The sequence below is a fragment of the Erpetoichthys calabaricus genome, chromosome 7 (genome assembly GCF_900747795.2).
Source record: "Erpetoichthys calabaricus chromosome 7, fErpCal1.3, whole genome shotgun sequence".
Taxonomy (NCBI): Eukaryota; Metazoa; Chordata; class Cladistia; order Polypteriformes; family Polypteridae; genus Erpetoichthys; species Erpetoichthys calabaricus.
The window spans coordinates 74,885,494-74,957,582 of NC_041400.2; the positions used below are offsets into that span (position 1 = coordinate 74,885,494).

At 38.7% G+C, this 72,089-nt stretch overlaps 1 protein-coding gene across 1 annotated transcript; it reads right to left on the bottom strand.

Moving 5' to 3' along the window:
- Positions 1-3,659: 3,659 nt before the first annotated feature.
- On the bottom strand, positions 3,660-57,483 carry zgc:64106 (uncharacterized protein LOC393348 homolog). The gene is made up of 6 exons (XM_028804645.2): positions 57,180-57,483; positions 37,191-37,430; positions 36,980-37,069; positions 35,718-35,906; positions 7,536-7,645; positions 3,660-4,316 (listed from the first exon to the last, which is right to left on the bottom strand). The coding sequence occupies exons 1-6, from the start codon at positions 57,340-57,342 to the stop codon at positions 4,122-4,124; spliced, it is 987 nt and encodes a 328-aa protein (XP_028660478.1). The 5' UTR covers positions 57,343-57,483; the 3' UTR covers positions 3,660-4,121.
- Positions 57,484-72,089: the final 14,606 nt, after the last annotated feature.

Genomic DNA, 72,089 nt, shown 5'->3' on the forward strand with positions numbered 1-72,089 from the left:
CTGAGAATTTCTGACTACAGTGTATTGGACACAGGGGTCTTAGACAGTGGACTTCCAGCTATGCCTACCAATGACAACTGCAATACTCTAGTCAAGATGGGACATCTATCCTGGAAAACAGCTGTTATTACAGATAGATAACAACTGAAATGTTTGACTTGGGTCAAGTAGTGTGGGTAAATGGATATGGTGATAGGTAACCAGGTCAATCCACAGCAAGTCAGTTAAAGGGCCAAAGTCCCACCCATGAAAATCTGCAAGCAATTATACTGCATATGTGATTTGTAAGTCAATTTTGAGGCAATTATCAATAAATATAGATTGACACCCAAAATGCCTTGCCAGCCTCTTTGGATGGGCAAGCTCCCAGAACCAAAGTTGCTCATGTGCGCCTCTGCTTTCAGGTCTTGCCTGACAGTAATAACCATTCCAATACTGGTGGACTGCTGGATAAGACACACTTTATTCATTACTGTATTGACATCTTTATGCTATATTTTTATTGTGAAATATATGTTGTAGAAGCTGTTATAAATCATAGATTGCTCAAACGTAAGGTATTGATGCTGTGTCAGGCCATAAGAGCACTGCTTCAAATTGTTTTTTTCCAATTCTCTTGTCATCTGATCATGGAGAACTAAAGCTCCAGTATGTGTCATCATATCACCAGCTCATCATCTTTTGAATGATGCAGCGTCTGAGATCTGTGATCACCTGATCATGGATCAGTCTTGCCATCAAAGTCTCAGATTGCTAAAAAGTGTTACAAGAGGTGAGAGATGGTGATAGACAGTGTTTACTTGACATATACTATATTATGGAAGGCTCATGCAAAAGACCCATATGTGGAATCCTTTCCACACAGAATCCTCCTCACAAGTAAGACAAATAATTTGTCATAAGTAGCATACTTATAGCAAAATATATTCCTTTTGTGCTTTGCCGTTTGTGATCTATACATCCTGCCATTACAGGAGGAAATAACAATCCCACTTTATCAGTTCACACTTGGACAAGCAAGGTATGACAAAAAGCACTTTTAATATCAGATTGTTTCAAATATTTGAGAAATAAATAACAAGTGATTGGGACACTGTGTCTGCCAGCAGTTTTGAGGAGCACAGCGGTGCTGTGATTTGTCAGTCATGATCTGGTATGATAACTCAGATGTGACCAGATTTTGGGCAGTCATCTGTATTGGCAGTCTGCTGAAATCGTACCTGCAGACAAATCACAGTTTGCACAGTTAAGCAACTTAATCCAGCTTCTGGGGATGCTGTCGTATGACATGCCTGCCTGCAGCATTCCAACAGCCCTCTCTTTTGGTTCTGGTGACATCTGAGGCACTATGGAACACGTTGACCAAGTGTGGCCCTTGTGTTGGTGTGACCTAAGCTTTCAATTAGGGCCTTCTTAAATATGACCTGATCGGACATTCTCCCATCCAGACCTATTGAGTAAAAGTGCAAGAAAGAAGCTTTTGTGTGTCTGGCAGATTGAAATGCTTGACTGAACAAGGTGTTCTTTTTTCATTTGGTAAAACATTTTTAAAGCACACAACCTTTAGGTATAGTGTAGCCATTCCAGAAAATAACATATATGTGTTGGATTTTTACCTTTCAGTACTATGGACCAGAAAAGACAACATGTTGCAGCGATAATAATGATCAGGGTTGCTGTTTTCACAGATGGGAATTGAACCATACTGTCAAGAGTGGGAAATGGAGATGCAATTTTGAATAAAAAAAACAACAACAACAACAACAAGCCCAGAAATGAAATCAAAATCTGTTAAAAAATACACAAAAAGGAAGAACATAAGACATTTGATACCAGAGGAGACCATCAAGCTTGTTTGTTTAGCTAATACCTAAGTTGTCCTAATATCTCATCCAGATACTTATTAAAATTTTTTAAAGGTTTCTGCTTCAATGACATAGCTTGGTGTTTTCATCCAGATTCCCACAACTCTTTGCATAAAGAAGTTCAGTCCTAAATGCCCTTCCTTTTAATTTCCACTAGTGTCCTCGAGATCATGATTCAGTTTAGTTGAAAGACTTCTGCTGGATCTACTTTATGAATGCCAGGAAATAAACAGAGGGAAATGAATGGATGAACTGTGTGTACTAATTAAATTAATTAAGGCCAAGAACCCCATGAAGCACAAAAGTTGCAACAAAAAAGAAAATCAGATATCCAAAAATCTAAGACAGAAACACTAAAGGCAAATCAGAAGAAAAATACCCTATTCAAAATCTGAAACTGCAGAGCCTGATAACCAAGAACGAGAAGTTCAGAATTAAAACCAGATAAACAAAACCCAAACCTCAAAATAGCATGGCATTTAAGTCTCAATACGAAACTGAGGTTGGGGTCCTCTCCTTTATTTGCTCTTAGGTTCCTGTGCCAATAATTAGCAGTAATTTTAAAGAATGAGTCAAACTGGAGACCCTTAGTTTGTGTAATGTTTATTGAAATGAGGGGAACAATTAACAGCTAACAAGCTCTTAAATATATTATGAAAAAAGAAAAAAAAAAACAAAACAAAAAGAAAGAAGAGTAGATGACAGCTACTAACATGGAAAGTGGCCTTTTGTTGGCTGTGTTATAGTTTCAATAGTTTGACATGAACCAGCATGAAACTTCTTCTTTGCATTGAAGTGGCACCACTTGATCAAATAATTTCTGGATAACTAAGATAAATGGCACAGTGGTTCAGAGGTCAGTTCTACTAGTCGTACAATCAGTTGCTAGTGTGGAGTTTGCTCATCATTCTCGTGTCTGTGTGGGTTTCTCCAGTAATTCTTATTTCCTTTCACATCCTAAAAACATTAATGGTGAGACTAAATTGGCTTGGTGTGAGCCACTGTGTGTGTCTTACTATGTGTGATGTGCAGTTTCTTCTGTGCACTGATCTTACCAGGATAGACACAAGGACCTGTTTTAGAATCCATTAAATTTGCTGTAGAATTGGATACATATGATAGAAATATTTAGAGATTGTAAGAGGTGCCACACTGGGACTGGTATCCCGGCTGGGGCTGTAGCAGGATGGTTACTTGGCCAGGGCGCCAATATGATGAAAAGACAAGTGAAGATAATCTGATCAGGACATTGTCTCCCCCAGCCCACTAAGTTTCAGCCCCCTTGAGTTATGGTACAACAACAGGTTCCCACACAGCACATGGAGAATTGTAGTTTATTGCCTCAACCCCGTTGAGTTCTGTAGGAGCTGCCAGGGGGCGCTGAGCCCTAATTTGTTGGGCACCAACCTTACCCGTAAGTACACCCGAGCTACTATTTCAGGGCACAGGAAGTGCTCCCGGGTCTCACATAAAAGGAGCTGCCTGCCACAAGTCAGAGGAGAGATGGGAGGAGGAGGAGGACAAAGCTTGATGGAGGAGCAGAGGAGAGTCAACAGAATTGCGATATGCTGAGTGGTAGGGTGTGGCTGTGATGTAAGAAATACTTCTTTGTAAAGAGTTTCCCAAAATAAAACCCTTTGTTTATTGAAGAACTTGTGTCTAAGCCTTTGTACTGGGATCATAAAATACAATAATTAAAAGATATTAATCAATAGTGATATTATGAGAACATCTAAATTCCCATGACATGTCAACTTCAAGGCCCAGGTCAAGTTACAAAAACATGATACTGTATTTGGAAGGAGGACTGTTTATTAAAAAATATTGTTCAACAAGTAAAAATGACTGAACAAAAAATAATTTTCAGGTTGAACATTTAGAGAAAGTGTATCTTTTGGGAAGATGGAGGAAAGCTTTACTATGAAAGGTTTATTTGCAGTTAGACCATGTTGAAATGTATTCTCTATAAAAGAATCAATTATTTTCTATCAGTATAATGGCCAAATTTATTACTCTTTGACACATTGAAGTTTTTCCGCAGTTCCTTGCTCCTATGTCTCATGTGGGCTGAGTTGTCTAGAGTGTTTACTGTAGCCAACAAGGGTCATCTAAATGTAAGGAGAGGAAGGGGGTCATCTACAACTGCTCTTTTGCAGCAAAGCACTGATGAACAGTTCCTTAACATATGCACGTGGATCTGTGATGCTTGCAGATTTTGATGCATCTGAAAGGACAGCAGAGGTAGAGTATTTAGCGTTATTTCTCTTTGGTCTCTGAGAGTCCTGTCAGTTTCTCACAGAATTCCCAGTCTTTCTTGGCTAGTGCAGCATCACGTGCTGTGGCAGAAGCCAAGGTCAATGAACAGTCACTGTCAAAGTACTTCCCAGTTATACCGTCCACGTCTTCAGACACTGCACAATAAATGGTGCTCACAGCTCCCTCCTCGGAGCTCTGCAAAGAAAGAAAAATTAGAGGATCACATCATGATGAACTGTTTTACCCAACAACCACTGGCCTGCTGTTACTGACCAGATATGGAGTATATGTAATTACAGATATGGGCAGTTCAGCCTGCTAGTTAAGACACCAAACTTTAAATCAATAAGCTACTCAATGTGCAACCCAAAACATGACACTTAACCTGCCTGTGTTCACATCATAAAAATGTATGTGAACAATTGTATTCCAGTTTCTGTATTTATTAAGTGTCTCAGAGATATTCCTATAGGAATTCCAATAAAAATCTGTCTACGATAAGAATTTGTCCTACCTCGGAGTAGGACATCAGAACTATTTATGAAACACCTGCCCCCACCTAGGAGTAAGAGTTCACATTTGAGAATGAATGACGTCACGATTTTACAACAACTAGAACCGCAAAATGGCACTCAGGAAAGGTTCTTGAAGTTTCCTAGGAAATCATGTTTCCTAATTTTCTTATATTAATGTTATGGCCTTACCACAAAAGTAAGACAGAAAGACTGAGACACACAGCCTGATAAAGAGCACATTTATTTAACAATGAATGATCCACAGACATAATTTCAGAAATATCACCTTCTTGCTGTTATGGCCATGGGAAAATGCTTTGTAAATTAACAGTTACTGAAACTAGCCACAGCAATTTTATGCTGTTTCTTAAGTCACGTTCACTTTTTCAGTGTTCTAGATCATCTTCCACTGTGCCATGCTGTGCCTTTCTCCATGATTCCCCCTAATCTTTAGTGAGACCCTACTTATCAATACGATGAGAGTCTCTGCTTGCCTTCTTTAAACTTCTGGGTCTTAAAGTGTAACAGGAATATTTCAGGGGTTTGTGGAGCTCAGCATACCTATGAGACATTACACTGTTAATCACCCATTTAGCCCATCTATCTTCAAGGTAATAAGACGGCTACTACAGTACTGTTTGCATTCATGATCATCTGTGTGTTGATACTGTGATATCACTTGCGATTCATGTATGTGTGCTCATCCACACTTCAAGCAATCATGTTTATGTGTGTGCTAATTTGAAATAATGCAGCTTGCTTTAACATTACTTCACATGGAGTCATGGGGGAAATTAATAGATTTATAGATTTTACTAGGGGGCTTACCCCCTGCTCGCTATGCTCTCAAACACCCTGGCCTACGCTACACACCAGCCATTTTGCATCTCTGTCACTCGTGTTGTGAAGAGGGGGGCTGAACGCACCCCAAGGAGATGCAGTTGCTCCTCTGAAACCCCCTCTTAAACAGTGATACAATGGGAAACAAACACAGTTTTTTTTTTTACCTCCTCTTTGCTCGATCAGCTGCTGGCTTGCTGCAGACATTTAAAAGCCTATAAAGCAGCTGTCTCAGTCATTACTCTTTGTGTTTTATTTCAGGCTCTGGGCGTGGTTTAATCTCTTGGCACAAAGTCTCGTCTCACGGGATGTGAGTTCTTGATATTTTTTAGTTTATAATTTAAAAATGGAATAAGAATCTGAAAAGCTAACAACATCACATTAAAGTTTGATAAATTCTGAAAAGAATGATACCAAACATATAGTATATGTAGATTTTAAAATAAGGCCGATTTAAATTGTGACAAAAAATGTGACATAAAATCGTTGCACAAAATCGTTGCACTTTTAGGTTGAGGATTTTATATATAGAGAGTAGATAGATTTATAGAATTTATATATTCATAAATATGCATATTACCTTACAACTCTATCAGAGATTGGCTTGTCCACATAGATGGATGGATCACGTAACATGCAAGATTTGTTACAAATACTGCTCTGTCTCTTTTTACAAGTATATTGTTGGGATGTGTGTGCTGATCTCTGTCTGAATGCCATCTTCTGGAAGCTTCTAGCGAGTGCGGTCAGCTCATAAACTCTCCTAATCCTGGTAAAGTTAGGATTAGTTTTGTAAATTAGAAAATTTGATAAAAGTGTTTTTACTCTTATTGCTATGAGTAGGACCAAAACTGCATCATTCTAAAGTTTTTAGCCAGTGAAGCTATTACTGTTGATTAAAATATATAGTTTTTTGAAATAGAGCATCTACAAATGGTGTTTACTATGGAAGAATGGTTTAAAAAGTAAAAGCTTCTGGTTCCTTTTGCTGTTGTACCTCTGTTACATGCTATTTCCTGTATCTCCAAGTTTTTGATTTTAAAAGTTATCAGATCTTATTCATATCCATATAATTTTTCCAATAACCTGAATAAAACAGCATGTTATTTCATTCATTCATTCACTTGGCTAATTAAATTTAATTCAAAAACAAAGTCACAACATCCAACTTTAAAAAGTGTTGTGGCTTGAGAGGGTGCTGTTGAGCTGGCTTCAAACGCAGATGATACCATGAAGGCCAAACTATTTCATTGCAATTATGGATCTTGCAATGTCTGTTTTCAAAGTGTGAAAAAGAACTCCTTTACATGCAGTAACTGAGTTACCCCTCCTGTGCACATTACTTCATACGACTGCAAATTAGTCTTATAGTCTTGTTGATCAGCTTTCCATGTAGCTTTGCTCTAGACTAAGCATGGAGTTTATGTTTCAGCTATTTGCTTGTGTGTTGCTGATCCTGGTCTTGTTGCATAACCCACCTGTAGGCCAGTTTCATTTCATGGGGTATGATATTCACTTACAACATCCACACTGAGCAGAGTTCATCATTCCTTCCCCTTCAATGACATAAAGTTGCCTAAGTCCCAAGGCAGCAATTCCACCTCAGACTCCATAACACAAGCACAAAAGTGCTTAAATATTCTTATTTCACTCCTCTTATGAAATGTAGTGTATGGTTTTCATAGTAAAGTCCAGTTAGCCCAAAAAGTTCAACTTGAACAAACAATTTCTAAGGTGTTTGTTCTGTGCATCAGGCAACAGAGACCCAAATGCCTTAGTACCACTGGAAGGTGAAAGATGTCCTTAATGGGATGACACAGCCAGAGAGTCTGATTGGGTAAGCTGGATTACTGCCCCATTATCCCATTCTGTAACACCCAGGCAGGCCAGCTACGTGTTTATTGTTTCTTAAGCTGTTTGATCCCCATGGATCCTTTCTTTGTGTTTTTACTTTTAAAAAACCTTTATTGTAAATACTTCCTTGTCTGGTGTGATTGTCTATTGGTCTGTGCCTTAACACCTGATAGAATATGCATTTTTTTGTTAATTTTAGTGTTACCTTGAAAAAAAAGAAGGCCACAAAACTGACAATCATTTGAGTCAACAAACTGTAGTACCGCATTACTTCAGTCTTCACAAAGCCGGGATGCACAGAGTTTGCAGTAACCCCTGAAATGTTAAGAGAATGAAAAGAGTAATGTTATGATGAGGCAAGGCAGACAGTACAGTTAAGAGGGGCAAACATCTTTAAAAGCAACATATGACCCGTGAGATATTGTCAGTCAAGTCCCAAATATAACAAGAATGGTTTTAAATAACCAAAGATGCAAAAGTGAGTGATAAGCCAAAGAGCAAACACAACATATATCACATTCTTGTCATGTCCTGCCTTTCCTATGTAGTGTGGTCATGAAAAGCATGGTCTTAAAAGTAAAGACTAGTTATTTGACCTTATAGAAGTTCTGAGCATTGCATAAAATTCAATATGTTTTAACCACATATGTTTACCTGCATTTTCAAAGTCTAACTTTGCCATGTTGAGTAGTACAACTAATTAAAGTACCACATGTCTCTCCACAGCACACTTGAACCATCTGCCTGAAGCTCCTCCTGTGCAGATGAGAGCAACTGAGTGCATCTCATGACTTAAGGACTTGCTCCGTTGTGACAGGCTCAGGGAGTTAAACCTGTTTAGTCTTGAGAAGAAGAGACTGCATTGGGACCTAATCCAGGTCTTTAAAATTTAGGCATTGATAAAGTAGAGCTGACTGAACTCTTTTGACTAAATGACAAATCACACCAGCGAAAATTAAGGGGAAGTGCATTTAAGAATTAAGTCAGGAAGCACTTCTTCATGCAACAAGTTGTAAGAATGTGGAACATGTGGTTGAAGCAGAAACCTTAATATCCTTTAAAAATTGTCTGGAATGAGATACTGGGACTGTTTAGCTATTAGCTAAACAAATGAGCTTGATAGACTGAATGATTATCTTGCATTTGCCAAATTTCTTAAGTACCCTTTCATTTGCTGGTTGTTTAGGATACTTAGGATACTTTTAACATTTTATATTGGGCTATCACACTAGCAGTGCATAACTAGAAGTAACAATTGGGTAAATCCAGGCAGCCAAAGAAAGAGAAATCATTACAACCTTTTTGATAATCAGTAAGTATCCTAAAGTGTTTCTCTATGATGTAACAATTGACTAAGAGATATATCAGCAGCATATGTATGAAGTTTCTTCCTTAAAGATGGATCATACTTGTATTTTATTGCCTTTTTGTCATTGTACATGATTGCTATTTGTTACTTTGTACTTCATAGCTGCTGTCTGAGACCTTTTCCTTTTTTGACAAAAGGAATAACCCATATTTCGGACTGAGCTCTTTACGTAGGCCACCCTGGAAAATAAACATGTGGAGTTATAACTTTTTTACAACAGTTAAGAAGAGTTAATTTTTACAGATACAGTGGAACCTTGGTTCACGAATGTCTCGGTACACATACAAATCGGTTTACGACCAAAAAGTTCACCAAACTTTTGCCTTGGTTCACGACCACACACTCGATATACGAACAAGCCAGTTTCCCTTTCGGTTTGTGTGCGCCGATGATTTCCGCACGTGTTGCATTGTTCTCGGTCAGACATGCGTGCTTGCACGTGCGTGCGTGCTTTCGCTGTGAAGTCTTTGTGCTCTATTTCATTTCCCTTCCGGTTCGTATGCGCCGATTACTGTATTTAAGCACGTGTTCAGCCTCTCCCTATTCATTGTTCTCATTCAGACATGCGTGCTTTACCTGTGAACTCTTTGTGCTCTACAGTATTTCATGTGCTTTTGCAGTTAACCATGGCTTCTAAGCAAGTGAAGAGTGGTGAGAAGAAAGTTTTGCAGAAAATTGAAATCGAAGTAAAGAAAGAAATTATTGAAAAGTATGAGCGTGGCGTTCGTGTTGCTGATCTTGCCGCCGAGTACAAGAAGTCAAAATCTACAATTTCAACTATTCTAAAGCAGAAAGAATCTATTAAAGCAGCTGATGTTGCAAAAGGAGTTACAGCTTTAACAGGCAGAGGCCTCAAGTGCTGGAAGAGGTGGAAAAACTGTTGCTAGTGTGGCTGAAAGAGAAGCAACTTGCAGGGGATAGTGTAACCGAGGCAATGTTATGCGAGAAAGCCAGGAAGATTCATGGCGATTTGCTGCAAAACTATCCTTCTACGAGTGGCGAAAGTGAATTTAAAGCCAGTAGAGGATGGTTTGAAAAGGTTCACTAGAGAAGTGGCATTCATAGTGTGGTAAGGCATGGAGAGGCTGCTAGTTCCGACGCTGAAGCTGTGAAAGAATTCGTGAAAAATTTCACAAAATTAATGGAGGACAAAGGCTACATCCTGCAACAAGTCTTCAACTGCGACGAGACCGGATTGTTCTCCACCCAGTTCCTCCTCACTTCATGCCAGAACTCGACTCATGCAAGGTTAGTTTTCTTGGTGGTTTATGGTTAGTTTTTGTATTACGGATTTTTCAAATGTTAATTTTTCGGTTCGTAGCGTGAATTGTTGCAATGTTACTTTTCTTGGTTGTTTATTAAATTTCTGATTTTTCAAATGTTCATTTTTTTCCCTGTGCTTAAAACTCATTAAATAAAAGTTTACACAGCGATCGGGTTGTAAGGCTATTAGCGTGAACTCCTGCAATGTTACTTTCTTGGTGGTTTATGGTTGGTTTTTAAATAATGTTCGGATTTGTTCAAATGTTCCTTTTTTCCCCTGTGCTTTAAACTCATTTAAAAAGAATGTTTACAGCGATCAGGTCATAAGGCTACAGTATAGCATGAACTCTTGCAATGTTAGTTTTCTGTTGTTCAAGGTTTTCTCGGTGTTGTTCAATGTTTTTACATGTAGTTTACTACTATGCTGTGCATTCTATGGTTTAATTAACTATATTTGTGCTTAAAAACTTAAAAAAATATATATATTTACATACAGTTCGTATGGTCTGGAACAGATTATTTGTATTTTTATACAGAAAATCTTATGGGGGAAATTGCTTCGGTTCACGACCAAATCGGTTTACGACCAGAGTTTTGGAATGAATTATGGTCGTGAACTGAGGTTCCACTGTATTTCAATGACAAAGACAGAATTATGTTCCTCAAACAAGGTTTAGTGCAAATGCAGGTAAACCGAAGTACAAAAAGTTAACCCAAAATCAGGACAGAGAAAGCAATGGTAAGTGCTAGCAAATGTGAGGATATTAGAGGTTAGAAATGACACCTAATGTACTCAAGGCTCAAATCCAACCATTGCTTTCTGTTAATGTACTCTCATTCATACTGAGCACCGGACACCTCACAGCAGTCAAATATGTTGGGAAAACAAAGCACGACAGTTTTCAGTGAAAGAAAAGTCATAGATGCTATGAAGCATCTGCCTTTAATGCTTTTGAAAATATTGTCAGTTTGAGAGTGTTTGATCAATGGAACACTCCACCTATCTATGTAAGGATTAATTTGTAACAATTTCAAACATTTCCATAAACCTTTGAAAGAGTACACAAACCCTCAACTATTTGTTAACCTAGTTTAACCTGTCCACAGTAAATAAGTCACAATGAGAAATGTGATGAGCCACTGAGACACCAAAAAAGAATCACTAAGTGTATGTAAAGTAATAACAATTATATTTACCAATAAAAGTACAAAAAATTCCACAGCAAAATGTATTTATATATATATATATATATATATATATATATATATATATATATATATATATATATATATATATACATACATATATATATATATATATATATATATATATATATATATATATATATATATATATATATATACTAATTAATAAAAGGCAAAGCCCTCACTGACTCACTGACACACTGACTGACTGACTGACTGACTGACTGACTGACTGACTGACTGACTGACTGACTCACTCATCACTAATTGTCCAACTTCCCGTGTAGGTGGAAGGCTAAAATTTGGCAGGCTGATTCCTTACAGCTTACTTACAAAAGTTAGGCAGGTTTCATTTCGAAATTCAACGCGTAATGGTCATAACTGGAACCTCATTTTTGACAATATACTGTAATGGACGGCAGCTTGATGGCCGTGGGAGGCGGAGTTGAGTGTCACGTCATCACGCCTCCCACGTAATCACGTGAAAAGACTGTGAACTCAGTAGGGAGAAATGAAGGAAGAGCCGCAAACAGCGAAGAACAAAAAATTAATTAAACAATTGAGAAGGGAGCGAGTGAAGCATACAAGCATCTTCATAAGGGAAACAAAGCACGGTGTAAAACGTAAGTTTAAATTAAGTTTATTGAAATGCTCCCGTTGCAGATTGCAATAACATATTCGCGAGATAAAAGAACGCAGTAGGGAGAAATGAAGGAAGAGCCGCAAACAGCGAAGAACAAAAAATTCATTAAACAATTGAGAAGGGAGCGAAACAATAAGAAGCCAGCGAGTGAAGCATACAAGCATGTTCATAAGGGAAACAAAGCACGGTGTAAAACGTAAGTTTAAATTAAGTTTATAGAAACGCTCCCGCTGCGGATTGCAATAACATATTCGCGAGATAAAAGTTTAATGAGAAGACATGAGGTATAAACGAACCACACGCCGTAGCGCAACGTTAGGGGCAACAGTTTCAACCATTCTATGATCTGCTTCTCGCAACTGAAAGACGGCTTGCAACTGAAAGACGGCACATGGCGGATGTTAGCCGACTTCCTGACCGCAACGTTAGGGGTTTCAAATCTGGCGCTGACGATAGAGATTCGATTCCCGAGAGGGGATGAAGTGAGTGTGTATGCCTGATGAGCCCAGAATTAGGGAGAAACACGTGTCGCATACTCTTTGCATTATTTGAAAGTAAACTATTAAAACCATTCTATGATCAGTTTCTGGGAACAGAAAGAGGGCACGTGGCGGATGTAAGGTGACTTCCTGACCAACCACAAGCGTTACCTGGCAGGTAACCACCCATACAGTCAGATTATGATTCAGAAAACGAATGCCATAAATGTAATTACCACGATCTACATACTGTCAAATAAACGAAACACACACCGTAGCGCGACAGCTGTGAAAAGTGAGGTTCAGAAAAAAACAGATCCTTAACAAATTGTTATTGGTATACTGTATTTTCGATCCGTTTAAAAAGGTTTTCTTTTCTTAAAAAATTAAAAGCAGTACTTCGCCGCAACGAAGCGCGAGAATTTGGCTATATATATCTGCTTCTCACAATTAAAAGAGGGCACGTGGCGGATTTTAGACGACTTCATGACCAAACATAACTGTTACCTGCCAGGTAGGGTTACCACTTTTAATACAAAAAAATAAGGGACGCATACTGCAGCGGGTGCCACATCCCAGTGCCAACATTTTGCAGACTACTTAAAAGACCCACCCTCCTCACTGGACAGTTAAAAAGACCAATCAAACTAACGATGACGTCAAGTATTACCCAATCAAAAGTACGAAAGGAGGCATCTTCATAAAATGCGTGTGGGATGATTTGCATGAGACGCTGCTTTAAAAAAAATGATAAAAAAAATACGGGATAAATCCCGTCCCGTATTGATTTAAAACGGGACGCGCAATTTCATTCTCAAATACGGGACGATTCCGCATTTTAAAGGACGGGTGGCAACCCTACACTGCCAGGTAACCACCCATACAATCAGATTGTGATTCAGACTAGGAATGCAATGAATGTAATTACCCCGATCTACATACAAGGCGAAAGTCTTGCAACATTCAAAGATGATGGTTTGGGATAAGTACACCATAGAACATAAAAGAGCTTATGAAGCCTTGAACCGAAAAAAGCAAGATCTCAGAGATCGTAAAAAAAAAAATAGGAGGTAATGTCGTTTTACTCGCTGTAGATTTTAGTCAAACATTACCAGTTATTCCACGAGAGAGACCAGCAGATGAACTCAACGTGTGTTTAAAATCCATGCTTCTCCCACGCTCGGTCAAAATGTATACATTTAAGCATGTAATGGGCAAACAAAAAATGAGGTATACCCGAAGGCACTGCAGTAGTACTTAATGTAACTTTACTTCTTAAATGTTAATGTTTTACTGTTTAATAATTTATACGCTTCTTATATGTTGTTCAAATTCTTTTATCAAAATACCAGTGACAGCGCAATGCACGATAACATGGAGTGAATACACCATACGCATCCGCCCACGGCCGCCCTGGTGTGCGCAGATAGGAGTTGATTCTACAATAAAATAAAATAAAGATAAAATCCCAGGATTGTTTCCTGCCTTGTGCCCTGTGTTGGCTGGGATTGGCTCCAGCAGACCCCCGTGACCCTGTGTTCGGATTCAGAGGGTTGGAAAATCGTTGGATGGATGGATGGATTTTACTGTTTAATAATTTATATTTATATGAAATGTGCTTCTTATATATTACTTCATATTCTCATATGATAATGATGTTAATGTTGTTTATATTGATTTCTATGTTATTGAAACTGCATGTATGTGTGTATATGTATGTATATATATATATATATATATATATATATATATTTATATATATATATATATATATATATATATATATATATGTGTGTGTGTATATATATATATATATATATATATATATATATATATATATATATATATATATATATATATATATACTAGCAAAATACCCGCGCTTCGCAGCGGACAAGTAGTGTGTTAAAGAGGTTATGAAAAAGTAAAGGAAACATTTTAAAAATAACGTAACATGATTGTCAATGTAATTGTGTTGTCATTGTTATGAGTGTTGCTGTCATATATATATACATATACACATACACATATATTATATATATATATATATGTATATATATATATATATATATATATGACAGCAACACTCATAACAATGACAACACAGTTACATTGACAATCATGTTACGTTATTTTTAAAATGTTTCCTTTTTTTTTTTCATAACCTCTTTAACACACTACTTCTCCGCTGCGAAGCGCGGGTATTTTGCTAGTATATATATATATATACAGTGATCTCTCGCTATATCGCGCTTCGCCTTTCGCGGCTTCACTCTATTGCGGATTTTATATGTAAGCATATTTAAATATATATCGCGGATTTTTTGCTGGTTCGCGGATTTCTGAGGACAATGGGTCTTTTAATTTCTGGTACATGCTTCCTCAGTTGGTTTGCCCAGTTGATTTCATACAAGGGACGCTATTGGCAGATGGCTGAGCAGCTACCCAACTTACTTTCTCTCTCTCTCTCTTGCGCTGACTTTCTCTGATCCTGACGTAGGGGGTGTGAGCAGGGGGGGCTGTTCGCACACCTAGACGATACGGACGCTCGTCTAAAAATGCTGAAAGATTATCTTCACGTTGCTACCTTCTGTGTGCAGCTGATTCGTGAAGCGACATGCTGCACGGTGCTTCGCATACTTAAAAGCTCAAAGGGCACGTATTGATTTTTGACTTTGTTTTTCTCTGTCTCTCTCTCTCTCTCTCTCTCTCTCTCTCTCTCTCTCTGCTCCTGACGGAGGGGGTGTGAGCTGCCGCCTTCAACAGCTTTGTACCGGCGGTGCTTCGCATACTTAAAAGCCAAACAGCCCTATTGATTTGTTTGCTTTACTCTCTGTTTCCTTTGAAGAGGAAGATATGTTTGCATTCTTTTAATTATGAGACAGAACTGTCATCTCTGTCTTGTCATGGAGCACAGTTTAAACTTTTGAAAAAGAGACAAATGTTTTTTTGCAGTGTTTGAATAACGTTCCTGTCTCTCTACAACCTCCTGTGTTTCTGCGCAAATCTGTGACGCAGCATGACAATATAAAAATAACCATATAAACATATGGTTTCTACTTCGCGGATTTTCTTATTTCGCGGGTGGCTCCCTCCTCCATCACGGGGGTTGCGTTCCAGAGCCACCCGCGAAATAAGAAAATCCGCGAAGTAGAAACCATATGTTTATATGGTTATTTTTATATATTTTAAGCCCTTATAAACTCTCCCACACTATTACAAACATTTCACGCACAATTATACAGCATAAACACTTTGTATTCTCTTAGATATTAGGTAAGATTCGTTGAAATTATGTATGTAAACACAGTTTACATACAGTAAAACCTAAATATTATTTTAAAGATATCAAGCGTCTCCGATATCACATATGTTACAGCCATTACGACAGACAGGCCACCAGCAATAAATACGTACAACGCAAGAAAAATTGTATACAGTAAAATGTGTGTACAGTGACACTAAACTATGTACATGTAATAAGTACTGTACCTAAATAATTAATTATGGTTACTCACCAACAATGACACGACGACTTGTCCGATAACGATGAGTTTAATTTTACTGCACAACAAAGGAGAGCGTTACAGCTCTTCTAAAGGAGCCTCTTCAGGCTACTGTTTAGCACCACCGTTGTTCTTCTTCCATCACTCTTCAATCCAAATCCCTAGAGCAGATTCCATCTGGACTACTGCCTTATCACGTCCACTTGCAACTCATTTTGCGCCCTGGTTAAAAGACACTGCGGCCGTAGATCTTATATGCTTTTCCTCCTTTTTAAATAAAAAGAATCGTGGACTCATCGTGTAGCTGTTTCCTTCCTTCAACATATCCCAAACTTTTACCTTTTCTGCAATCATTTGCATCTTCTGTTGGCGCTTGTGCACGTTAATGTTGAATGAGTGAGATTACACTTCCTGGTTAATGCAACACTCCGTCGCTGAGCCAATCAGCAGCACACAGGAACTTAACCACGTGCTCTGATTGGGTATCTTCTCAGCCATCTGCCAATAGCGTCCCTTGTTTCAATTCAAATGCGTCCCTTGTTTCAATTGAAATGGGCAAATCAACTGAGGAAGCACACGTACTGTAGACCGCAGACATCCGCGAAGCAGTGAAAAATCCGAGATATATATTCACATATGCTTACATTTAAAATCCGCGATGGAGTGAAGCCGCGAAAGACGAAGCGCAATATAGCGAGGGATCACTGTATATATATCTTAATATATAAAGCAGAGTCGATGTATGTACGTATTTCAAGGCCATCTGAAACATTGCGCAAGACGTCAAGATGTTTTCATACCAAGATTTCTGCTAATTCCGAATTATTTACCCTTTGATTTCAAACGGCTACAATTTCCTGTTCGTTTGGCTTTTGCTATGTGAATTAATAAGGCTCAAGGGCAATCATTCCAAGTTAAAGACATCAATTTGGAAAATCCATGCTTTTCACACGGACAACTCTACATAGCATGTTGTAGAGTGGGCAATCCTCAGAATTTGTTCATTTTCACACCACAAGGCACAACAAAAAATATAGTGTATCCAAAGGCTCTAGAATGACCTCTTATATTACCTATTACAATAAAATGTCAATCAGAAAACTGTTTGTTCTATTTCTGTGTTCTGTATCTCTCATTTGGGAAATTCACCAGTTATAGATTCCCGAGCCACGCCGGGTACTCCTGCTAGTATATATATATACTAGCAAAATACCCGCGCTTCGCAGCGGAGAAGTAGTGTGTTAAAGAGGTTATGAAAAAAAAAAGGAAACATTTTAAAAATAACGTAACATGATTGTCAATGTAATTGTGTTGTCATTGTTATGAGTGGTGCTGTCTTTTATATATATAATATACACACACACACACACATAAACATATATATACATATACATATATATATACATATCTACATATACTGTACACATATCTACATATATATATACATATACACATATCAACATATATATACACACATACATAAACACACACATATACATACACACACACATATATATATATACATATATATATATACGTATATACATATATATATATATATATACATATAAATATATATATATATACACACACAGACACATATATATATATATAAATATTTACATATCTACACATATACACATCTAGATATATATACACATATATATACATATGTACATATATATATATATATATATATATATATATATATATATATATATATATATATATATATATATATATATATCTAGACATACATACATAGATAGATTGACACATACATGTATACATATGTACATATATATATATGTAATTGTGTTGTCATTGTTATGAGTGTTGCTGTCATATATATATATATATATATATATATATATACAGTGAGTACGGAAAGTATTCAGACCCCCTTCGATTTTTCACTCTTTGTTATACTGCAGCCATTTGCTAAAATCATTTAAATTAATTTTTTTCCTCATTAATGTACACACAGCACCCCATATTGACAGACAAAAAAAAGAATTTTTGAAATTGTTGCAGATTTATTAAAAAAGAAAAACTGAAATATCACATGGTCCTAAGTATTCAGACCCTTTGCTCAGTATTTAGTAGAAGCACCCTTTTGAGCTAATACAGCCATGAGTCTTCTTGGGAAAGATACAAGTTTTTCACACCTGGATTTGGGGATCCTCTGCCATTCCTCCTTGCAGATCCTCTCCAGTTCTGTCAGGTTGGATGGTAAACGTTGGTGGACAGCCATTTTTAGGTCTCTCCAGAGATGCTCAATTGGGTTTAAGTCATACAAGAACAGTCACAGAGTTGTTGTGAAGCCACTCCTTCGTTATTTTAGCTGTGTGCTTAGGGTCATTGTCTTGTTGGAAGGTAAACCTTTGGCCCAGTCTGAGGTCCTTAGCACTCTGGAGAAGGTTTTTGTCCAGGATATCCCTGTACTTGGCCGCATTCATCTTTACCTCGATTGCAACCAGTCGTCCTGTCCCTGCAGCTGAAAAACACCCCCACAGCATGATGCTGCCACCGCCATGCTTCACTGTGGGGACTGTATTGGACAAGTGATGAGCAGTGCCTGGTTGTCTCCACACATACCGCTTAGCATTAAGGCCAAAAAGTTCTATCTTGGTCTCATCAGACCAGAGAATCTTATTTCTCACCATCTCAGAGTCCTTCAGGTGTCTTTTAGCAAACTCCATGCGGGCTGTCATGTGTCTTGCACTGAGGAGAGGCTTCCGACAGGCCACTCTGCCATAAAGCCCTGACTGGTGGAGGGCTGCAGTGATGGTTGACTTTCTACAACTTTCTCCCATCTCCTGACTGCATCTCTGGAGCTCATCCAAAGTGATCTTTGGGTTCTTCTTTACCTCTCTCACCAAGGCTCTTCTCTCCCGGTAGCTCAGCTTGGCCGGACGCCCAGCTCTAGGAAGGGTTCTGGTCGTCCCAAACATCTTCCATTTAAGGATTATGGAGGCCACTGTGCTCTTGGGAACCTTAAGTGCAGCAGAATTTTTTTGTAACCTTGGCCAGATCTGTGCCTTGCCACAATTCTGTCTCTGAGCTCTTCAGGCAGTTCCTTTGACCTCATGATTCTCACTTGCTCTGACATGCATTGTGAGCTGTAAGGTCTTATATAGACAGGTGTGTGGCTTTCCTAATCAAGTCCAATCAGTATAATCAAACACCGCCGGACTCAAATGAAGGTGATCTCAAGGATGATCAGAAGAAATGGAAAGCACCTGAGTTAAATATATGAGTGTCACAGCAAAGGGTCTGAATACTTAGGACCATGTGATATTTCAGTTTTTCTTTTTTAATAAATCTGCAACAATTTCAAAAATTCTTTTTTTTGTCTGTCAATATGGGGTGCTGTGTGTACATTAATGAGGAAAAAAATTAATTTAAATGATTTTAGCAAATGGCTGCAATATAACAAAGAGTGAAAAATTGAAGGGGGTCTGAATACTTTCCGTACCCACTGTATATATATATATATATATATATATATATATATAGCAAAGTACCCGCGCTTCGCAGTGGAGAAGTAGTGTGTTAAAGAGGTTATGTAAACATATATACATATATACATATATATACATATCTACATATACAGATATCTACATATAGCAAAATACCCGCGCTTTGCAGCGGAGAAGTAGTGTGTTAAAGAGGTTATGTAACTATATATATATACATAAACATATATACATATATATATACATATCTACATATACACATATCTACATATACATACGTATATATACATATACACATCCAGATATACATATATATATACATATACAAATTTACATATCTACATATATATATATAAATATAGACATACATATATACATACATACATTCACATATATATATATATATATATATATATATATATATATATATATATATATATATATATATATATACTGTATATATACATATCAACTTATTGGCTCCTGTATTTAGGATATAGCGGGTTGGATAATGGATGGATGGACATCTGTATGCATAGCCCTATTTGCCCGTTTTCGTTTTTTTTCTTTCTTCAGTAATATTTCAGTAAACCCGGAGCTTGTCAGTTCAAATCCTGGTACTGACACCACTGTGTGACCCTGTGGAAGTCACTTCACCTGCCTGTGCTGCAAAAAACAAAAGTAATGTAACAAATTGTACCTCAGATGTTGCAAATTGCTGGAATAAAGGCATAAGTAAAATAGATAAATATGTATTATACACATAGGAACTATTCATTTATTTTCAGTTAAGTCATCTGCAGCAAACTTTTATAAATGAGGGTTTCTCATTTTTAGATAGTGCAAACTGTTTCTTCTTCATTGACGTTTTCTCTTGGACAGCTTTTTTCATTTCATTGAAAATGAAAGCAGCAGCTGCCAAAATATGAAGCTTTCTTATTAATTTTTCAACATTGTGTAAAATAAATGTATAAAGTAACATAAAAGGTTTAAATACTGGTTATCCTTTTACACTAAAATATTACTAAAGAGATACAAAAAAAGTAAAATGGATATGTTCTTTTTCTTTAAGGAGATTAAATATTACTGAAGAAAGAAAAAAAAAAATTAAACAGCCAAATGGGGCTATGCATACGAACTTAAAAGGTTTAAATAAAACAGAAATATATATTTTATTTTTACTTGCTTAACTTGTGGAGGGTGTATCCTGTAGCAAAGCCCTAACTTTTTTCGTGAAAGCCCGTTTCAGTCAATAAGTCTTAAAAAAACGTGTAAAGATATTGACAATAAGCTAAGCAAACCCAGGAAGACATGGAATCGTTTAAATCAAGTATCATTACATCTTCCTTTCTTAAAGAGAAGTAAGGCAGTACTTATAAGCTTACATATTTATATATAGACATACATACATATATATATATATCTATATCTGAAGCCGTGCAAGCACACTCTTCAGAATGCAACGTATAGTTGTACAGAAGAAAAGCAATCTTGCCTCAAATGAATGGCAACCTGTTGTAGGTCTATGAACTTAATTTAAACTTTAGGTTTACACGGTGCTTTCTTTCCGAAGTACCTGCACTCATGAATATGTCTGTATGTGTCAGTCGGTCAAATCCACGCGCTTCGCACCGGCGAAGTACCGCTTTTAAATTTTTATTAAGAAGAAAATAAAACCTTTTTAAATTGAGGGAAAATATACTAATAACAGTTTGTTAAGGATCTTTTTTTTTGTGAAGCTGCCTTCACTCGAGTGACCACTTCGACCTGACTTGGTGGCCAACTATAAGCGTTACCTGGTAGGTAACCACCCATACAATCAGATTGTGAATCAGACTACGAATGCCGTGAATGTAATTACACACTCACTGCACTTGCTTACGGTAATCAAACCTCGGACGTCAGCGCTAGAGGGGCTTAGCAGCGGAGAAGTATTGCTTTTAAATTTTAATTAAGAACAAAAGAAAACCTCAGAGGTTCGATTCCCGTAAGGGAGTGAAGAGAGTGGCCGGTTACCTACCAGGTAACGCTTATGGTTGGACAGCAAGTGGCGTAACATCAGCCACGGTGCCTTCAGTTGTGAGAAGCAGATCATAGAATGATTGAAAATAGTTTTGCATTTACCTTTTTAGTAAAAGGCGAGCTTTTAAGCCTGAGAAATCACCCCGTAAATGCACACGTTTAATTGCACATGTGATAATATGTATGCTTACACAGTATTAAAAGACACTCAAAAATTAACGTCATTTACCATCAGCCACGGTGCGTTCAGTTGTGAGAAGCAGATCATAGAATGATTGAAAATAGTTTTGCATTTACCTTTTTAGTAAAAGGCGAACTTTTAAGCCTGAGAAATCACCCCGTAAATGCACACGTTTAATTGCACATGTGTTAATATGTATGGTTACACAGTATTAAAAGACAGTGAACAAAGTCGTTTACGTTTGTTCCCGCGTTTGATAAAAGGCGAGCTTTTAAGCCTGAGAAATCACCCCGTAAATGCACACGTTTAATTGCACATGTGTTAATATGTATGCTTACACAGTATTAAAAGACACTCAAAAATTAACATCATTTACCTTCGTTCCCACGTTTGACTCGTGCTGTAAATCTCTTCCTTGTTTTTAGTTCACGTGATTACGTAGGAGGCATGATGACGCGATACGTGACTCCGCCTCCTCCATTAGAGTATATGGACAAAAAACATGTTCCAGTTATGACCATTACACGTAGAATTTCGAAATGAAACCTTCCTAACTTTTGTAAGTAAGCTGTAAGGAATGAGCCTGCCAAATTTCAGCCTTCCACCTACACGGGAAGTTCGAGAATTAGTGATGAGTCAGTCAGTCAGTCAGTCAGTCAGTGAGTCAGTGAGGGCTTTGCCTTTTATTAATATGTATATATATATATATATATATATATATATATATATTTGCAGCTGGAGATCCACAAAGGGAGAAAAAATGAATCACGTATCATAAAGTAGTTTTAATTCCTGAGCTTTCAACCCCTGCCAGGGGTCTTCATCAGAGGATAATGCTTAGACTTACAAGAATCAAAGGCAATATATAGCAAAACATTACATGGAGGGGGTGGGGGGTATTGGGTGTACAGTTTATTTATTATGAACATGTTCTTCTTAAGTTTGCATATGTTAGATTTATGTCCAAGTGTCTGTTGATGGCGTTCTCATTTGATAGCCAAGATTCAGCCAGCTCTCTGGCACTTTTAGTGCTGGCCTTATATTATACTTGTACATTGTCCCAGTTAAATGTATGTCCTGTTGATTTAGTATGCGTGTAGATCAATGAAAGTGAGTCCTTTCTTCTGACGACGTTGCAATGTTCTTGTATACGTGTTGCAATTCTTTTTGAAGTTTGTCCTATGTATACCGCTGAGCAAGAACTGCATGGAATGCTATAAACTGCGTTTCGTGTTTCTGCTATCGATTTCTTGTTTTTAGCATTAAACAGGACCATGCGCAGATTGTTTGTGGGTTTGTGTGCTATTCTGACGCCTGACTTGGCCAGGATGCGCGCTGTACCTTCAGACACCTTGTGGTGATAAGGATGTATCCCTCGCAGAGGACGAGATCATGGTCTCTTTTGACATTGTGTCGCTATACACTATGATTCTGATTCATCTGGCCACAGAAACACTATTAATGAGACTGGAAAGCGACCCCACCATAGAGACAAGAACTAAACTGTCCATTAAAGACATAATGCGCCTAATATCATTTTGCCAGAAAACTCACTTTCATTTCAACGGCAAATACTACACTCAGAAAGAAGGCATGACAATGGGATCGCCGTTATCAGGACTTCTAGCGGAACTGGCAATGCAGCGATTTGAAAACATGGCTCTATCCCAGTTCACACCCAAAATTTGGATACGCTATGTAGACGACACATTCATCATACTAAAAAAATAACCAGCTAAATGAATTCTACAACCACATCAACGCAATATTCCCTGCAATCCAGTTCACAATGGAAAAAGAAATTAACCAACACATCAACTTCCTGGACATCTACATCAAAAGAAATAATGACACCACCCTGACCACAAGTGTTTACCGTAAAGAATGTGACGCAGACAAGATATTACACTTCACCAGCAACCACCCGGAATCTCATAAACGGAGCTGTGTTAAAACTCTATTCAGAAGAGTCCACACCCATTGTAATACGAAGGAAACAAAAATGAATGAGAGACGCTATCTCTTCCATCTTTTCACTTCAAACGGATACTCAAAAACATTCATTAATCGGAGCTTACAGAGAAGACGCCAAAAAACTCAGCAAACAATTGAATTGAATCAGAACCCCCACCCCACCTGGCACTCACTCCCTTATCACCACAAGGTGTCTGAAGGTACAGCGCGCATCCTGGCCAAGTCAGGCATCAGAATAACACACAAACCCACGAACAATCTGCGCATGGTCCTGTTTAATGCTAAAAACAAGAAATCGATAGCAGAAACACGAAATTCAGTTTATAGCATTCCATGCAGTTCTTGCTTAGTGGTATACATAGGACAAACTTCAAAAAGAATCGCAACACGTATATAGGAACATTGCAACGCCGTCAGAAGAAAGGACTCACTTTCATTGATCTATGCACATACTAAATCAATAGGACATGCATTTAACTGGGGCAATGTACAAGTAAAATTTAAGGCCAGCACTAAAAGTGCCAGAGAGCTGGCCAAATCTTGGCTATCAAATTAGAACGCCATCAACAGACACTTGGACATAAATCCAGCATATGCAAACTTAAGAAGAACATGTTCATAATAAATAAACTGTACACCCAATACCCCCCCCCCCATCACACTGACTTAGCCACCCCCCCCACCCCCTCCGATTAATGTTTTTCTATATATTGCCTTTGATTCTTGTAAGTCTAAGCATTATCCTCTGATGAAGACCCCTGGCAGGGGTTCAAAGCTCAGGAATAAAAACTACTTTATGATACGTGATTCATTTTTTTTCCCTTTGTGGATCTCCAGCTGCAAATATGCAAACCGTATCACAGACCTTCTCTTCCATATATATATATATATATATATATATATATATATATGTATATAAACACCCACTGGTATTGGTTTGCCTCATGTTTCATCAGTTACAATCAGTTACAAAGGATAGCTAAAAAAACTTGACTGTAGCAGTCCATCCGAATCCTCCATATCCGATGATCTTGGGGCGAGGCTGATAGAAAAATAAAAGCTGTTTACCACCGACCTCTCTGAAGCTGTTGCATGTCCCATGGACTTTCTGGCGGCCAATCTGCAAATTAGCACATGCCCACCTCCTTGGAGGCCATTTGAGCACTGAAAACCTCTGGAGCAGGTTAAGCTCAGATTTTATTGGCCAGGAATTAATTAGGAGGTTCGTCGCTTTTGCATATCCTGTCCAGAGTGTCAATTGCGTCATATTCCTAGGAGGGACCATTTTCTTCTAGTTTCCATTCCCCTGACTGATGTCCTGTATGAAAGAATCTGAGTTGATTTAATAGTACCCCTGGAACCCTCAGCTACAGGACACAAATAAATCTTAGTCCTCGTTACCTGAAGCTGTTCCTTTTCACTCAGCCACTTCTAAAGCCTTTGCACGGGAATTGGTAGAGGTCTTTGCGCAAGACGGCATCCCCAAAGAAGTCCTGTTGGACCAAGGGACACATTATACCTCAGAGATGTTCAGGGAAATGGCCAAGTTACTTATGATAAAACATTTAAAGACTGCGGTGTATCATCCTCAAACTGATGGTCTAGTAGAGAGGTTTAATCAGACTCTCAAGCAAATGCTTCGTAAGGTGGTCAGTGAGACCAGGAGGAACTGGTATCAGTTCCTCCCCCTCGACCTTTTTGCCTATCGGGATGTCCCACAAGAGTCATTAGGTTTCTCCCCATATGAATTATTATATGGACGACAACCCCGAGGCATATTGGATATCTTAAAAGAAGGGTGGGAGGAAGAGGCACTTCCCTCCACAAATTCATTAGAATATATCGCATAATTACATGATAGATTCAGAAAGATTCGTCCTATTTAAAAACATCACATGGAAGAAGCTTAAGCAGCGCAGCATGATAGGGGTACATCGCTGCGGGAGTACCACCCGGGATATTGTGTCATGGTCCTGAATCCTACCTCACACTCCAAATTGCTGGCCCATTGACAATGCCCTTATGAAGTTAAGGAGAGGAAAGGGCTTGTTGATTATTTGGTGAAACAACCCAAATGTCAACCGAGCGAGCATGTTTACCATGTCAACCTGCTGAAACTATTGAAGGACAGGAAACCTGCTCACTCTTGGCTCACAAAAATAACCTTAACTTTGGACTCAATTTGAGCCCCAAACAATGACAGGAACTGCAATCACTTATCCTGTCTGTTCCAGAGGTGGTGAGTGAAAAACCTGGACGGACCTCTCTGATTGCTAACAATATTGTGACAGAGCCTGGGGTTATAGTTCGAGAATGCCCATATTGGCTTCCCGAGGCAAAAAGAGTTGAAGTGGAACTTGAGATCAAGTGTTTGCTGGATCTAAGACTAATAGAGGAAAGTCACAGTATCTGGTCCAGTCCTATCATCTTGGTCACTAAGCCTGACAGGAGTTGGAGGTTTTGCAGTGACTTCCATCAGCTTAATCAAGGCAAAGGCCAAAACAGTGTTTAGCACCCCTAGAGGGCACTGGTAGTATTGTGTCCTTCCATTTGGGTTACATGGGGCACCAGCAATCTTCCAGCATCTGGTGGATAACGTGCTCCATCCTCGTAACTCATATGGTGCTGCCTACCTGAATGATGTGGTCATCTATTCCAGCACATGGGAGAAACACCTACAGCAGGTCCAAGAGGTACTGTGGGCACTAGGTGAGGCCAGACTTCAATAATCCAAAGAAGTGTTTTTTTGGATTACAGGAAGCCAAATATTTAGGCTACCTGGTAGGCCAGGGTACAGTGTGTCCACAGTGTTCTAAAATTGATGCCATAATGAAATGACCCTGTTCGAGGACCAATCTACAAGTCCGAGCCTTTCTGAGCTTAGCGGGATACTACCACCGGTTCATACCCGTTTTCTGAGAGAGCAGTGTCCTTGACTGATTTGACAAAGAAGAGGTCCTCGAACAATGTGGTGTGGAAGCTGAATTTAATGACTTGAAACAGGCCCTTACATCAGCACCTGTCTAGAAAGCTCCTACCTTTTTTTTACTTTTCATCCTCCAGATTGACGTTTCAGACACAGGTCTAGGTGCTGTGCTGAGGCAAAGCGTCGATGGTGTTGAACACCCCATCATCTTCCTGAGCCGGAAACTGCTGGAACGGGAAACCAGGTATGTGGTGGTGGAGTGGGAGGCCTTGGCAATTAAATGGGTAATTACACAGCTGAGGTACTACCTCCTGGGCTGTGAATTCACCCTTGTTATAGACCATGCACCACTACAGTGGATGGCTTTACACAAGGAATCGAACCCACGTGTCACAAGGTGGTTTCTTGACCTACAGCCTTATGAGTTCTCGCTCATTCATCAGGACGGGCTCTCTCCACACCAACACTGATGCTCTTAATCGGGCTCATGACCTCTCGGTCAGGAACACCTGACCCGATGGGTCTGGGCAGAGGTGGGGCAGTGTGTCACACATGTACGCATGGAAGGCAGCTAAAGGGCTCCATGCCGAACCAGAGGGGGGGGGGGGGGGGGGTTAGGGTGCATTAACCCTTTCTCTTCTTCTCCTGCAGACCATTCTGGGGATATTCTGATGACGTCACTTCCAGTTCCGACCCCAATGATACTACTTCTAGTTCTGGCCCTGATTATGCCACTTCTGGTTCCAGCCCCAATGACATCACTTCCTCTTCCTCTCCTTAAATACCACCATTTTCTGCTTGTGCATCAGTTCTGTTTTGTTCTTACTGTGATACTATATATATATATATATATATATATATATATATATATATATATATATATATATATATATATATACTAATAAAAGGCAAAGAAAGCCCTCACTGACTCACTGACTGACTGACTGACTCACTCATCACTAATTCTCCAACTTCCCGTGTAGGTAGAAGGCTGAAATTTGGCAGGCTCATTCCTTACAGCTTACTTACAAAAGTTAGGCAGGTTTCATTTCGAAATTCTACGCGTAATGGTCATAACTGGAACCTGTTTTTTGTCCATATACTCTAATGGAGGAGGCGGAGTCACGTATCGCGTCATCACGTATTACGCCTCCTACGTAATCACGTGAAGTGAAAACAAGGAAGAGATTTACAGCACGAGTCAAACGCGGGGAACGAAGGTAAATGACATTAATTGTTGAGTGTCTTTTAATACTGTGTAATTGTTGAGTGTCTTTTAATACTTTGTAAGCATACATATTAACAGATGTGCAATTAAACGTGTGCATTTACGAGGTGATTTCTCAGCTTCACAAAAAAAACAGATCCTTAACAAACTGTTATTGGTATATTTTCCCTCAATTTTAAAAGGTTTTCTTTTCTTCTTAATAAAAATTTAAAAGCAGAACTTCGCCGGTGCAAACCGCGGGGATTTGAGCGACTGACGCATACAGACATATTCATGAGTGCAGGTACTTCGGAAAGAAAGCACCGTGTAAACCTAAAGTTTAAATTAAGTTCATAGACCTACAAAAGGTTGCCATTGATTTCAGGCAAGATTGCTTTTCTCCTGTACAACTATACGTTGCATTCTCAAGAGTGTGCTTGCACAGCTTGGTCATATTAGAACCGGAGTGCTGAACTGACAACGTGATATACAAACAGAACAATCGTAAAAACAGGATTAAATAAAAAGGCTGCTTCCGTTGGCAAAGCAATGAAAAAGGAAGACCTTATATGACGTTCGTTTATAAAACAGCGGAGAGGCTGTGTGAAGTCAGCTTCACAAAAAAAACAGATCCTTAACAAATTGTTATTGGTAGATTTTCACTCAATTTAAAAAGGTTTTCTTCTTAATAAAAATTTAAAAGCAGTACTTAGCCGCTGCAAAGCACGGGGATGTATAGATAGATAGATAGATAGATAGATAGATAGATAGATAGATAGATAGATAGATAGATAGATAGATAGATGTGTATGTATGTAGATATGTAGATATGTATATATGTGTATATATATGTAGATATGTAAATATGTATATGTATATATATATGTGTCTGTATGTGTGTATATATATATATATATATATATATATATATATATATATATATGTGTGTGTATGTATGTATGTGTGTATATGTATGTGTATACATATGTTGATATATGTATACATATGTGGATGTGTATATGTATATATATATATATGTATATATGTAGATATGTGTATATGTAGATATGTATATATAAGTATATATGTTTATGTATATATATGTTTACATAACCTCTTTAACACACTACTTCTCCGCTGCGAAGCGCGGGTATTTTGCTATATATATATATATATATATATATATATATATATACAGTATATATATTGCCACACACATGCACTTGGGAGGCAGACTAAAGGTTTAACTGAGGGTAAGACATGGAGTCAGGGGTTGATGAAGTGCACTAATGTCGTCTCTCCCTCTCCTACAGATCACCAGAAGGGAAGCCCAGCTAAATCACTTCCAGCTCCCACACTCCCTTCCTGACCACGCTCTCCTGCTGACCTCACTTCCGCCAAACTCCCTCCTGGACCCGCCTCTTCCTGCCCAACACCTATAAAACCTAACCACCTCACCTTGCTAGTCAGTCTCGTTTTGGACTCCGTACTAGACACTACTTTTCCAATTTAAGCAATTGTGTTTACAATATACAGTGTTGATCCCCAAACTTTTTCTCTATTTGTCTCACTTTCTTACAATATATCTATATAAACTCTACCAGTGAAAAGTTTTACAATACTTTTTCTAGTTTTTCTTCAAATTTAATCAGCTGAAATGCAATGATTTACCTAAAATGAAAAGATAAGAAGTAAACTTCCAGAGGTTTAAATTTAAAGTGTAGGGTTATCAATAAAGGTAATATCAGAATATTACAAATGGGTTAACTAATAGGTTATAACAAACAGATTCAGATTTCTGCAATAATTAAACTAAATTAAGCCTTGCAAATTGAACTTCTGTTGTTTACTTAAAAACCCTCTGTTTGTCTTAAAGCAGAGCTGGAACAGGCTGTGTTACTACACCCTCTGAAGTACTACTTAGACAATATTACACTGTAAAAGTTGTAAATTCCAATGACAATAGCAAGACAATGGCAATTAACAAATAAAAGGAGACAGAGCATTATTACATTTAGAAGTGTAAGCCTTTCGTTTAGAGAAATTGCAAAAACAAATCAGTGCCAGTGAGTACGATGTCTTACACAATCCAAAGACAACTGGAAACTGGAAAAATCTGATAGGAAGAGAGCTGGCAAACATAAAAGTCACAACCCAATCAGAAGACTAGTTTCTAAGGGTCACCAGCTGGAGTGGTAGGTGCCTCACAGCACTAAAGCTTCAAGCATATCTTAACAGTGGTCGACAAAGGGAAGTCTCAGTTTCTATTGTGAAGAGGAGATATTGTGCTGCAGGTTTGACAATGTGAGTGGTAGTAAGAAAGACATTCCTTAAAGGACAAAATAGAACCTTGAAATACAGGCTGTGGACTACTGCAGAATGGAAGAGAGTCTCATGGACCAATGAATCAAAATTTTAAATCTTTGGTTCATGCCGGGTGTTTCAACGCCATAGAGTTGTTGAAAGGATGATTCCTCAGTGTGTGACAGCAACTGTCAAACATGGAGGAGAATTGTGGTCTGGGATTCTTTTGCAGAGTTGGTGTCTTGCACAGAGTGACTGGAATTCTGAATCAAAAGGGTTATCACAGTTTGCCTGTTATATCAGCAAAAGGTGGCTACTTTGATTGATCAAAAATATAAATAAAATTTTGTACACTTAATGATTCCTTAACTTATTTTTTTATTTGCCATTGTTTATTTTTTCTATTCCTTGGTTTTATGAAACATTAACACATTAAACTGTGTGCATTTCCATAAACACGGAAAAACTGAGGTGCTCAAAAAGTTTGACCAGTAGTGTATATCTATATATATTGTGACCGCTGCTGCAGGGGGATGCGGCAGCTCTTCAGAAACCCCCTCTTAAACAGTTTGTCAATGGTAAACAAACACACTCTTACAGCTCCTCTTTGCGGGATCAGCTGGCTTGCTGGCATGCCACGCGACGTGTTCCTCACATGGGACTTCGAACATTTAAAAGACAGAGCTGCGGCCATCCTGAGCTCTCTCTCTCTCCTGTCTCTCTTCCCCCAGACTCCCTCTGCTCTGGCCGCTGCTACCGGGCTGCTGTACCCCCATGATGAAGACCTTGAACATTAGTCAGGGCCGATGCGTCAAGTTTGACAACTGTTCCTTGTGAGGCTGGATCGTCTCTGAAAGAGACTTGTGTTTGCATCTGCCTGAACAGCAATATACTTTCTACTCCTTAGAAAACCTTCTGTACTCTCCTGTGCAACTTTGTGACCCAAGCTCGACAATATATCTATATATTTACAAACACAAATGAAAATAACTATACAAGCATGAATGGCCTTCTTTAAATAATACTTACTGTTGTATTGTATAACACCATCATCACTAGTGAAGAGCGAAACAAACAACCTTTGATTTGCATACAATTTTGAAAAACTCAAACTAACATTTGTTTGACACGAGATTTTGCTGTTGAAAAACACAAAACTGAATCAAGAGTTTTTTTGCAGTTTTGAAGTTTTTTTTTATTATTAATAGTGGAAAACAAGGAATGCTAACTAACCCTCTGTATCAAGTTGAGTTGGTTTAGGCATCTGATATGAAATGTTTCCTGCAAACCTCCCTGTGGAGAAGACCCCTGGGAAGAAGCAGGGCTCTGTGAATGGATTATATCTCCCAGATGGCCTAGAAATGTTTTTCTTTGACAAAATAAGACAAAATAAGGTAATTTACATTCAAATGTGCATAAAGCAGGTGGCCAAAAAAATAAAACAATGGAATATATATATATATATATATATATATATATATATATATATATATATATATATATATATATATATATAAAGCAGAAACAATAATAAGGAAACACAAAAAAAAGACAAACAGAGAACTTGTTTTTCAAGTGAAGGGTCACATAGGGTGAGCAGTTGACCCAGGTTGCTGAAATTTCAAAATGTAAAAGATTATAGAGAGAAGATTTCTAAGTGAGGGGAGAGTACAGCTCGGGATGTTTCAGCATGAAGGTAACAGCAGTTTTGCTACCATCAAAATCAACATTATAAGCGTTTTACTGTAGAGAAGACAGATATAAAAAGAAACAAAATCTGTCTCCTTAAGTGTTGCTTGTGGGATATGGAAGGGAAGAAGTAAAAAGAGAGAGTCAGCAATGTAGGACCAAAAAGAAGCCATAGGGGAACAATCATGTGGAGGAAGGGTTCAAGAACACTGGTCAAATATTGGATAAGGGCCTAGGCCTTTTAGGTGACAAGTTCATGGGATAGGATGTAATCGTTACACAATTTTAAATTGTGTTATAAGAATTTTTTAATATTTTGGAAAACGGAGTTCCAACACAATGGCTTGAGAGTGTTTTTCAAAAATGTAACATGTTGCATATACAGTAATCCCTCCTCCATCGCGGGGGTTGCGTTCCAGAGCCACCCGCGAAAAAAGAAAATCCGCGAAGTAGAAACCATATGTTTATATGGTTATTTTTATATTGTCATGCTTGGGTCACAGATTTGCGCAGAAACACAGGAGGTTGTAGAGAGACAGGAACGTTATTCAAACACTGCAAACAAACATTTGTCTCTTTTTCAAAAGTTTAAACTGTGCTCCATGACAAGACAGAGATGACAGTTCTGTCTCACAATTAAAAGAATGCAAACATATCTTCCTCTTCAAAGGAGTGCGTGTCAGGAGCACAGAATGTCACATAGATAGAGAAAACAATCTCTAGCAAACAAATCAATAGGGCTATTTGGCTTTTAAGTATGCGAAGCACCGCGGCACAAAGCTGTTGAAGGCGGCAGCTCACACCCCCTCCGTCAGGAGCAGGGAGAGAGAGAGAGAGAGAGAGAGAGAGAGAGAGAGAGAGAGAGAGAGAGAGAGAGCTTTTAAGTATGCGAAGCACTGTGCAGCATGTCGTTTCAGGAAGCACAAAAGATAGCAACGTGAAGATAATCTTTCAGCATTTTTAGACGAGCGTCCATATCGTCTAGGTGTGCGAACAGCCCCCCTGCTCAATCCCCATACGTCAGGATCACAGATAGTCAGCGCAAGAGAGAGAGAAAAGTAAGCAATCTAGCTTCTCAGCCATCTGCCAATAGCGTCCCTTGTATGAAATCAACTGGGCAAACCAACTGAGGAAGCATGTACCAGAAATTAAAAGACCCATTGTCCGCAGAAATCCGCGAACCAGCAAAAAATCCGCGATATATATTTAAATATGCTTACATATAAAATCCGCGATGGAGTGAAGCCGCGAAAGGCGAAGCGCGATATAGCGAGGGATCACTGTATTCCAAATTAAAACACATAATTGTAAACATTGTGTTTTTTTCCATAGAGTTAGGGCCAGTCTTAGAAAGCTAATGTTTAATGTTAAATTCATATAGTGTTTGCTTACTTTCTGTAGAATGTCATATTCTCATAGTTACTAGGATATGGTATAGTCTTTCACCCCCGGTAAGTTAACATGAGATAGGACTTTCTTAGTTATATCTGAAGAACAGAGTCTTAATTAAGCCAGGAGATGGTGACACTGACCAGAAAGCAGGAGACAGAGTTGGAGGTAGCAGAGTTAATAATGCTAAGATTTGCACTGGGTGTGACAAGAATGGACAGGATTAAAATGAGTACATTAGAGGGTCAGCTCAGGTTGGATGGTTGGAAGACAAAGTCAGAGAGGCGAGATTGCATTGGTTTGGACATGTGCAGAGGAGAGATGCTGGGTATATTGGGAGAAGGATGCTAAGGATAGAGCTACCAGGGAAGAGAGGACATGCAGGATATGAGTGTAATAGAACAAGATGCAGAGGGCAGAGGACAGAAAGATATGGAAGAAGATGATCTGCTGTGGCAACCCCTAGTGGGAGCAGCCGAAAGAAAAAGAAAAAGATAAAGAAGGAAATAGTCTTACTGCTAGCATGGACTATTAGATATTTTGCAAACTGGAGATGGCATATGGTTTTCTGACTGTGTTTAACTTCTTCTTTTGGCTGCTCCCATTAGGGGTTTTCCTCTTTCACCACATCCATAAACCTTCTCTTAGGCCTTCTTCTTTTCCTCATGTCTGGCAGCATCCTTTTCCCAGTATACCCAGCATCTCTCCTGTGCACATGTTTACGTTATTAACTGGCTTAACGTGCCTCAAGTGCAACTGTATGACCAAACTTAGAGAAATGAAACAAGATTTATAAGTTATAAATAGAACTTTTCTTAAACAAGAACTTTCTTTTCTTTGCTATATCAATTTTTTCTCTATTTTTGTGTGAAATGTTTTGCTTTGAACTTTTACTGAAATTGTTAAAATAAGGATATTTGTCTGTGGAATTATTTGATTACGCGTCATGGTGGTGCTTGAATCATCCTATGAAGCAAACTAAAAGCTGCAGAACTGTAGTACTTTACGATAAATGCAGCTACACAGTATTGTAACAACCTAGTGAAAATCTCCACAGGAGTTGCCTCAAGAGCCAGATCTTGACAAGAGGCATTCAAATAGGGCTGCCAGGGCTGTGCAGAAGGGGCAGACACAGAGCAACTGAGATACCAAGGAATTGGAAATGGGGATGAAAACTGGATGCCAAAGAGAACTGATGCTCTTTTTAATTTTGTATGGATGGTAATAGTACTACGAGCTCAGCTGTATGTGCACAAATGGCTGACTGGGACATCAAAATTTTTCTTCCATGCAGGACTTCGAGGTTGCGGGACTGTGACATGTAAGGTTTCTATGGGCCACAGTGTTATTAAAGAAGGAGGCTATAAGAGCAAGTAAATCCATGAAAGCCTAAATGTAAAGGTCAAGCTCAAGATTACTTTATTGTCACCAGCAACTGTGTACATATAAATAGTGAGATGAGACAACATATCTCCATGAGCCCTGATCCAACTTATAGCAACATACAACAAGGTGCAATGTACAATAGAAAGAACACCATAAATAGACAATACAACCATATACAGTAACAGTATAATGTGAAAGGGATAAACCTTCAAGAAAAAAATAATATTGCACTATAAGTAAGATATTATATAGAAACAATTTACAGCATTGAGTTAGTGATAAGTATAAGGTTATCAAGGCACATAACAGGAGATAACTGTGCCTGATATCAATAAACAAAACAACGATAAAATGCAGGTGCTATTGTAAATGTCCAAAGTGTCATAAGTATATAAAGCATAAAATGAGTTCGCACAACAGAAGGTCACTGGTTAAACAAGAACCAGATGTTTTTGTGCATTCAGAATTCTGATACCCTGTGATATGAAACTGTTACTCAGTCTTGCAGAAATTGAGAAGAAACTTCGATTACCACTTGCAAGATGGTAGAAGAGAGAAGAGTCCATGTAATGGGAGGGAAAGGTCTTTCTCAATGTTACTGGCTCTGTTATAGCAGCAGGTTTAGTAAATTTCTTTCAGGGAAGGTACAGGCACACTGATAACCTTCACAGCCACTTTTATTATCTGCTGTAATGCGATGCCTTCTGAAACATTACAATTCCTGTACCACAGAGTGATGCAGCTAGACAGCAGACTTTCAGTGGTATGCCTATAAAATGTGTTAAGGATTAGTGAGGTGAGGCTTGCTCTTCAGTCTTTGCAAAGAGTACAGACGCTGCTGAGCCTTCTTGGCTATGAAGGTGGAGTTGAGGGATGAAGAAAGGTCATCCGTAATGTGGACTCCCAAGAACTTTGTGTTTTTTACCCTCTCATTAACGATTGTTTGCTCATCACTGCAACTTAAAGAGTTAATAAACTTCATGAAATAAGAAACTTCCCTGTTGGCCACAAAATAAACACAGACTCCAAATTAAGCACCTTCCACCTTCACTTTCCTTTTAATCACACTAATCACCTGTCTTTTTGGTATTCATTATCCAAATTCATTTGAAATATGCAGTATTTGTTAGTCCAAAAACCTGATAGAAATGTATTTTCATCTTTTCCAGAAACACTTTCCTTATCTATAGCACATTAATAATTATTACAGATTTACATACAAAAAGCTTAAGCATCACTGATAATACTAATGTTTTGATAGATAGACAAAATTATGTACCTCTGATAGAAGCTTTCACACACACTGCCATCTTGAACACTGTATTCTATAGGAAGACTAATAGTCTACTAATAGTAGAACTTACCTGTTCCCTGTATTCTTCTGGCTAATTCATTGGTAAAGAGGATGTTGTGAAGCTTGGTGTGGTTGTAGACATCATCCAAAACATAGCTGAGATTGTCCCCACGATAGTGTGAAAAGTCCACCACACCTCGTTTGTGATTGACTGAAGACACATTAACAATCCGGGCAGGGGCTGAGCGTTTAATGAGGTCTGCTCCAAATGAGACAGAAGAATCAATGTCAGGCCAGACAGCTCTAGTATTTTCAGAGGTTTAGATAGATAGATAGATAGATAGATAGATAGATAGATAGATAGATAGATAGATAGATAGATAGATAGATAGATAGATAGATAGATAGATAGATAGATAGATAGATAGATAGATAGATAGATAGATAGATAGATAGATAGATAGATAGAACTTTATTTACATCCCTCAAGTTAATATTATGGTTTCTAGAATGTTGGACAGTAAACAGAATAACATGTCAGTCCATTGCAGGCCATGTTCACATGAGGTTACCAAAAACATTGTCTTTGGCATGTGACAGATTGACCTGAATAAATTACAAAATCCAGAAAAATGTAGATTTCGGATTCATGTTTCTGTAGCTGTGGGGTTTTCTTTTGCACCATGATGTAACCTAGCTTCAGTAACGGCCTTCTTTAAATAAATGATCTAATTCAATATCTTATACAGTTCATTTATCTACTGGGCTGAACAGACTCCTCTCATTGTTTTCAAATTTCTCATGTTGTAATGAACTAACATCACAGTAAGTGCTGTCTATCCACACCTTCCTTACCGCACTTTGCACAAAGCTGGAAAAAAGCTGGCAGAAGAGATGAAAATATACATTCTAATTGCACAAATTTCACTTGTGGTGAAACAAAATTTTTTCAGATTTTTTTATGTTTTTGCTGCAAATTCAGTTTCATATGTATTTGTACATTACTGGCTAAGAATTAAGAGGAATTTTCAGATGGTGACTGAAATGATTATTGTTTTATATACGTTTGTCCTGTGATTTTGAGAATGCATATGAAATTGCCAGATACATTTTTGGTAGAAGATTCTTGGACTATTGATGCATTTTGTAGTTTTTTTTGTATTAAATTAGCAGTTTCTTGAATTTATTATTATAGTAATATAATATGTTTTATTTATTTAGTGCCTTTCACATGCTCAAAACACTTGAAAAGAAGCTTTCTTCATCAGAGACCTCCTGTAGAATTAGTGTCAAGATTACAGGTCTGAGTCATTCTCTTTCCCAATATCTCACCTAGAAGGAGGTTTGTTAGGAGATAAGCTCCAACGTGGTTTGTGGCAAAGCTGACCTCCAGTCCTTCTGAGGTTATTCTCTTGGGTAAGCCTGAAACCATAGATCAAATTAATATTTTATAAAGTACCCTGAGGAGCAAGAACTCTTCCAAAGGAAAACAAAAATTGCCAGCATTCCTATAAGAACTGTAAGTTACTTAAAGAAATATTACCAGAAGCTCCTGCATTGTTGATCAGGATGTCCAACCTTTTTTCCTCCTCATTAATTTTCTTAGCAAACTCTCGAACTGAGGTCATCAGACTGGTGTCCACAATACGCAAGTGAATATTATTGTTATCTGATTTCTTCTTAATCTCCTCAAGGGCAGCTTGCCCCCTTTCCTTGCTGCGGCAGGCCAGGATAACCCGAGCACCTCGGCGTGCAAGATCTAAGGCAATGTACTTCCCAATACCTTTGAGAAGAAAAGCATTAACATCTCTTTGTAAAAAGTGTGCTAAAGAAAATAATGGAAAATACTTTGATGCACTACATTAAAATATTCTATTAAATATTACACATCTCAACATTAATAATACTGTTCAACATTTGGATTAAGGTAGGAAAGATAAATTACATCCTAATCTGTTTCATAATATCCTGCATTTACCAATAAGCACTGAGTTAGCTGAAAAAAAGTAACTCAATTTCTTGGCTAGTCAAACAATTCCACAAAATACAAGGAAACTGATAGTGAATCTGGGTTCTTTACACTCCAGATAGATAGATAGATAGATAGATAGATAGATAGATAGATAGATAGATAGATAGATAGATAGATAGATAGATAGATAGATAGATAGATAGATAGATAGATAGATAGATAGATAGATAGATAGATAGATAGATAGATAGAACTTTAGGTTTTAGAGAAGCCCAATAAATAAATATATATTTTAACAAACAAAAGCATCACCTTCAAAATTAAACCTGAAATATTAAAAAGAAAGAAAAACTTTGGACTTGGCCAAAGATAAAAACAGCAGTCACAGTCACAGTGAGGTATTTTGCAGGCATACTGCTGTTGGTATAAAGGACCCCCAGTAGCATTTCTTGACACACTTCTGCTGAATGATTAATTGGATTAAAGTACTGTGTTAGTGTATCAGAGAGAGGATGTGCAGCATTGTTCATAAAGGCACTCAGTTTTCCTTTAATTACTTCCTTTGTTGCTACCTCCAGGGGGTCCAGAGTGTGTCCCATAGCCAAGCCTGTCCTTTTATCTAGCATGTTGATTCAGTGGGCCTCTCTTGAAGTGATGTTACCAGCCCAGTAAACCGCAACATAGAAAATCACACTGGCCATCACAGAGTTGTAGAAGATGTGAAAGATGTCACTGCCCAAATTAAAGGAACACAGCCTCTTAAAAAAGAGCCTGCTCTGTATTACAAGAGTAGTCCACCCTAACATTGAAGTGGATGCCCAAATACTTATAGCAGTGCACCATCTCCACATCCATTTCCAAAATGGTGACTGGGTGATGGAGTAAATGATTATTTAAGATTTTAGCAGTCTAACTATATTTTTTATAAACTGTTAAAGAAAAAGGAATATCGTTAACAGGTTTCCAAAGATTAATACGAATAGGAGAATAGATTAAAAACAACATTACTGTACTTATCAAGCTGTATTTGCAGAGGCCACAACACATGATGAGCAGTTATATATATAATTTACAGATATTTAACTGTTTATAGCCCAGAAACACTTCCATAAATAGCTAAAGGCACACTTATCTTAAAGAATGGGGTAAAACTGCCAGTTCCCTGGGATGAAGGTATCCAGAAAGCCCACTAATGGACATGGTATATCAAGCTAACAGCAGAGTGTGGAGGGAAGAGTTGGAGTGGAATGGGAATGCCATGGCTACCTGGACTTTTCAACAAAATGCTTTCTGAAAGACATTGGAATGACCTCACCCCAGCCAAAAATGGCAAAGAACAATCTTATGGAGGAGGCAGAGAAAGGAAGTTTCTGGCTGTGGTTACAAATAATTAAAGGCTGTGGGATTATGGACACCAACTAATCAGCCAACAATATTCTTTAGGGTACCAAACCAGCTACAGGGAGTGGCAGGGAGATGTTCCTAATCACTGCCTTCCAATCTGACCTAAACCAGGCTTACAAGGGCTCCCAGGCTGATGACCCTACAACTGGTTCACATATTTTGTCACTGGCAGGTAGCAATGCTTTGCAGATTCTAATAATTACCTGCCAATTAATCTGTCAGAGTCATGGGATACCAGGGCCTATCCCAGAAGTAGCAGAAATGGGCACAAGTGAAAATGCAGCCCTTGGCAGGCCAACAGGTCATTTTTAATGTGTACTCATGCACACAGTCATACTTACATTGACACAAGCCTGTTATACTGTAATCAGGATTTCATTCCTAGTTTCTTTCTTTTTTTTTTTGTTATTTTTTGGATTATTTTTCTTTTATCGCTGTCTTATTTTAATCACATGTTTGTATATTCTATGTTTTATCTTCCTTGAATTTTATGTAAAGAGGCTAGGGGGATGGGCCCCCTGACATGGCAAAAGTGGGACTCCAGGCCTATAAAGGCAGTGCTGCGAGAAAGAGGTCTGTCATCATCACCCACTATAAGGAGTCTGATTCACTGGCACCAGCGACTGCTTTGGACAATTATTTTAATGAATCAAAAGATTCTGAGCAGGTTCTCCATGAAGAATGGAACATCCGGTGAATGATGAATAATAGTTAAATGATAGTTGGTTTTGCAGCATGAATAGGTCAAAACATGAGTAGTCAGAGCAGAACCAGTAAGAAGCCATCACAGACATTAATCTCGACACAATGCCCACTTGTTAATTCTATTATAATACATAAAATACAAGCAGAAATTTATTCTGAAGAGGTCAACAATATTAAACAGCACGCTACTGACATGAGCGTAATAAAAACAAATGCTAAATCTGAAATATGAAAACAGCACTCAGTTTCTTTATAAATCTCAAATCAACTTAAAACTATGCATATTTTTCCTCAATTCTAAGGCCGCATTTAAAGTGAATGTTAATCAAAGATTTAGGCACACAGTGTGAACAGTGGTAAGGAGGCTGGGGGTTACGTCCCAGGTGCTCCCTGTGTGGAGTTTGGATTCAGGTGGGTTTGCTCTGGTTACCTCTCATAGGTCAAAAACATGCAGGTTAGATGAACTGGTGATGCCAAATTGTCCTGTGGTGCATGATTACATTTGTATGTGTCACATTGCTATGAGTTGTTGGGGGTGTTCCTGCCTGCACTCGTTGCTTGCTAGGATAGGGTCCAGACTTTCAGGGGCAAAACCTGAGGTTAGACAATGGTAGGAAGAGAAGCAGGAAAAGACTCAATGTAGAGAGCTGGGTATATCACCCTACCAGATAATCAGGTAAGCAAGCCTTCTTTAATTAGGCAGCATCTAACATCTAGCATCTAACATAACATAAAACAACATAAAAATAAAGTACTGCTTTTGTTACACTGAATCTGTTAAAAACTGTTGGATGATATATTATCATGTGATCTTCTTTAGCAACTTACATTTTCTAGTATAGAAAAACTGTACATAATTTGTCCAGCTGCTTGGCTCCAATCAAAATACCTGAAGCTTCCTATTTAATGTTTAATTTGTTTCTTGTACTAAATCAAAAAGCAAAACTCTATTGCTTTGCTGCCTGTATAGAATACCCAGTGGTAATTGGGGCCACTTGGCTGCCAGCGGGGACCTTGTACTTTACTGATAGCAGATGTTTCAGATGGCTGTTTGCCAATTGCATTTCAGCACTTGTATGGGGCCTTTGGGTCAAAGTTGACAACATATTTAAATGAGCCAAGTTGATTCCATGTTTAAGTGTGATGTTTATGATTAAGATTGACTGCTGGGTGGGCCTTAAATCTCTGTGTGTTGGATGGCACAGTGGGTCACATTATATGAACAGTCTAACTAACACACCGCAAAAGAGGGATGGGAGATGCAGACAGGCCCCCAGGTTTCAGTATAGAATATTCAAAGAGTGAGAACCTAAAGTGCCTTGTTACAGAGTGTGAATGTTGCTATATAAAATACAAAATGGAACCATTTACTACTGTTGTTATTGTATGCTAAAATAGCTGCAAAATATAACATGAAGCTCAAAAATGGAGCCTGATCAGCTTTATGTTGCAGTTGGTTAAAGAAAGAAAAAAAAACTATCAACCAGTAGATCTTCATAGACCTGAGTCAGTGATGCCCTCCATTTAGGGAACACGGCATTGGTTGAGCTTGAATGATTTGTCCTTTGGATTAATGAAGATTCCTCACCCCAAAGTCCTTGAGAAGCACAGGGTTGCCTAGTGGCTGCAGCGCACTGAATAAGGGACAGTCCACTCCATGGGATGCCCAGGGATGACACTTCTCGAAAGCAAATGGATGGTGGTCAGTGAGACAGAGCCTTTCACTCTTAAAAAGATACTATTCTTTCAAATATATCAGTCACTGTAGAGCAATCCACCATTCAATTGTTGTTTACTGTAGGGAGATTTGAGAGGGAAAAGTAACCACAGTCAATTCCATTGGAGTCTGCAAGGGCCTGATCCCCCAATCCAGACAAGTCCGGCTTCCAACACAAATTCTTTAACATGCTTAATATATTTATACTGCATGCTTACATACATTTTTACATTTTAAAATGTACTATTTGGTGAAAATTTTAAAATGTGTCAGTTTTCCTAGAGAACAATTCACTGAGATTTTGATCACATAGCTGCTGCATTGATTTAGTTTCAAGAATCCTTGTATTCGACTCTTTTAATGGTGAGTTCAGTGGATCAACATCTGTCTTTGTGTACTGTATATGTGTTTTAACCTAAATATGTGTCCAATCAATGTTAGTGCAGATTTGCTTCAGCTGTAAGGTGTAGAATGGATGTATTTGGTTTAGTTTTTAAGCTTTTCCTCTGTGCCCCATACCCTCCATCATAAACATTCACAATCACTGAGTCATTTAAGATTTACGTTCATATGAAATTTTAAAATATTTATATCTTTCCCATTGCTTTAATATCATAACTCTTTTGTCATTTTTCTAATAATTCACCTTTTTCTCCCTTACTTTTATCCTAATTTAGACAATTAACAATGAGTGGAGTAGACAGCGTCAATTGATAAAGAATAATTAAAAACTTGATAAAAGAAATTCTAAATCTGAGTTTTCTAAATTGTATTGGAATGTAGCAAAACATTATGTCCAATAATTTGTTTTTTTTTTAATCTTTAAGTTGATCCATTTTGTTCCCTACTATCCTTATTCAGGAACTGCACAAAAATGCAGTGACCAGTAGCTCTGCATTACACTGTCAACTTAAGAAGCAGACAATGATAACAAGTTAACTTATAGCATAACTCCTTCAGGTGCACCAGCTCAGCATGTGACTAATCTTCTGGAGTGCCCACTAATCTACAGATGGCCCCCTAGTCATTCTATAGGTGACTCTGAACCCTATGTGTGAGGCTCATGGCTTTCTAGGATATGTCTGATATTACTGGGTATTTTTGTCAGGATTCAAAAATATTTTCTGGCTATTCCAATAAATGGTATACACACACACACACACACGCACGCACACACACAAAGAATTAGATGTACTGAAAAGGCATACAAAACCCATCTGCTTGCTTCCTTTCCCACATTCCCAGGCACAAAAAAACTTAATTCTTGACACTGACACCAGTAATAACGAAGAAAAGACCATCCTGTCATAGCCTTCATACGCTAAAAAATATTTATAGCTCACTTTCTCCTCCTACTCTAGAAATTAAGAGCCCCTGACTGTGTTGGATGTGATTTAACAACTCTACAGAACTGAAGGGTAGCTGTCTCTAATTATTCAGAGTAGGCAAAGTGCTTTGTTGTGCCATGTGTTTCAATACTGCTGCTTGACTAAGGACAAGAAAAAAGAGAGAGCTGGCGTAAGTGGTACATGTGTTAGCAATTACTGAAGCTCTAGATTACATCCCGACAGAACAGATGAAAGACTCAGAGTCAGAGCCAGTCCTCCTGTGGCTTGAGGATGGCACATGATTGGATCAGGTACAGCTTCAAACTCTTTGACTCTTTGACTGTTTGAGAAGGGCCTCCTGTATTTTTCTGGAGCATCTAGGATGAGAGATTATTCACCTACAATTCATCATCTCTGAAACTGAATGAGCAATTGTGTGGTAGTTGGTTCACTGACTTAGTGAGAGTGAATACTAGGCAATCTTTAAAACAATACATTTTAAAGTATAAGTATAGTAAACATTCTAAAAGTGGAAGAATGCTTAAAGAGAATGGTCTTATAAAATCAGAATTCTGTCTCTGCTGATTATTTTATATCTGCAGAGATACAGAATTGAATGTACACAAATGGTCTATAAGTCCCAAAGTTATACTCAAATTTGTGGTTAGATGGATGCTCCATGCCCTTTGAAATCTTGCTGTTTCCTTGCACTTGGCAATCCTGAAAATCTTATTTCAATATGACTCTCCCTTGTTCCCTTCTTTTCTGTGCCTATTCTTTCTTTATGTATTGATCTACATTGAAAAACGCCATAAGTGCTAGAAGACAAAAATGAGGAAAAAGATTCAAGTAAGCAGTGTGGCTGAAAGTAAAACACAACTTGTTTAACATGTAACAAGGGAGTAGCCCACAAGTGACCATTTACTGACCATGGCTATGGGAACATCTGTAAACTATAAGTTTAATACAGGTGGACAGTTGACTTATTTTATAGGGGATACCACAAGGATCTATTCTGAGCCCACTATTATTTTCAATTTACATGCTCCTGTTAGGCCAGATTATCTCAAAACACAAGGTGAGCTATCACAGTTATGCAGACCACACAAAGATTTACTTATCTATAGCACCTGATAACCCTGACTCTCTGTGCTCCCTAATCCAATGTCTATACTGTATTACTGAAAGGATGAAAAGTAATTTTCTCAAGCTAAACAAGGTAAAAAACAGAATTTTTGTTGTTGGAAAAAATGGAAATAGTGAGTATCCTAGAAATAATCTTGACCCCTTGGCACTAAAAGTTAAGGCAGAAGTTTAGAACCTCAGTGTGATCATGGACACTGATCTAAACTTTAAATCATACTTTAACTATATTAGTAGGACTGATTTTTTACACTTAAGAAATATTGTAAAAGTTTGACCTTTTATAACATTGCAAGATCCTGAATAATTAATTCACACTTTTGTTTTTAGTCAACTAGATTACTGTAATGCTCTCCTAACAGGACTATGTAACAAAAATTACTTCAAAATGCAGTAGCAAGAAACTTAAATAGCAAAAGAAAATCTCAGCACATCTCACCGGCCTTAGCATCACTGCATTAGTTACCTGTGTCCTTTAGAATAGATTTCAAAATACTGCTAATGGTATATAAAGCTCTGAATAATTTTACTCCCTTGTATATTTTGGAGTGCCTGCCTCCTTACATTCAAATTCATGACCTCAGATCATCTAACACTGGTTTGCTTATTATACTGAGAGCTAAACATAAAGAAGTGGTGAGGTGGCCTTTTAATGTTATGCATCAAATATTTGGAATACTTTAACAATAAAGATATGCCAGGCCATTGATCAATTTAAAAAAAATATTAAAACTCAGCAATCTGTCCTTTTTTAAATTGAATTTCTGTTCTACTCCTAATAGATTTTATATGCGTTGCTATATCATATACTTCATGGATGTGCGATCATTATTAATCAACTAGTCATTTAGCCCGTTACAATAACGGGCGTTAGAACAGTAGTGCATAAACATTAGTAGGAACAGTCTATATTAAATGGCAAGTGACTTTGACCTCATTCTTTTTGTTGGTCGTATTTTTCTTTCTTTCAGCCTTTCTTTTGTTGATGTTTACTTGCTGAGCTGACCGTTCTTCGTGGGCTGCCGCCGTGTATTGTATGTCTTTAATTTTCTGTGACAGTAATACTGTCTTGTACGGCTCTATTCAATAAGGGCGCGTAGATAATTTAGTTCAAATGGCTCTGGAATATGTGAAGAGCAACAGGTGCAGATCTTTATTTTCGTGCGCCTTTATTCGCTGCGCCCAATTGAGGTCGTCCTTTTGAGGCTCGCCTTTTTGTGCACGCCCTTATTGAAGGATGCCTGTGCGCGCCCTTATTGAAGGATACCGTCTTGTACGTCCGCTGGCTTGTACGTCCGTACGTCCGTAATATACCTTTAATTTTCTCTGGCAGTAATACAGGCGTGCGCATTGGTAATATGCCTTTAATCTCCTCTGACAGTAATACTGGCTTGTATGTGGCTGTAATATGCGTCACTGTATTGTGTACCTTTAATTTCCTCTCGCAGTAATACTGGTTTGTATTTCTGTAAAACGCCTCTAACTTTCTCTGACAGTAATACCGCGCATGCGCACTTCACCAGAAGACACCCACACACGGACACCTGGACGCACATAGGGATTTTATATATATAGATACTTTATGCCACCACCACCTTATCAAAGTACTTATGCAGTCACTTGTGAAGATGGAATGAAACTAGATACTCATTGAGTCTCACTGCATTGAATTGACTAAAATGAAGATTAAAAATAATAAGACTGACTTTAGCACCATTACGTTAGGTAGAATGCCCAGTAGGGGCTGGGTGGTCTTTGTTTTTTTTTTTTTCCTCCAGCATCTCGTCCTTGGAGTTTTTTTTTTGCTTGTTTATTCTGTTCTTCCTGGCCATCTGACATTTGGGTTGGACTTATCTTAATAGACCTAATAAACTTATCATCAAATTAGGATTCTACCACTTGTATATTTGTGTTATATAAGTTGTGATGGACAGCCGGGTCCCATGCCCGGCAGGGACGCCCCTGCTGCATCTGTTCTGGGGGAGCAACCATGGGCAGCTCAATACCTCCCCCGGGACGTTTGGAGGCAGCCTCCCTGGCGGACGGTGATCCCCCAACCTGTCACATGGCTCCATGGGAGATGGAGTCTCCCACAGCCTGGTTGGGAGCTCGGATGGCCTCTAGGGGGAGCTTCATGGAGTCAACAGCCCGGCTGGACGAATCTTCAGCTCCACCCAGAAGTGCAATTAGGACCAGGTGGTCAAGCACCTGGAACGCTTCCGGGTGGGCTATAAAAAGGGCCAGCCACCACCACTCGGGAGCCAGAGTCGGGAGGAGGAGAACTAAGCCTGAGGAGGAGTGGCGGTAAAGGGAGAAAGGATTATTGGTGTGGTTAAGTGCTTTTTGGACTGTGTATTGCCTGTGGGTCACAAGGAAGACGTGTCCCCAAGGGTGAAGAAAAATAAAAACTGGTGTTTAGTTTATACGTGCCTCTGTGTCCATCTGTGTCAGGTCAGGCGCCTATACAGCGCTTCTGTTACAAAGTGCATATTGATTCTTTATAAATTACTTTTTATATATTATTTATTTACTTATATATAACTATCCATTTCTAACTTGCTGCTTTGTTTTTCTGTTGTAACTCTTCAGTGTAAAGTACTTTGACCTATATTGCTTGTACGAAATTGTGCCATAGAAATAAATGTTATCAATATGGGGGGGCTAAACACTCTGCCTTCTATAAAACAGTAATTGCTTGGCTTAGATCTCGCCAATTAAAGAGAACAAGCTTTTGGATGGGGAGGCCATTTTGAAGTTGCCTTGAGCATGGGAAAGGCGCTATATAAATAAAATGTATTATTATTATTATTATTATTATCTGCTTCAAAAGAAGGACTAAAAAGTTCACCGAACCCACAAGGCCCTGTTTTGAGGTCCAGGAATTGGGGCACTACTGGAGGCACTGCCCCCTGCCTTGGCTGTCAAGGGTTTAGGCTTATAACAGACAGCCCATACAGAAAGAAGGCAGTAGTAAGTATCAGCAACCTTGTGTACTAATTCATTTTTAACTTTGTTTCTTATAGGAACTGGGTGTGTAGACAGTTCACAGCTCCTCCTCCTGTGACTAGAACTAAACCCTTTGCAGGGCTGGTCACTGGCTCCTACAAGGCTCAGCTGAGGGAGGTGCCATGTGAGTACCATAGTGAATGGACAGGCTTCCCGATGAGGATCAAGGATGATTCCTTGCCCAGCCAGGACAAAATGACTTTCCAGACTGGAGGGAACAGGAACTGCAATATAATGGAAAAATTGGGGAAGACAATGATGTTTGGATCCATTATTTCTCCATACATTAGAAGGCAGCATTCTTGGGTTAAGATTCCCACATGAAGACCCACACGTCATGATGGTACCTGTAGCACCATGGGGTGGCTCTGTTTGATTCCATAGGGACCACCAGGTGGAGCTGCAAGGATCACTAATCCCTATTTTCAGGGATTTCAATTTGACCTGGAAGTGCTTCCAAAGGGCAACATCCTAACACTGAAGTGCTCATAGGTCACAGATAAAACAGTCTGCTCAAACTCATCAAGTTGGAGTTGGGAGGCAGAGGACAACATTTGCTTGGAGGAAGAGGAGTAGGATGGAGAAGCAGGAAAAAAAAATATTGTGTGATGTGCTGTGTTATACAGATGATTCTATAAGTGTCTATAAAGGTACTGGAAAGAATAAAATCATTATATTTGAACCTGTGACTGTGTCTGTATTAGTTGTGTCCTGGGCTTGGAGCCCAGTGATGCCCCCTATCTTTCACAGTGCATAAAAAGACAGTAAAGATTGTGTCTCAAGTGTGTGGCAAGGCTCCATTGAAAACAGATTGAGAGTCCAAAACATTTAAATAATAGATCTAACATGACAAAAAAACAGTTCACTTCTTTGAGATGTGAAGGAAACTGGAGTGCTGGGAGAAAATCTACACAGATTCAGTGAGCACATGAAAACTCCATTTAAGTTACCCAGTTCAGCACTTGAACCTTCATGCCTATAGCAGTAAACCCCAATAGAAACCACTGAACAACAGTCTAGATTACACGTAACTATACCTATGAATTCATATTAAGTAATACCTTTAATAATTATACTTATAACATTTTCTTATGTAAGTCTTTTATTAATTATGCCTACAATGATTTGAGTTTCATTGCAGGATTACAGGAATTACACCTGTGATTTACAAATCCTGCATAGAACTTAAATATATATAATATGTAGATGACTGACAGACTGACTCATTCTCTCACTCATCAACAGAAGCCCTATTTTCCAAAAAGCTGAAATTTTGCAGGATGTCTACAAAATGAAAAATAATTTTCTGGAATGGATTCATCTCAGCCCAGAGGCACAGAAAAAATCAATTTCACCAAAGTTAATTTAATTGTGAGAAAAAAAAATGGATAAAACTGCAATGATATTTTGTCAGAAATGGCTATCTTACTTCTGGTGTATGACAGAAGCAGGAGAAAGCAGATGGTAGCATCTTCAACTGCATGTCAGCAGGATCATGGTTCAAGTGTCACCTGTACCCTTTTTCTTTTATCGATCTTATTTTTTTTTCATATACAAAAATACAATTAGCCCTCACTAATAAATAATACCTTACACCATTCCATTGACTGTGAAAAGCATCTGCAGCAATGGGCCCAGGGAATATGCACAGACTGCTGCAGGACTCACTACCACTGGAGATAATACTGGATGCTTGTGATCAGCAAGGTCATTATAGTTAACGAAAACTAAAATCAAAATTGAAACTATTATTAAAAAAACATTTTCATAAACTGAAATAAAATAATTAACTAAGCTGAAATGAAAAACTAAAACTAAACGAAACTATTAAAATAGCTGGAAAGATGAACTGAAATCTATATACAGTAATCCCTCGCTACTTCGCGGTTCACTTTTCGCGGATTCACGACTTCGCGGGTTTTTAAATACAAGTGATTGCCTGCCTATCGCGGAAGTTATGTTCCAGACCCGTCAGCAACAGGAGAAAATCCGCGATATAGAAAGACCATATAAATAAACATTTTTATAGTTTAAGCCTTAAAATACCCATCCCACATGCTTTAAACACATGTAAACTTATAAAACACACTTTGTTAACACATATAATATGTGGATGTCGGGCTAAGGATATGAGTAACATCTCACTATTATAAAACATTTTAACTTCACGCAAGACAAGACAGTGAGACAGGAAAATTGGTGATGTACAGGCTTAAAATTATTGACACGCAGAGCAACAAGCAGCACAAAACCAGCACAAAGTCCACTTCTCCTTAGCGTTCATTCAGCTCCCCACCCCCTTGACAATGCGAAGTGGCAGGAGCGTACTGCGCTTCCGGGGAGGGGGGGTTTGAGCGAAGGTGCGTTCAGCTCCCACACACCCACACACACACACACACACACTCCTCCTTCAGAACGCGCAGAGCGACAAGCAGGCATTTTGGCAGAAGCAGCACAAAGTCCATTTCTGCTCAGAGTGAGTTCAGCTGCCCCCCTTCACAAAGCGAGTGCAGACACATTGACGTCTGATCGCTGCGTGCAGTGTGCAGTGTTGGTCTGAGGTGTTTAAGAATGTAGAAAGTGTTTAAGAGCATAGGAAGTGTTTATAAGAGCGTGGGAAAGGTTAACAAGAGAGTGAGAAAGGTTTATAAGAGTGTGGGAAGGGTTTATAAAGCCTTAAAATATGTATAAATAATCAAATAAATATAGGTCGCTACTTCGCGGATTTTCACCTATCGCGGGGGGCTCTGGAACGTAACCCCCGCGATAGGTGAGGGATTACTGTATATAAAATCTTCATTTGGATCTTGATCTTTGTTTGTCCGCGAATTCACTGCCTTGTGTTGTGTTCCTGCTGTGTTCAGTAGAGGGCAGTAGTGATGGAGGAGGAGAGGAAGTGAGGGGGAGGATCGTTGGATGAGGTTGGAGTGTGGTGATTAAAGAGGATTGAACTAAACGAGACTATGTGCTGTTTGTACTGGCTGAATACACAACACCTTGGTTGTTACTTTTGTTTACAAACACTGTCGATAGCACTCTTTGTGTTTAGATCTGGCATTGACACCGTGCTTTGTGTTTAGATCTGGCGTTGACACCTGCTTCGTTGTCGAGACTGTAGTTTTTTGTGTTTCTATCGACCGTCGTTGGCAGCACTTCGTCCAAATCGAATGTTCACCCACTTCTTGGAGTCGGCAGTCAGAGTATATAAGTTGGACACACTTCTGTGATTTTCCATCAGTCGGCGTTTGGAGTTCAAGAAAGAAGCATTGGTTCTTCCTTACTCTTTGGATTGCCACAAAGCAACCTGTGAGATTGGAGAAAGGTTGAGAAGAGATTGTGAGAGGAAACGACAGCGTCATGAAAACGAGACGGACTGTGAACGGAGAGAAGCAGAAATGCTCCTCCACCACCACATAATTACTATTCAGACAGTGATTCCAAGTAGGCCGTTCCTATCGAATCAATGTCCAAAGGTTTTGTTTTGTAATTTTGTTTCCCTTATAAAAAATCATAATGCTGTGCGACGAAGGGCCCAGTTCACGACTGGCAGCCACGTTTAAACAGGGAGCCCTTCACAGACAACTTTAACACGTGCAATGTAGTTGGGAGCACATGGCTAGTAAAATAATAATTTACTAAAAATATTTTTAGTTTTCATTTTTGAATTAATATTCTTGCCATTACTCTTTAACTCTTGTAACTTTTAACAGAAAGTGATCCGCCACAAGCTGCCTACATATACAGTATTCATCCAGTTAAGTGGTGCCCAGTGACTGAGGGCGGGTGTTCTTAGAACATTTGCAGTGACAGAGCATGCAGAAAACAGGCGCGTAAAATGCCATCTTTCTTTGCAATTATTAAATATCAAAATGTAATTCAAATGCCTGAAATCGGAATGTGGTGGTCAAAAAAACTTTACTGTATGGACAGAAAAATCACGAGTGAGTAACGTTTCAGTTTATTTCTCAGGTGCCTGCCACTTTGCACAGGAGAAAGGCTCTGATTGAGAGACTGACTAGATCATCATACAAGATCAGCATATTGTTGCTGACCAATCACTTTTGCTTTAAAAAAGTCATTTAACAAATGAAGCAATACAAACCTTGTCAAATTCCTGAGTTGGCAGTGTCTCTACTGAACTGCAGGTAGATAGGCTAAGAGAGTTTGCCAACTGGTGAAAAACTGAACATACTAATGTGCTTTTCTATTTATTCTATATGTAATAATTTATCTTTTACGTTTATATTCAAATCTCAAAATAACTGATATTGTGAAAATAATCCAGTAGCAGAATTATGTTTTAAAATATATGTCCCCTTTTTCAATTTTTCTCTCTCTCTCTCAAAATAGATAGTTGAAATATCATATTCTTTTTTTCCTAACATTAGCCATATCATACATATTGATAACCAGGGATTTTTCCTGCATTTGCATCCAAACCTGCTGGGGTAGGCTCCAGGTTTCCTGCCATCCCGCTCTGGGTTGAAAGATTTAGATAATGTATATATTGTTCCTAATCTTAGATGCTGTCTCTGTCGTTTTGTGCCTGTCCATACTCTTATTACCTGCTTTTACTCTTCTCATTAATGGTTAATGTTCTTATGGTTGGGCTATTCAAGTCTCACTGCCCCTAACCTTGACACTATCTGCTTGTTTTTCTTTGTTTCCCTCAATACAGCTACATGGGGTCTACGAGTAGCATCCACTTGTAGAGCCACAACACCTACATTACCGCAGATGTAGACCCACAGTTGCAGACCCCCCCAAGTACCATTACCGCAGTTTCAGGACTGACTTCGTAAAATTACTTTCAGAAGGTTTCGGCTATTCAATATTATTGGGGTCTACACACTGATTCAAGCCTAAGAGCCCTGCTCTTCAGTGATTTTTGATATCTTTTCAGGCTTGCAGGTGGCAAAATTCTGTCTATAAATTGTATGTGTCTGTGATGGAATCAGAGATCAATATGGCCGGTAGTTAATAAAGTCCAGTATGGGAGATTTTTGAAAGCATTCATTCTAAGCACATTGTCTTGGAGCAAGATATGTTATGTGGTACAGACATTTAGAGTAAAAAAAACCCTCAAACCTCACAATTCACCTACATTTCATTACAAATTGGCCCATTCCGGGCAATAAAAGGACAAGATAAAAAGTACCAACAATACGCACACATTTGTTCAGCACAAATGGCATAGAAAATATTTTAAAATGACAAAATTGTTTAAATTTTTTAAACTCCATAGTAGCTCTTTAACCATACCATAATTACTACAACTGAAACTAATATATATAAAAAATAAAATAGAAATGTCTTTGTGCAAATAAAAACTAAGACTATTGTGCTCCTGGGAGCACTCAAAACCTAGACAAACTCTAGGATAATTGAACAGGATGACACCTGAACTCAATTTGGAGTGTCACAGCAAAAGAAAATAAGAGATATCAGTGTTTGATTTTAACGGATTTGGAAACCTTTCTGAAAACATGCTTTTACCTTGTTATTATGGATTATTGAGTGTAGATTGATGAGCAAAATTGCAAATTTATACATTTAAAATTAAATCTATGACACAATAAAGTGTGCAGAAACCAAAGGGGTCTGAATATTTTCTGAATCCACTGTATATTGCATAATTTAGATTTGCTCAGATGTTTCCAGCTGCACAGCTCTGCATTTTTTTAATTTCCCTAAAATCGTTCAAATGTTGCATGTAATGACAACAGAAAATGTATAATGATGAGTGTTTTTTTTGGTATTGTGTGTTTAGTAAGAACATACAGGTGGTCAATGTCAGCTGACTTTTTAAAAAATGAAAGGTTTAATTTGACAAAAAATATAATGTAGTGTAATCAGTGCTGGTCACATTTACTGTTGTGTGTACAGAGTGCAATGCAATTCTTATTGGTTTGCTTGGAAAACACACCTCCAGTTTTTGGTGCAGAAATCTTGTTCCAAAGGTTGTGTTAAATTTAACAACACAGAGTACAATAAGCCTAAAGTAACCTGAGTCTGGCTGTCCCCAGTTCCTCTGTCAATGTCCTACTCACAGTATTTCCAATATTCTATTTGCACTTTGGCTGCATCCATTCTTTCATTCAGAAGCATGCAGCATTTTGTGTTGTATTTGGAGATTCAATGACGTGCAGGTTTAATTAAGGGTTTAAATGTATTCTCAGTTCAGACAAACTGAAGTGGACAAAAAGCATTTCGGCTAGTTTCAAAAAGGCTCACCAGCATCTCTACTTCCTTTTGACAGCTGAGGACAGCTCACATTTTTCTTTCCCTTCTCACAAACTTCTATAGGTGCTTAGTGGAGGCCATTCTCACTGGGTACATCACCTTCTGGTATGGCACCTGCTCAGCTCAAAACTGTAAAACACTACAGAGGGTAGTGAAGGTGGCACAGAAATTATCAGCACCCAGCTGCCTTTTATTTAGGACAAATTCAAAACTTGCTGCCTCAGAAAAGCAAATGGAAGAATTACAGTCTTCAGCCATCCTATTCATGTGCTTGTCTCCCTCCTATCACTGTAAAAAATAAATCTTGAATGTGTGAAAAATAATAACAAAAAATAGCTAACTATACACAAAATAATCATTACTTTAATTAATAAAAATGGGTTTTACCCTTTTTATTGATTATTTAATTCTAATTCAATAAAAAAAATAAGAATAATGTTAACTTTTTATTTTTCTTAAAATGTACACATTATTTATTACTTATTCTAAGTAAAAAAAACTATGCTGTGAATTGAACACAAGTTAAGTTAAATTTAATGACACGGCACTTACTCTCACATCAAAATGTAATGACACAGCACTTTCTCTCACATCGATTTCTTGGTCTTTACAACAACGCATTCAGCTGTAACGTTTATCCATAATAAGATCTATTTTACTACGAATGTGTAAGTATAAAGCATATTAATTCTGTAATGAATAACTAGTATTTCATTCCATATAGTTACAGACGTAAGCATTTGTTGTTTTCAAGAAACCTTTCCCTTCATGTGGGAAACATGGCGAGCAAGGTAGCGTCTTTCTAACAACCTACCTTGTTGGTTTGCTTTAAATCAAGCACATTTCTCGGATAGTTACGTATGTTCATATTTTTTTATCATTTAAAACTTTTATTTTACACAGAAAAAGAAAATGACACTTTGAGGTAAGTTTGAGAATGCTATTGTGTTTTGTCCTAAACTACGATCTGTAAACAACATAAAAAGACGTTTTGCTAACCGTCACAGTATTATTTGACCTCTTATTTAATTAGTGTTCTACATAGGTGATGTATTTTCTGGTTAATTTTTAACACTTTGATTTATTTAGCAATGTTTGATTTCCTACGTCCTATTTTATTTCAGGATTTTCGCTATCACATACTGAAAGTAGTCAAAACGTTGGCCATTCATTTAAGCGGATATGTTGGCGTAAATGCAGGAAGTGTTTGAAGAGCGGCATGTGCCGCAGGATTTCACTCTTTCACTCTCTACGTTTCCTTTCCATTTACCACTCATTCTTGGGACATTATTTGATTGAGATATACTTTTTGTGTAGATTTAAAAAAAGAAAAGAAAATTTGCATTGACAATTGAATGTCAGTAATTCAGTAAAAATTATCCTCAGACATTTGATTTAATTTCCATCCATCCATCCATCCATTTTCCAACCCGCTGAATCTGAACACAGGGTCACGGGGGTCCGCTGGAGCCAATCCCAGCCAACACAGGGCACAAGGCAGGAACCAATCCCGGGCAGGGTGCCAACCCACCACAGTTGATTTAATTTTCCTTTGAAAATATAACTCCGTTGTTGTGACTATCTGTGTATGTTCTAATAAATAAAGATATATGGAATTTAAGCATGTATTTGTTATAGGTGTACAATCATTACTGTTCAGCGTTGCATTATTACTCATTTTTTTGAGTACTGTAATTCAAATGAAAATCAGAGTAAAAAAAAAAAAAACATTTTTGCCACTACTTATATTTAATTAAACTCATTTATTTTAGGTAAATTTGAGTAAATTAATAGATTAAGTTTACTCAATAGTGCAGTATATTAAATCTACTCAAAAATCCAGCCATTTTCCAACCTACTGAATCCGAACACAGGGTCACGGGGGTCTGCTGGAGCCAATCCCAACCAACACAGGGCACAAGGCAGGAACCAATCCCGGGCAGGGCGCCAACCTACTGCAGGACACACACAAACACCAAGCACACACTAGGGCCAATTTAGAATTGCCAATCCACCTAACCAGCATGTCTTTGGACTGTGGGAGGAAACCCACGCAAACACAGGGAGAATATGCAAACTCCACACAGGGAGGACCCGGGAAGCGAACCCAGGTCCCCAGGTCTCCCAACTGCGAGGCAGCAGCGTTACCCACTGCGCCACTGTGCCGCCCCTACTCAAAAATATTGCTTGTAATTTGTTGCCTTACTTTTTTTAAGTACTTTTAATGCATTATTTTTTACAGTGATACCTACCGGGAAAAGGTACAAGGCCACTGGCACTTAGAGCCGTAGATGCATGGATAGTTTCATTCCACAGATCACAATGTTACTGAGTAGCCTATCGTAACAAGTATTCTAACAAATAATGTAAAATGAAAAGCACTAAGATATACATATATCCATCCATTTTCCAACCTGCTGAATCCGAACACAGGGGTCTGCTGGAGCCAATCCCAGCCAACACAGGGCACAAGGCAGGAACCAATCCTGGGCAGGGTGCCAACCCACCGCAGAACACACACAAACACGGGCCAATTTAGAAACGCCAATCCACCTAACCTGCATGTCTTTGGACTGTGGGAGGAAACCCACGCAGACACGGGGAGAACAGGCAAACTCCACGCAGGGAGGACCCGGGAAGTGAACCCAGGTCCCCAGGTCTCCCAATTGCGAGGCAGCAGCGCTACCCACTGCACCACCATGCCACCCCAGATATACATATAGTACTAGTAAAACATATACTTGAATATACAATGGACTCTATATGTTTACTTTGCATATGTCTGTGTGTATTTTGCATTATTTAGCTCTTCTTATGAGGCATACAATTAAGAATTTCATTACACAATGTACAGTATGGCATGGTATAATATGGTATGGTATAAAGGGAAATATTAGGTCTTCCATACTCCTTTTTAGATGCCTTCAGTATTCTTGACTGAATTAGCACAGCATGTAGGGCATTTCAGTCTCTTAACAATGAATAAACATCAGCAGGAATGCAAATACAAGTACAACAATACCTCCGAGTGAAATGAGTAGATCAATGGATATACAGCATGCAAATCAGCCCTGTTGCTTTTGACTTTAACTGTCACAATTAAAATTAAGGCAAATACAAATTTGTCTTGTGTTCACAAAGGTATCCTGACCTTCTGACTGGATTGGGTAAACTTCATTTTCTATTAATATGTGAATTGGATAACCAAGGGAGCTGCAGACAGGATGTTTTCCAGCCTGAACTATCCAGATAGTTGCAATTAGGCACTGGTTTTAATTTGGACAATTCTAAGATTGAAATCCTGCCGACACCTCTTATACCTTGAAGCTGTAGGGTTCAAGGCCTGATTTTAAATGTTTTTCAGTCCATCAAACCCCAGGAATTTTAGAATAATCATTCTAATGGTCTGCCATTGCTTTTGTAATTGCTTAATAATTTTTTATTTCTTTGTAAAGACCCTTATATGGCGCTCTCATTGAAATTGTCTCCTCCAGACCACACTGGGAACGAGGTTCACACAGATTAATAATTCATAAATTTACATCTAAACTTATTCTGAATATTCATTGGTAACAAAGGAGATTCGTCCGTATTCTTATTCATTCCATTTTAGGCCGTGTTTACTGAAAGTTAAGTTATAACAGCGCAGTAGACCTGAGAGGCTATCTCATCAATGCTCACTCGCGTTGCACAATTGCAATGTTCTAAAGTCCGAGCGAATGCCGTTAATGCAATTATCCTTGACGGATATGGTGTGTATTGCGTCCAAATAGAATTTGAACCTGCGTTTATTCTAAAATCTTTTGAAATTTATCGCATAAAGCATGCATTAATGAATTGTTGGAAAGTCTCACATTTCCTTTTTATACACTAACGAGCTATACCTGAAATAGAATTTTTTTTTACTAAAAAAAGCAATAGTTCAGCACCTTGTTATCTCAAACCTTGGTGATTTTTTGCGACGACTCATATGGTGCAATATGTAAGTCACAGTTAGAAAGGCGCTCTTCTCACCTGTGTTAGCCCCAGTCACGATGGCTGTCTTTCCAGTCAGACGTACTGGACACACATGGGGGTCCCAATACCCTCGCCTCTGCTTCCTCACTACTAAATACAGCAGCAGTGTGGTGACCACCCAGACTGGGTGACAGAGAACATCCGTCCACGACCATTCCATGCTGAAAGAGACTGAAACTAAACTTTGACCGATCCCATATAAAAACTAAAAGAATCCAGAAAACTTTCGTGTTACAGTAAATAGTTCTCGGGAATCCGCATGGTCCTAAAGATATACCCATCGAAAAAGACGGCGACAAAACAGAGACTACTACATAGCGCGTGTGGTACTGGATGACAAAGATAAAAAATAGGCATACACCCACACACATAGACAGAAGAACACGTAGATGGAATGAAGTAAAATAAGGAAGCTGAAAACAGAAAACGTCTTTACTGAATTAATCACTCAGCTTGTCCATAAGAAAGATCATGAAATGCCCATTTCACTCTGCCGCAAAGTCGCATTTTTTCTCAGTAGAAATGTGTTAATATGATGAGCTGAATCGTTTCCAGTAACTGGACTGATTCCTGTCTTTTGGTCGACACAATCATACACTGCAAAAAAATGTTACATTTAGAGTAAAAAAACTGGCAGCTGTAAAATATTAGGCGACAATACTTTTAGGTCTAATAGTAAATAACTTTTCTTTACAGCACGATACAATAGAAGTGAACATTTAACCATAAGTTGAAATCCATCCACTATTATAAATATGCCAGTCATTAAGCCATCAAAAATGCTGCCTGAAACACAAACCTGTATGCAAATTACATCAGTAAAATTATACTTATCAATATAGTAAACGTGTTATGCATTTAATTTTACACATTGAAAAGAATTCAATGTGTAATTAATTTATGGCACGTCCTCAGGTGGAGAAGTAAAGTTTGCTTTTGTGGTGTATGATATCCTACAAGTTTTCCAGTTTAGCGAAAACAGCCGAACATAAATCAGCTTCCATAATCTCAAAAAACCTTCAGCACTTGGGGGGGGAAACATTGCTGACCCTGGATCATACTCTATATGGCAACCACGCAAACTTGTAATATTGAAAATGAATAAGCTATATAAAGCAAATAGCCTACATATGATTATGTTGAGTAAAATAAATGTAAGGTAGCTGTTTAAAGTTTAAGAATATATATTCTTCGTAGACGTATGACATTGTAGTAGACCGTGACGTGTGGTAAGGTTCATGGCTGGTGAGGTACTGACTCCTTCAGAGTCAGATTTACAAATATATGAACCCAAAAGAGTAGCTTATTCACTATTCAATTGGCAGCATGCACATTGACTACTGGTTATGTTTCATATCTCGTCAGCATTCTTTACACACAGATTGGTAAGGCGCACATTTGGCTGAAAAAGAACATTTCATTTATAGTGGCGAGAGAGAAAGAGGAGAGAGTGGCTTTTCCTTCACACCCTCCATGTGTTCTAAATTTTCTGAATTTTTGCAATTCCAAAATTCATATTCATTCATTACAAAAACAAGTATTGAGTGGTGTACAAAAAAAAGCGGATTTCAATTTTGAGCTTGGTTGAAATTTTAATTGTTTTTAAAAGCTTTTAATTCTGATGCTTTAATCAATTTTAATACAGACTGTTCAACAAAAGGATAACAAGAAAAGCAAAAGAATATTTTATTTAAGGTCAAAATTTAGTTTTTAAATATTGGATTGTTTTTTTATTAGTCTGATCCCACTTTTTATAAAATTGAAAAACGTTGATGGTCTTAACTTTATTCGTAAATGGATTCCATGCGCCTGTCCTTCTCCACAAAAATCTCCATCACTTTCTTGCAAAAGTCCTCCCTATTTACCTTTAGTTTTAAAAGTCTTAATCTTCAATTTTGGCAGTCAGTTGGAACAAAAATTAAAAATAAACGGACCACTGCAATGACTTATTGGTGCCCGGAGCCTCTGCATAGAACAGCAGCAACAAGCACCTTTTGGGCTCACATCCACCCCTTCAGTGTGGCACGGTACTGTCTGCCTCACCTTGTGCCTTCTCACTGTGGTTTTATGTCTGATCAGCAAGACTAAATATGTCACACACATTCATTAAAGGTATTAGCCAGACTGTGGAAAGTCAGGGTGTACAATAAATGTGTCTGCAATCATTATATTGGCGACATACAGAGAGACAGCAACAGGCACGCGCCAATTGCATGCATCAACCCAGTGTGTGAGGGAGAGTGCAGTCCGAGGTGAGGCTCGTCATGTGTCGTCACTTCCGCACCTTGCATTTCTCCCCTGTATTTGAACAGGAAATGCGCAAATTCAGTGATTTTGACTATAAAAATGATCACAATTATTGGAATCATGCAGAAAACAAATTTATAGCACAGAGCAGTGGATACATTTATTCTATGTTATCATTATTAGCTTTTTTAATTTTCATGATGACAGCCTCACCTGACCGCACGTCCCTGGTATTAGAGTAAACCACATATGGTCAACAAACATCAACTTTTCTTTAAACTGCTTGGTGCAGTAAAATGAAAGGTATAATGCCATTTCTTTTATGACAGCATTATCTTGTTTTTTTGGTGCTGTGATTACCATTTTTTCTCAGAAAAAGTACATGTTTTTTACAGGTTAACAATGTATAAAAATATTATATTGGTCTGTAACAAAGGTTACACTTTTGCATTTCTTGTGATGATTTAAACAAATTCTATGTTACATTTTTTCAATACAAATTAAGACACATTCTTTTTTACTGTATATTATTATATTTGGAATACTTACTGGGGTGGCGCAGTGGTAGCGCTGCTGCCTCACAGTTAGGAGACCTGGGTTTGCTTCCTGGGTCCTCCCAGCGTGAAGTTTGCATGTTCTCCCCATGTTTGCATGGGTTTCCTCCGGGTGCTCCGGTTTTCTCCCACAGTCCAAAGACATGCAGGTTAGGTGCATTGGCGAATCTAAATTGTCCCTAGTGTGCGCTTGGTGTGTGTGTGTGCCCTGCAGGGTTTGTTTCCTGCCTTGCGCCCTGTGTTGGCTGGGATTGGATCCAGCAGACCCCCGTGACCCTGTAGTTAGGACATAGCGAGTCGTATAATTGATGGAATACTTACTTAAGAGCATGTATTTTCAATACAATGCAAACACTCTCAGAGGAGGACAGGAGCAAACCTGGAATGGGGCACCAGATAATTGCAGGAGGCCTCAAAGTTTTGAAAGTGTGTGACATGTTCAGATGAAAAAAATACCACAATATTCTCATTGGGCAAAGGACTTCAGAGCATTTTATGTCTGTATGTTCTTCAGTTCAAAACAAGAAGTTATAGGGCTAGGCCTTACTATCCACTAATATTATTTGGCTTTTACTTTGATTTATGATTTTTTTAATTACTAACTTTAATTATGCATACATTACTATTTAAGTATTTAATGTAAATGTTTATTTTGAGTATTGTAAGCTTGTGTACTGTCAAAGGTTTAATTTCATTTCAAGTTTTATATAAAATATAAAAGAAACTCAAGTTCAACTTTTAATTCAAATATAAAAAGTAATGGGTACTTTGTTTCCAATGTAGATCAGGCTGTCTGGGACTTTCTTTTACAATGATTTTTTTTCCACAGGGCGAATAGCAAAAATAAACTTTAAATACAATCTCCAGTGTTGTCTGCTTTTGTATTTAGAGAGTTCTGAGGCTTTGTTAGTCAGGTATCACTTTGTGCTGTTTGGTTGCTTTTTCCAGTCCAAGCAAGGTGGCTGTTGTTTTCCTCACATTAATATTACATTTAATTGTCAAAAAGGTAGTTTGCTACATTTTGGAAAATGATCATTGATAGAACACAATGCAGACAAATTATGGCCATTGTTTATTAATTCAGATATGCTGATTTTAAAAATTGCGTATCACAGTTTAAAGAGTTCCACACACAATGAGACCACTTCGGATTATTGTTAATAATGACTTAAAAACTTTGGATATCAAGCAATGCTACAAGTTTCAATGATGAATTATCACAGATGGCTTTATTAGACACACTTTTTAGGGGCAGAGTTTCATTCTTCTGAAAGCATTTCATACAACACTAGAGAAAAGAAAAAGAGATGTTCAAAAATCTCTTTCAGAAAAATAATCCTGTAGATGTTACTTGTAGTTCCACAAGCCTATTTTAAACATCTTGTGTGACCATTTTTCCAAGCAATTAGTAGACAGCAAAGTCCAAGAATGGTGTGGTTTTATTTGTGCTGTCAGTTGATAAGGTTAGACATTTTTCTAATGATATTGTCATAGTGACCCAATGCACTGACTTCACATCAATTGCTGGTCAGAATTCAGTGGCTGGGAGGAGAGATACACTCCCTAGAAAAGTAGGGAAAGCAAACTTTAGCTGTTTAAAATTACATAAACAACATAGCTTAAAAAAGTTATATGTATTATTAATATGAAAAAATGTAAATTAAATAACATTCAGTGTTCCAGTTTTTTCACTGTATACACCAAGGAAATATGAAACTTGACAAAAAAGCTGAATTTATATTAATGATGCAGCTTCAAAAAATTCAACAAATAATTCTAGAAATTTTGTTCAGATTACAGGGCACATTATTAGAAGTATTTGAATTCTAAAATGATAGCCTCACTTATAAGCCACACTTATAACAAATCTTTCAGCATATTATCCACAATCAGACCCTGCTGGGAGCTCCCCCTAAAAAAGTCGACAGAAGTGAATGCAGCAATTAACTGAGGTGCTCTTGGTGCTTTAGCCATTGTTTTCACAAGATGTTTCAGATTGTTTTAGGGGGTCAAAGGTTATGGAGGGCTGCAATTGAAAAGTCCCAGTTTTGAAATTGGTCAAGAGCTGTGGTGCTCCAATGTATCTTGGGTTCAGTGGTTGAGTGGTCTCAAATGTCGTTTTGGGATAGTAACTTTTGTAACTTTAAGATGCAATTCCTTGGTTGCCTACTGATTCATTATCCAGAGTTGTTTCCTGCCTTGTATTTGATGAAGCCAAGACAAGTTCTCGTTCACTGTGATCCAGAACTGGATAAATGAGTCTGAATAATGGAAAGCAGAAGAGGAATGAAAATAGACAAAAAAAGATTCAAGTTAAGCACAATAAGTAGCTTCTAAACTTCTCTACAGATTTTCTCCCACACCCCAAAGAAATGCTACTACATTGTTTTATGAATTTAAGCATCTCCAGTAGAGTATTGCTGTTCTGTTCATGGAGATTTCTTACTTAAGGCCCTGCCAAATTACATGATTTTATTTGCATAATTTTAGCAAGTTTCAGGCAGACTGACACACCCAGTGACTCAGTCTAACCAGTCTGCATCTAGCTCAAGGAAGTTTTATTTTGTTATAGTCATAGGAGTGGACTCTGTGTATGTGAGAGCTGACAAGCATTGAGCACTCAGTAGAATACATTGTGGCGAGCGGATGGGGGTGGTACCCAGCCGGGACGCAAGGAAGAACCGGAGGAGGGATTACGCCTCCTCCAGACCACGAGGGGGCGACCGCCCTGGTGGCCATGGGGACCACGGGAAAGGAGCTTGGAGCTCAACCCTATAGGAGCCCATGGTCACCGCCAGGGGGCGCCCAAATGCCAGAGGAGCCCTGGCCCTCAGCACTTCCACCACACCCGGAAGTGCTGGGGAAAGAAGACCAGGGACACCCGGACTGCTTCCGGGTGCACAGCTGGCACTTCCGCCACACCAGGGAGTGCCGGCAAGCGATCATTGGGAGGCACCTGGAGCACTTCCGGGTGGATATAAAAGGGGTTGCCTCCCTCCATTCGATGGCTGGAGTCGGGAGGCAGAAAGACAGAGCTCGGGAGGAGAGGAGTGGAGGCGAACCTGAAGAGAGGCATTGTAGAGAGGCCTAAACTTTGGGGGTGAAAGTGGGTTGTATGCTGTGTCACTATGAAAATGTATAATAAACGTGTGTTGGGTTTTATACCTACAGTGTCCGCCTGTCTGTGTCAGGGCCATATCCTACAACATACAATGCAGCCAAGAGGAATAAGGATCATTTCTTGATGTTGCATATCTTATGTACCATGTCAGATTGGAAAAAAAGAAAAAAAATGCAGAGATTGCAGCTGAACCCATCATCCCTATAAAGCCTTCATACGGACACCTCAGGTCCACCAAGCGTCAGGCAAAAAGCTGTCTGAAAAAGGAGCAAGCTCACAATACTTTGAAAATGTAAAACTGTGCTGAAAAGTTATTAAATAGTTATATAATTTAACCAGTGACAGCTGGTGAAAAAAATGTGGGTGGGGGTGTAGTTTTTGGGGGGACAAACTGAAGTAGCACTTATCTATTATATGGTGCCTTTCACATCTATCTATCTATCTATCTATCTATCTATCTATCTATCTATCTATCTATCTATCTATCTATCTATCTATCTATCTATCTATCTATCTATCTGTCTGTCTACCTATCTGGTCATTCCATATGCTCTCATGTGCTAATGCACTTCTTGGCCTGTCCAGTACCAGACCCATAGGACAAATCCTGGCTAAAATGTATTTTACCCTTTCCACCATGCTTCCCAATCCAATGCCAGCTTCTCCATCTCATCTGTGCTCCAAACCTTTAGTCTATGACAGCCATTCTTCATTCTTAATTTGACAGCCTTATTCTTCCCATAACTTGCCCTATAGATGTGGAAAGGAACAGATGCACTTGCCACCCAAATTTTATACTACACCTCTCTCTGAATAACCCAATCCTCTGCCAGCTTGCCCAGTTCCCAATTCTGCCAAAACCTACACCATAACGTCAACTCCCCAACCTACATAATCTTCCAATAATGTTCACTTCTGTCTGTTCTATAACACATTCATAGCATAAATCCAATACAAATGTTATTCTGCCTCTTCTAATAGAGTGCCATGTCTTTGACCATTTCCTTTGCATTCCATAAATCCACATCATACAATCACTGATCCTCTGATTTTTCTGAAGTCTTGCATCCCAGTTTATCATTTACCATAGCCACAGTGTCATTCCCACCCTAATTTTATTCTACACTTGCTGCCAGTCTGCCCATTCCTATTCAAGTTTGCCAGGCTTACCTCAATTGGGCACAAATTCACATTTCAAGATCCCCACATCTTAAAACATAAGTCACCCTCCCACCACCTGTCTTGCAATACATCCACAGGAGTCCAAGTCCAAACTAAATCTTAATCCTGGCTTTATAATCAGGATACCTGTATTTCCTTGAACATAATTTTTGCCATTCTTTTCTTCAGGCCTGAAAATTTCTCAATTACTTTCTGATTAAAGTCATTTCACTTCCTTTTTTCTGTAGTGGCACACTTTCTGTAACCAAAATCATCCCAAGGCACATTATATCTCATACACTTTTTTAAAATATTTGGGGGAAGTGACGGCACCCCAGCGCCCCACATTGTAAACCACTACTTAATTTAATATACACTGAGATTTCTCCTTGTATAATTTGACATACTCTGGTATCAAGATCAGCGAGTTTGACAACCCATCTGACTAGAACTTGTGTAATTTGACATTGGCTTTAGAAAAACGAGACTCAAGTTTTCTAAGCTTTTTATAAGTAAACACATGAAGTTGTAGCAAGGCTACATAATGGACAGTCGTGTTAGCCTTCTGGATTGTTCCGTCACTTTATAATATTGGCTGGGAGGGTGTTTTAAATAGCCCTTCAGGCACCTTTGGTGACGCCCCGGTCTGGAAGGATCCCGCCCGAGTAAATTTTCCAGCTGCCTGTTGCTGGCGTGAAGTTCCCATGACAACCGTGAGGGGCAAGGATTTTCGTCGGGAAACGTTTTTCTTTTTTAAGGGGAATGGCGGAACAAGTAGAGGGAGGAAAAAGAAAGGATAAGGCTGAAGGCATCGCAGCGACTATCCACGCTCAAAGAACTATTCAGGATTTTACTTCACCCAGGGACGTCTGCTATTCATGGGTGGCCACCCTGAAGAAATATTCAAGTGACGAATCCCCGAGAAGAGGCCAGGGTCTGGTGTTCTCCGGGTGCTCCCGTCTGGTGAGTCGGATTCCTGAGTTTCATTCTTCGTGATAGTCCGCAGAGAAGCCGTTCCACCAAAGGACGGTTGTGTTTCCTGCCTCCAGGAGGAACTAAACTGCAGTGTTTCTTGTTTTCGTATATATTTTGGACTAAGTGAAATCTTCCTTTTGCTTTCTCAAAGAACAGTTTTTCTTATTATTTATTTATTTTCTTTTTATTGTCTGTGTCAAACCGGGGGTTAGTATTTGGGCGCTAGGGAGGGCGTCTGGGGAAGGGGTTCACTAAGGAGCACTCAGGCACAGGTCAAGTTAATGTAAACAGCAACTGTTAATATATTTTTTCTGTTCCACTTCCTATTGCATTTTATTTGCTGCAAATTATTAAGAAGGGAATCGTGGCAAGAGGGGACGAGGACCGAATATGGTTGTGCTATTATGCTTTCAAACATCGTCCACCCCCCTGTACAGGTTGTGAAGTGTAGGAATCGCGTTCCCGTATTGTGCGGTTGCTACAAAGTCAACAGTCTGGAAAGCCAATTGAGGTGAAAGAGAATGACTGTTAGTCTATGAAATAAATGTTTGCCTTTTGTCCTTCCCAAGGCATGACAGTACCAATTTCTGGAATGGAAGGGAGTATAAAAATGTAGCTGGTTAAATCCATCCATCCATCCATTTTCCAACCCGCTGAATCCGAACACAGGGTCACGGGGGTCTGCTGGAGCCAATCCCAGCCAACACAGGGCACAAGGCAGGAACCAATCCTGGGCAGGGTGCCAACCCACCGCAGGTTGGTTAAATTAGTACCTTAATTTAGATTCACCACCTGAGCAGCCTGAAGGAGCCCATTAACTAAATTTGAAAAAGAGAACTTCAAGGGAAGTGAGTCTTTTACAAACGTATATCTGTAATAAAAGGAAAATAGTGACTTGTACATCCGTTCTTTGTACAGTTGGGGGTACAATTGTACCTTCAGAAACATCCTAACAAATTCACTTGCACCAGCCCTAGACAATTCACAAGTCCATCATAGGCACACTCAAGTACACACCTCAGCTCACTCACTATACATGGGCACATCCTTAAATGGATTTTCAGGTTGTGTGTATCATCTTTCCACATTTGATCTACTAAGTAAGCAAGGAGCTTTCCAATATTGTACTAACATATTTGGCGTCCATTATTATTGGGGTGAACATAATAGTACAACTTACATTGAGTACCAAAAAAGAAAACATGCATATAATGCTATATATATATATATATATATATATATATACTGCGGTGGGTTGGCACCCTGCCTGGGATTGGCTCCTGCCTTGTGCCCTGTGTTAGCTGGGATTGGCTCCAGCAGACCCCCATGACCCTGTGTTCAGATTCAGCGGGTTGGAAAATGAATGGATGGATGGATATATATATATATACAGTGCATCACTTTTTCCACATTTTGTTATGTTACAGCCTTATTCCAAAATGGATTAAATTCATTTTTTTCCTCAGAATTCTACACACAACACCCCATAATGACAATGTGAAAAAAGATTACTTGACATTTTTGCAAATATATTAAAAATAAAAAAATTGAGAAAGCACATGTACATAAGTATTCACAGCCTTTGCCATGAAGCTCAAAATTGAGCTCAGGTGCATCCTGTTTCCCCTGATCATCCTTGAGATGTTTCTGCAGCTTAATTGGAGTCCACCTGTGGTAAATTCAGTTGATTGGACATGATTTGGAAAGGCACACACTGTCTATATAAGGTCCCACAGTTGACAGTTCATGTCAGAGAACAAACCAAGCATGAAGTCAAAGGAATTGTCTGTAGGCCTCCAAGACAGGATTGTCTCGAGGCACAAATCTGGGGAAAGTTACAGAAAAATTTCTGCTTCTTTGAAGGTCCCAATGAGCACAGTGGCCTCCATCATCTGTAAGTGGAAGAAGTTCGAAACCACTAGGACTCTTCCTAGAGCTGGCCGGCCATCTAAACTGAGCGATCGGGGGAGAAGGGCCTTAGTCAGGGAGGTGACCAAGAACCCGATGGTCACTCTGTCAGAGCTCCAGAGATCCTCTGTGGAGAGAGGAGAACCTTCCAGAAGGACAACCATCTCTGCAGCAATCCACCAATCAGGCCTGTATGGTAGAGTGGCCAGACGGAAGCCACTCCTTAGTAAAAGGCATATGGCAGCCCACCTGGAGTTTGCCAAAAGGCACCTGAAGGACTCTCAGAGTCTGAGAAAGAAAATTCTCTGGTCTGATGAGACAAAGATTGAACTCTTTGGTGTGAATGCCAGGCGTCACGTTTGGAGGAAACCAGGCACCGCTCATCACCAGGCTAATACCATCCTTACAGTGAAGCATGGTGGTGGCAGCATCATGCTGTGGGGATGTTTTTCAGCGGCAGGGACTGGGAGACTAGTCAGGATAAAGGGAAAGATGACTGCAGCAATGTACAGAGACATTCTGGATGAAAACCTGCTCCAGAGCGCTCTTGACCTCAGACTGGACTTTTCAGCAGGACAACGACCCTAAGCACACAGCCAAGATATCAAAGTAGTGGCTTCAGGACAACTCTGTGAATGTCCTTGAGTGGCCCAGCCAGAGCCCAGACTTGAATCCAATTGAACATCTCTGGAGAGATCTTAAAATGGCTGTGCATCGACGCTTCCCATCCAACCTGATGGAGCTTGAGAGGTGCTGCAAAGAGGAATGAGCGAAACTGGCCAAGGATAGGTGTGCCAAGCTTGTGGCATCATATTCAAAAAGACTTGAGGCTGTAATTGCTGCCAAAGGTGCATCGACAAAGTATTGAGCAAAGGCTGTGAATACTTATGTACATGTGATTTCTCAGTTTTTTTATTTTTAATACATTTGCAAAAATCTCAAGTAAGCCTTTTTCATGTTGTCATTATGGGGTGTTGTGTGTAGAATTCTGAGGAAAAAAATGAATGTAATCCATTTTGGAATAAGGCTGTAACATAACAAAATGTGGAAAAAGTGATGCGCTGTGAATACTTTCCGGATGCACTGTAGATGCTATAATCACATCTCAGTATATTGTTTTTGGCTCAAGGAGAAAGGGATGAATGGATTTCTATATTCAAAGATGAATGGAAAACTTTCAGTTGCAAAGAACAACCAGTCTTTCTGTTCACATCAACTGCTGCCCCACATTAATGCTCCCTGCACAGAGCTGGCAAACCAGGTAAACTAGTCTGGAGCAGAAGGTATAAACCAGGATGGATTTTTGCTTTGGGTCCACTTCTCCCAGGACAGACTATGGCTCCTTTGTGAACCTAAAATTACGTGAAGTCGGCTTATTGAATGGATGGGTGAGAAATGTATGTCGATATGCATAGCAAAACTAAACTAGTGTAAAAGAAAACTGCATAATCATGGCTAAAATTTAGATAGCTTTACTGGATTCATAAGTGCAATTTGAAAACAGTGAATTCCTACAATATGAAAAATGTCACGGGGAAATGTAGAACCTCTGGCATAATACTATATAACTTATATGTGGGGTTCTTTAAAGCTGTGATGCTTAAACACATTCTTGAGGGCCACAGAAGTCATAGATTTAATTCCTATTTTCAACTAAACCTTTCTGTTAGCTAACAATGCCATTATTTCCATTACTTAACTAAAGAAATTTCCTGCTTACTTTGAATAGGAACTTAACAAGTATTTCTGTGTCTTATGCAATTTCCTGATTTTTCAAGGCTATTGGAAAAAAAACTCTCAAAATTTATACCAGTCATAGATTATACACTAAGAACAACAGGAAAAAAGCAGTCAGCATGGCTTTATGGGAAAAGCCAGAATGAATCACTGATTATGAACTTGGTCATCTGTTGTCATGAGGTCACTACAACAGAATTTAAGAAGGACTTCTCTGAAGAACACCATAAACTAGGAATAATGCAGATTGCTGCGATTGGGTCCTAATTTAGAATCCTGAGGTGGTTCATCATTTGGTGGGTGCGCCAATGCACTGTATCAGTGCATGCTCCCAACATCTTACTAAATGTATTAGAGGAGTTCCGCAAAGCTTTGGCTTCATAATTAATATAAATAGCAGCTTATTATCTCCTGAGAATAACCTGTTTCCTTACATCTAAATCCATTTATTTAACTTACAGAAGTTCACCTAAGTAAGAATAATACATGTGTAGGTTTATAGGGTCATTACTGTGACATGTGCAGAGTACAGGGAAATTCTTGCATACATTTTCTTATCAACATGCAACACATCACACCTCCAGTGCCATGACTAGTGAATATAACTTTCTTACCTAAATTAGATAATGATTTAACTAATATTTATGTAAGGAAAGCTAAAGGAGAATTTTTGAAATCTTCAGATAAATGCAGAAATAATAGTAATTATTCATATAGATAAGAATGAAAAAGATATCAAAAGAGCACAGTAAGAAAAGTGAAAATATAAAACCACTCAAATCACATATAAAATTTTTCTCCAAACTTATACAGCTGAGAATTCAGACAGACCATGATACAGAGTTGGGTCACCATAATTAGAATGCAGCAATCCAAAAGAAAACAAGCAATAATTGCGAAAACATCTCTTCAGACATGAGTTCCAAAGTGAAATGTCGATGGATCTTTTGGTCTTAAGTCCTTCCTACAGGAAGAGGTGGGTTCAGAAGTGATGTCAGAGGTTTAACAGCTGTCAATCATCCAGTCTGCAGAAGGAAGAAGAGAAAAGGCTTTTAAACACAGCACCAACCCTTGAAGCAATGGGAAATTACAATCACCAGAGCACTTAAGCTGTCCCCTATGTGCACACGCATAACAGGATCCCTCCTAGCCCAGACCAGTTGGGTCTGATGGCTCATATGGTGAGGTCATGAATATGTGGGACTAGTGACATGTGGGAAAAGAATGGTGTCATGCACAGACGTTGTGGTTTTATGCTTCCCAAATAGGTGCTCTTTTCTTCTTAATATTCTTAATTCTTAACAATCTTAATATTGACTTTCATTCTTTTACAAAGATCAAGCTGCATATAGGGGAGAGGTTCACAACCTGATAGCATGGTGTGACATAAACAACCTTAAATACCAAAAAGACCTAAGAAGTTATTCTGGACTTTTGGACCACTAAAAAGACTGATAACAATCAAGGCTATGGAGAGAGTTTCCAGGTTTAAGTATCTAGGAGTCATCATCTCAGAGGACGTGTCCTGGGCTGACAACACTTTGATTGTAATAGGCAAAGCACAACAACGCCTCTATTTTCTGAGGAAGCTAAGGAGAGCTAATCTCCCCCAGAAACTGCTGGTCAATTTCTATAGATGCACTACAGAGAGCATCTTGTCTAACTGCATGCCGGTCTGGTACAACACATGCATCAATGTTGCTGAAGGAGCGCTGCAACAAGTCATAAAAACAGCAGAGGTCATCATCTGCACTTAACTGCCATCACTTGAAGCCTTGTATAAGACTCACTGTGTGAAAAGAGCCAAAAACATTATCAAGGATAATACTCATCCTGGAAATTCTTTGTTTAAGCTCTTCCCATCAGGTAGATGTTTTAGATCAATCTACATATGCACAAACAGACTAAAAATAGCTTTTTCCCATAAACTTTCTGAACTCTGAGTCTCCTCAGTCTGAGTTTTTAATTGAATATGTGCAATAAGCTACATTGGTAATGTGCAATATACTAATATATAACAATCAATAATATGCAATGTACTATTCATTAATAGGTTGTGAGTGATGGCCGGCCTGTCATCCTGGCCAACACCCCCAGGCCATCAGATGGAGCTCTCCCTGCGGCATAGAGGTTCCCCGAATTCCAGCAGGGCCTCATGGACCTTGTAGTTTTTACAACCAGCCCTGCTGGATACCATGGGGACCTCCAGGAGACGCTGTAGGGAGGCTCAGGGAATTCTACATGCCCTATAACCTGGAAGTACATCATAGGGAAGGCGACAAAGGGAAATGACATGCTTCCGGGATGAAGAAGAGGATTTTTATCTGACCCAGAAGTGATAGGAGATCACATGGACTGAACGATTGGAAACACTTCCGGGTCAGAGAATATAAAAGGACTATGGGAAAACCCAGACGATGAGCTGAGCTGGGTGGAAGGGTGGCAACGTGTCTGGGAGTGGTGAAGTGTTATTGATTAGTGGTTTGTTTATTATTTATGAGTATTGTGGAGAGAAGGGTGCTTTGTGCACGTACTGCATTTGTTCAAATAAATATTATTATTGGACTTTTATCTGGTGTATGACGTCTGATCTGAGGGTTCAAGGGGTCGACAGTGCCTCTATCATTCACAAGGTGCAATAACAATTTATGCTGCTGTACGTTGGGCAATAATAATTTGCTCAGGTTACTTAATCACTTAACACTGTATATGACATATTTGAAAATATTTGACATATTTGTATTATTATTCTATTTTCTCCTTTTTTCATTTTTACTTGAATTCTGCTTTTAAATTTCTACTTCCATTCTGTTCTTTAAATGCATCTTTGGAGTTGTCCTAAAAGAAATTTCATTGTGTTACACAATGACAATAAAGTGCTCGAACTTTAACTTGAATATGAGAGAGAGCATCGGCACTGGTGTGGAGAGAATCTCTACGATGGAAGATTTTGAACTGATAAGGCTGAAGGTCCAAGAACCACCTGGTAACACGTGGATTTAACTCCTTATGAAGTGCCATTCAATGGAGGGGTGCATGATCCATCACAAGTGTGAATTCATGGTCCAGGAGGTAGTACCTCAGCTAGTTAATAGCCCATTTTATCACTAAAGCTTCTCTTTACTAGATCGGGAGACCACAATGGAGTTTCCAGCTCAGGAATACGAATTGGTGTTCAACACCATTGACACTTTGCCTCAGCAT

Bases quoted from the DNA above. Each gene is read 5' to 3' on its own strand.
- zgc:64106 (XM_028804645.2), bottom strand. From the start codon at position 57,342: ATGGAATGGTCGTGGACGGATGTTCTCTGTCACCCAGTCTGGGTGGTC. The intron at 37,431-57,179 runs GTGAGAAGAGCG...TTCTTCTCAAAG, and splicing joins CGTGACTGGGGCTAACACAG to GTATTGGGAAGTACATTGCC. The intron at 37,070-37,190 runs GTAATATTTCTT...CTATGGTTTCAG, and splicing joins CAACAATGCAGGAGCTTCTG to GCTTACCCAAGAGAATAACC.